Source organism: Ranitomeya variabilis, chromosome 5 (assembly GCF_051348905.1).
Source record: "Ranitomeya variabilis isolate aRanVar5 chromosome 5, aRanVar5.hap1, whole genome shotgun sequence".
NCBI lineage: Eukaryota > Metazoa > Chordata > Amphibia > Anura > Dendrobatidae > Ranitomeya > Ranitomeya variabilis.
This window is the reverse complement of record NC_135236.1, coordinates 282828208-282889155: the sequence shown is the minus strand read 5'-3', so window position 1 is coordinate 282889155 and position 60948 is coordinate 282828208. Positions and strand designations below refer to the sequence as shown.

The 60948-nt window shown below is 43.8% G+C and overlaps 1 protein-coding gene across 1 annotated transcript; it reads left to right on the top strand.

Annotated features, from left to right (window-relative positions):
• Positions 1 to 558: 558 nt before the first annotated feature.
• Positions 559 to 60271, top strand: RBM28 (RNA binding motif protein 28). The gene is made up of 19 exons (XM_077264373.1): positions 559 to 821; positions 10210 to 10368; positions 10506 to 10597; positions 20141 to 20216; positions 20631 to 20723; positions 21045 to 21116; positions 21222 to 21438; positions 21749 to 21927; positions 22352 to 22415; positions 26350 to 26459; positions 30450 to 30523; positions 34005 to 34140; positions 35652 to 35716; positions 35964 to 36122; positions 36276 to 36425; positions 37440 to 37514; positions 40606 to 41027; positions 49698 to 49797; positions 57784 to 60271. Exons 1-19 carry the CDS (start codon positions 704 to 706, stop codon positions 57922 to 57924), a joined length of 2502 nt encoding a protein of 833 aa, XP_077120488.1. The 5' UTR covers positions 559 to 703; the 3' UTR covers positions 57925 to 60271.
• Positions 60272 to 60948: the final 677 nt, after the last annotated feature.

Sequence of the window (60948 nt, the reverse complement as noted above, 5' to 3'; positions counted from 1 at the left end):
CGCTCCTCCGTGCACCACGCTACATACCTTACCCCATAACCCCACTGGTAAGCTTTCTGCCATAACTGGACATGAATTAAACGAGCTGTGACATCGTACCCCCCCGATGCCGCCCATTTTGGTGGAGCTGAAACAGCGTGAAAACACCAAAAGGGACAATTTTTGCAAAACTCCACATCATACAGAAAAAAGGGTGGCATTTCACAACAATTCACACCAGATTTCTGTGACATTTTAGTTTGATGAATTGGGGCAGGTGTGTTTATGGACGTTCTCCTACTGACACGAATTATCCCAGTGAAAAACATCTCAGCCAGTCCCAGTTCTATCCAAATGGCTGATAACCGACTACTGGGTAAAGTGGGTATTCTGGGTATTTAAACTAAATACACTAAACTGCTAGAGAAATTGTATAGCCAGTTCTCCTGTTTGTACCGGAACTGCTTATATTATTGGTTGCACACTGACACTTCCCTAATGGCCTAGCACAAGTGCAGCATCAAATCTTACAGAAACGGGCATTTCTGATTAGTTTACGCCGTACATTCAGCGAGAACCGTGCTGGTTTCAAAGATGTACAAGGTCGCGGGTCCGGAACTAATGCACCGGGCGACACCGGCAGGGGACTGATTACAGACACGGACTTCCGGGCAATATGGCGGCGCCCTGGTGAAGCGTGGTTAGGGCTGAAGTGTACGCGGGGATGGCAGGGCTTACGTTATTTATCCGGGGTCTCCCGGAAAATGCCACCAATGAGCGGCTAGAGCAGCTCTTCAGTGACAGCGGACCCCTGCGGCAGAGCTTCGTGGTGCGGGAGAAAGGTAATAACAGCTGGCGGTGTACGATAGGATACACGGAGCCATCGGGTGTAATAGCACCGTGTGTAGGGGGATCCGTGTATGCTTGTACAGGTGCTGCCTGAGAATGAGGTGTCCGGCCATTGTGCCACATAAGGACAGAGGTCGCCCTACATATGTTAGGCTGGCTGTACACATTACATGGCTGTTGGCCCAATGAAGATTCCGCTGACCGCCATCTCCGCCAATGCTTCCATGGACGAGCGCTCACTCGCTCTAACGACCTTGTGCTCTTTCTGAGAGAGCTGTCAACTGACGTGTCGGCCGGGGGTTTATCTCTGAGAGAAAAGCAATCAGCAATCCGAGTTATGACCAGCGCCATCAACATATCTCCCAACCATTGGTTGGCTGTCGGCCGACCCTGTCGATATTGGCGGGCTCAAACAATAATAGTCGGTTTATGGGGGCCTTTACATATGGTGCCGGGCCAGTAGTGTGATTGATTTTTGTGGCCCAGTTCATCCATCCAAGCTTTTGGCATTCTCGCAACGTTTTCACACAGCTCCAACAAAGCAGGGGCTGGCATAAGATGTGTGGCTAGGTGCACGCGACTTGGCCGGTGCTCCGGAGTCATGCAGAGGCTTATGTGCGTCTTCATGTATCAGAAGCGTCTGATTCCAGCACACATAAGCAAGACCAGTGTGAACAAAGGAGGTTTTGATGTATTGAGCCCCAAGTGTTTATAGAAGTTTTCTTCCAATAGATGATATGATGTATCTGCAGGATATGTGATACATGTGCTATCAGTGAGGATCCCAGATACCTATTAGTAGACAGGAGATGATATTGTGAGTAAACACCTTTTTTTCTTTTCCTATCTACTGTACAAGAATGACAACTTGTAATTATCACAAAATCCAACATCATTCCCCAACATCCCTACTGCCAACACGTGCTTCCATCTATTGGCATTCCCAAATTGCTGAACAATCCTTCTTCACAGCCAGACCTCTAATTGAATTTGTATGACAACCACCTTAAAGAGGTCTTCCAGTACGTTACAAAAATTGCCAAAGAGTGGGGAATTATCTAAAAGAAAGGGATAACTATTACCTTCCTGTTGTGAGCTACCACTTCACAACTCTAGTGGTCCCCAACAGTTCTGCAATGATGTTCTTTCCATCATTTATGTGACTGCTGCATCCAACGACTGGGACCAGCAGCCAAGTGTCATATATGCAAATATCACCACTGTGGCCAGTGACTGACTGCAGTGGCTGTGAAAGTTGGGTTGGACAGGCTTTATTACTTCCAGGATCAGTGAGGACCACTAGAGCTGCGTGGAATTAATTGTGTGCATAATTTTTTTTTAAGTTTATTTTATTATAATCTTTAGGCAAATTTTTGTAAAAATCCCCAACATGCCTCTAATGGAATCATCTATTTTTTTTTTTTTTTTAAATAATTGGTGTCAGTGCATCTCTTGATCACCTACTTAAATTGCTGCAAAGCTCCAGCAAGGACTGCCTTTATTTTTTACACCTCTCCATACCGCACAGCTCTGCACTTTTAAGAACTGCTGTGCTTGCAATTGCAGCTCAGTGCTTTTCTCAAACGGCTGATTGCTAGTGGTGCCAAGAGTCCGACACTAGTGATGAGCGAATATACTCGTTACTCGAGATTTCCCAAGCATGCTCAGGTGTCCGCCGAGTATTTTTTTTAGTGCTCGGAGATTTCGTTTTCTTTGCCGCAGCTGAATGATTTACATCTGTTAGGTTCACATTGCGTTAGGGCAATCCGTTAAGCGCATAGCGCTAGCAGATTGCGCTAACGCAATGTTTCTCTAGGGTCCGCATTCGCCGTCCCCGCTAGCGCAGATCCCCGAGGCACGCCACAAAAGAACGGCACATCGCTAGCGCGTGCCGAAAATGACATGCGCTAGCGGGAAAAATCACATTGCTGTCAATGGGTGCGCTAACGGACTCATTGCACGGCGTTAATTGCGACAATTTTGCCGTGCAACACAGTCCGTTAGCGTTAACCCATTAACGCAATGTGATTAGCCAGCATAAGTACCGTATATACTCGAGTATAAGCCAACCCCCCTAAAACTGGGAAAACTTAATGACTCGAGTATAAGCCTAGGGTGGGAAATGCAGCAGCTACCGGTAAATGTCAAAAGTAAAAATAGATACCAATAAAAGTAAAATTAATTGAGACATCAGTAGGTTGTGTTTTTGAATATCCATATTGAATCAGGAGCCCCATATAATGCTCCATAAAGTTTATGATAAAGTTTATGATGGCCCCATAAGATGCTCCATATTAAAATTTGCCCCATATAATCCTGCATAAAGGTTAATAATGGCCCCATAATATGCTCCATAGACACATTTGCCCAATATAATGCTGCACAAATGTTGATTATGGCCCCATAAGATGCTCCATAAAGATATTTGCCCCATATAGTGCTGCACAAACATTATGGCCCCATACAGACACTTGCCCCATATAGTGCTGCACAAACGTTGATTATGGCCCCAAACATACACTTGCCCCATTATAGTGCTGCACAAACGTTATGGCCCCATAAGATGCTCCATACAGACACTTGCCCCATTTGCTGTTGCTGCGATAAAAAAAAATCACATACTCACACCTTCGTCGCTCAGGCCCCCGGCACTTTCAATATTCACCTGACTTCGTTCCGGCGCCGCTCCATCTTCAGCATCTTCTGCACTGACGTTCAGGCAGAGGGTGCGCACTAACCATGTCACCGCGCCCTCTGACCTGAGCATCAGTGCAGAAGATGCTGAAGACGGAGCGGCGCCGTAACTAAGAGCAGGTGAATATCGCGCAGCTCTGCGCTCCCCTCCCCATTATACTCACCTGCTCCTGGCGCGGTGCAGTCCCTGGCTCCTCGGAGCCGCAGCTTGTTCCTGTACTGAGCGGTCACCATGGGAGGTGGAGCCGCATATTCATTACTGTAATGAGCGGTACCATGTGACCGCTCAGTACAGGAAGAAGCTGGGGCGCCGGGGAAGTAGGGGCCTGCAGGGACCGCGCTAGGAGCAGGTGAGTATAATTAGACAGCTCCCCCTCCCCTGCCGACCCCTGGGTATGACTCGAGTATAAGCCGAGAGGGGGACTTTCAGCCGCAAAAAATTGGCTGAAAATCTCAGCCTATACTCGAGTATATACGGTACATGTGGGGATTCCCTAGCAACCAGGCAACCCCCACATGTATTTATGCTGGCTAACAGATGTAAATCATTCAGCTGCGGTGAAGAAAACGAAATCTCCGAGCACTAAAAATTACTTGGAGGACCCCCGAGCGTGCTCGGGAAATCTTGAGTAATGAGTATATTCGCTCATCACTATCAGACACCCAAAAATCTAAAACTTGCGGCCTATCCTAACAATGTGTTTTTAGCTTAGAGTAACTGGGAAAATCTACTTTACATCGACTTTTTCAACAAATTTTGAAACTGTTGTTTAACCCCTTTCTGACATTGGACGTACTATCCCGTCGAGGTGGGGTGGGCCCGTATGACCACCGACGGGATAGTACGTCCAGTGCGATCGGCGGTGCTCACGGGGGGAGCACGGCCGATCGCGGTCGGGTGTCAGCTGACTATCGCAGCTGACATCCGGCACTATGTGCCAGGAGCGGTCACGGACCGCCCCCGACACATTAACCCCCGGCACACTGCGATCAAACATGATCGCAGTGTGCCGGCGGTACAGGGAAGCATCGCGCAGGGAGGGGGCTCCCTGCGGGCTTCCCTGAGACCCCCGGAGGAAAGCGATGTGATCGCGTTGCTGCGAGGGTCTCTTACCACCTCCTCGCTGCAGGTGCCCGGATCCAAGATGGCCGCGGCATTCGGGTCCTGCAGGGAGGGAGGTGGCTTACCAAGTGCCTTCTCAGAGCAGGCGGTTGGTAAGCCTGCAGTGCTGTAAGTGAGATCAGTGATCTGACAGAGTGCTGTGCAAACTGTCAGATCAGCGATCTGTGATTTCCCCCCCCTGGGACAAAGTAAAAAAGTAAAAAAAAAAAAATGTCCACATGTGTAAAAAAAAAAAAAAATAATAAAAAAAAATTCCTAATAAATATTATTTCCATAAATACATTTCTTTATCTAAATAATAAAAACAAAACAATAAAAGTACACATATTTAGTATCGCCGCGTCCGTAACGACCCCACCTATAAAACTATATCACTAGTTAACCCCTTGAGTAAACACCGTAGGAAAAAAAAAAACGAGGCAAAAAACAATGCTTTATTCTCATACCGCCGAACAAAAAGTGGAATAACACGCGATCAAAAAGACGGATATAAATAACCATGGTACCGCTGAAAACGTCATCTTGTCCCGCAAAAAACGAGCTGCCATACAGCGTCATCAAAAAAAAAATAAAAAAGTTATAATCCTCAGAATAAAGCGATGCCAAAATAATTATTTATTCTATAAAATAGTTTTTATCGTATAAAAGCGCCAAAACATAAAAATGATATAAATGAGGTATCGCTGTAATCGTACTGAACTGAAGAATAAAACTGCTTTATCCATTTTACCAAACGTGGAACGGTATAAACGCCTCCCCCAAAAGAAATTAATGAATAGCTGTTTTTTTGTTATTCTGCCTCACAAAAATCGGAATAAAAAGCAATCAAAAACTGTCACGTGTCCGAAAATGTTACCAATAAAACCGTCAACTCGTCCCGCAAAAAACAAGACCTCACAAGACTCTGTGGACCAAAATATGGAAAAATTATAGGTCTCAAAATGTGGAGACGCAAAAACTTTTTTGCTATAAAAAGCGTCTTTTAGTGTGTGACGGCTGCCAATCATAAAAATCCGATATAAAAAGCGCTATAAAAGTAAATCAAACCCTCCTTCATCACCCCCTTAGTTAGGGAAAAATAATAAAATTAAAAAAATGTATTTATTTCCTTTTTCCCATTAGGGTTAGGGTTGGAGCTAAAGTTAGGGTTGGGGCTAGGGTTTGGGCTAAAGTTAGGGTTGGGGCTAAAGTTAGGGTTGGGGCTAAAGTTAGGGTTAGGGTTTGGATTACATTTACGGTTGGGATTAGAGTTAGGGGTGTGTCAGGGTTAGGGGTGTGGTTAGGGTTACCGTTGGGATTAGGGTTAGGGGTGTGTTTGGATTAGGGTTTCAGTTAGAATTGGGGGGTTTCCACTGTTTAGGCACATCAGGGGCTCTCCAAACGCGACATGGCGTCCGATCTCCATTCCAGCCAATTCCGCATTGAAAAAGTAAAACAGTGCTCCTTCCCTTCCGAGCTTTCCCATGCGCCCAAACAGGGGTTTAACCCAACATATGGGGCATCAGCGTACTTGGGACAAATTGGACAACAACTTTTGGGGTCCAAGTTCTCTTGTTACCCATCGGAAAATATAAATTTGGGGGGCTAAAAATCATTTTTGTGGGGAAAAAAAAGGATTTTTTTTATTTTCACGGCTCTGCGTTGTAAACTGTAGTGAAACACTTGGGGGTTCAAAGTTCTCACAACACATCTAGATAAGTTCCTTGGGAGGTCTAGTTTCCAATATGGGGTCACTTTTGGGGGTTTCTACTGTTTGGGTACATCATGGGCTCTGCAAATGCAACGTGACGCCTGCAGACCAATCCATCTAAGTCTGCATTCCAAATGGCGCTCCTTCCCTTCCGAGCTCTGCCATGCGCCCAAACAGTGGTTCCCCCCCACATATGGGGTATCGGCATACTCAGGACAAATTGGACAACAACTTTTGGGGTCCAATTTCTCCTGTTACCCTTGGAAAAATACAAAACTGGGGGCTAAAAAATCATTTTTGTGAAAAAATATGATTTTTTATTTTTACGGCTCTGCATTATAAACTTCTGTGAAGCACTTGTTGGGTCAAAGTGCTCACCACACATCTAGATAAGTTCCTTAGGGGGTCTACTTTCAAAAATGGGGTCACTTGTGGGGGGGTTTAATGTTTAGGCACATCAGGGGCTCTTCAAACACGACATGGCGTCCCATCTTAATTCCAGTCAATTTTGCATTGAAAAGTCAAATGGCGCTCCTTCCCTTCCGAGCTCTGCGGTGCGCCCAAACAGTGGTTTACCCCCACATATGGGGTATCAGCGTACTCAGGACAAATTGTACAACAACTTTTGGGGTCCATTTTCTCCTGTTACCCTTGGTAAAATAAAACAAATTGGAGCTGAAATTAATTTTGTGTAAAAAAAAAAAAATAAAAAAATAAAAAAAAATAAAAAAAAAATTAAATGTTAATTTTTATTTAAACATTCCAAAAATTCCTGTGAAACACCTGAAAGGTTAATAAATTTCTTGAATGTGGTTTTGAGCACCTTGAGGGGTGCAGTTTTTAGAATGGTGTCACACTTGGGTATTTTCTATCATATAGACCCCTCGAAATGATTTCAAATGAGATGTGGTCCCTAACAAAAAAAAATGGTGTTGTAAAAATGAGAAATTGCTGGTCAACTTTTAACCCTTATAACTCCCTAACAAAAAAAAATGTTGGTTCCTAAATTGTGCTGATGTAAAGTAGTCATGTGGGAAATGTTACCTATTAAGTATTTTGTGTGACATATCTCTGTGATTTAAGGGCATAAAAATTCAAAGTTGGAAAATTGTGAAATTTTCAACATTTTCGCCAAATTTCCGTTTTTTTCACAAATAAACGAAAGTTATATCGAAGAAATTTTACCACTATCATGAAGTACAATATGTCACGAGAAAACATTGTCAGAATCGCCAAGATCCGTTGAAGCGTTCCAGCGTTATAACCTCATAAAGGGACAGTGGTCAGAATTGTAAAAATTGGCCCGGTCATTAACGTGCAAACAACCCTTGGGGGTAAAGGGGTTAAAAAAAAAAAAAGTCTGGTGTCTGCAGGTTCTGTGTATGCAGTTTTTTGTCAGACTGTTTCCTTTGCGGAGTAGTAGGTTTGTTATCAGTACTGTCACTTGATGGCAAGAATAGTGCAGAATACAGTGCTGTTTGTACCATTACAACAGTGGAAGCCGGTAATGAACATCAGACTGTACTCACTATAGGTTGAAAAACGATAAAGCCTACAATTTATGGGTCAGGAGTGGACCAGCTAACTACTTAAAATCACCTGTGGCTATTGAGAGTGGCAGTGCACATGTCCAAAAGGCTTAATACAAATGGACAACAAGACCAGCACATCCAAGCTAGTGTGAACAGGCGCCAACCAAAAACAATATACCGTATGTTGAAAAACGATAAAGGTTGCACCATTATTTACCACTAGATGGTGGCCCGATTCTAACGCATTGGGTATTCTAGAATATGCATGTCCACGTAGTATATTGCCCAGCGACATAGTATATTGCCCAGCGACGTAGTATATTGCCCAGCGACGTAGTTATATTGCCCAGCGACGTAGTTATATTGCCCAGCGACGTAGTATATTGCCCAGCGACGTAGTATATTGCCCAGCGACGTAGTATATTGCCCAGCCACGTAGTATATTGCCCAGCCACGTAGTATATTGCCCAGCCACGTAGTATATTGCCCAGCCACGTAGTATATTGCCCAGCCACGTAGTATATTGCCCAGCCACGTAGTATATTGCCCAGCCACGTAGTATATTGCCCAGCCACGTAGTATATTGCCCAGCCACGTAGTATACAGCAGAGCCACGTAGAATATTGCCCAGTGACGTAGTATATTACCGAGGCACGTATGTCACAGGTCCAAAAAATAAAAAATAAACATACTCACCTAACGATCCGAGGGCCCCTTGTAGTGTATCATACTCACCATTCTTGTCGCTGCTCCTCTGCGTCCTGTGTCTCCTCTTCCTGGGATCCTCATCCTGTGCAGATGGTAGTGCTCGGCTTCAGGAAAATGGCCGCGGGATGCCGCGCGTGCGCAGATCGAGATCGCAGCGGCCATTTTCCTGAAGCCGAGTTCCATTGCAAGTGCCAGGGCTGGTGGGAGCAGGACCTATGAAGACGTCGCGGTCACGTGACCGTGACGTCACGGCAGGTCCTTGCCGCACACCAGCCCTGGGACGGGACCTCACCGCAAGCTGACGCTTGTAATGGAGCTGTCCGGGGAGCGTGGCGAGGAGCAAGAAAGGCGGCGGAGGGTGAGTATAGCAGGTTTTTTTTTAAATTTATTATTTTTAACATTACATTTTGTACTATTGATGCCGCATAGGCAGCGTCAATAGTACAAAGTTGGGGACACACAGGGTTAATAGCAGCGGTAACGGAGTGCGTTACCCGCGGCATAACGCGGTCCGTTACCGCCGGCATTAACCCTGTGTGAGCGGTGTATGCGGGCGCCGGCAGTGAGTGCGGGGAGTAAGCGGCCATTTTTTTCTGGACTGTGCGCGTCGCTGATTGGTTGCGGCAGCCATGACAGGCAGCTGCTGAGACCAATCAGCGAACGAATAACCGTTACAGAAAGACGGAAGTACCCTTAGGCAATTATATAGTAGATTATTTTCTATGGTAGTAATGCATTTTCAATGTTCTAGAGTAATCATTCTTGGTAAATAATGGTGGAACCTTTATCCTGACCCATAAATTGTAGGGTCTTTTGCCCAGGAGAGGTGAGAAAACAGGACAGGGACCCAATTATGAAGGACGCCTTGACGTGGCAATTGGGCTCACATACATTGGCCGATTTATGCACAAAGTACCTTCCTTTTTTCATAGGATTTTTGCAGATAAATATTTCATCTGTAAATTATATAGCGCTTTTTTCCTATTTTGTATGGCAGTAATGCATTTTCATCATTCTTGGTAAATAATGGTCCAACCTTTATCCTTTAACCTTTATATGTTTTTTTGGTTGGCGCCTGTTCACACTAGCTTGGATGTGCTGGTCTTGTTCTCTAGTTGTACTCACTATAGCTTAGCTGCTATTATCTCCTTTGTGGCCTGATATAAACATTGAGCAGACCCTCACTGCACAGCTACATTCTGTGTGTAGCTGCCACTGCTGAGTACTACAGATCATTTTGTATTCTATTGAGTAGGAGGTGTTCTGTAATATTCAGCAGTGACCGCTACACATTGCACAGAGCTGTGCTTTGCAGCTCTTTCCAGTGTTTACATCAGGCCACCACCATAGCTAATTACAGCTGATTGATCCCAGTAATGAGTTTCAGACTCTCACTGATGAAATATTTATCACCTATCCTAACGATAGGTCCTCAATAAATTTGATTGGATAACCTCCTAAGGTTTGCTTCATATGAGCATAGAGTGAGTGCTTTTCTTCGCCCTCATTACAACCACAAATCCTGGCATGGCTGCATGTTTCATAATCTGAACTAACAGCATTTTATGTCATGATGACTCACTGGGCTGGCTTTAATCACTGAGGATGGTAAAATATGTTCACTTTACTTGCAGGGGTAGAAAAATGTCGTGGTCTTGGCTATGTCACATTTTCTATGTTGGAGGATGCACAGAGAGCAATGAAGGAAATCAAGGAGTACGATGGAAAGAAAATCGAAGTGATGGTGGCCAAGAAAAAGTTACGTGATAAAGATAAAAAGCAGAAAACTAAAGGTACTACCGATGTTTGTTTATAGAGCCATAAAAGTCATATGTTTACCCATACCTGAAAAATTCTACAACTACAGTAAAATAAGAAATGCCCACTTTTTTGGTTGTGTGACTTGAACCTATATACATTTATGTTTTAGAAACAACTGAGAATGCAAAACAAAGCAAGCCCAAAGATGTAAAAGTCCCACCCAAAAAAGCCAGACTGATCATCCGCAATCTGAGCTTTAAGGTAAAGTATTAATTAGGTGGTTGTGATTATAAGGAGTCATGCTGTGATAGAATTAGAAATAAGTCTATACCAGATCTTCAGGTGACCGATCAGCAACTACAGGTCCTTCTCAAAAAATTAGCATATAGTGTTAAATTTCATTATTTACCATAATGTAATGATTACAATTAAACTTTCATATATTATAGATTCATTATCCACCAACTGAAATTTGTCAGGTCTTTTATTGTTTTAATACTGATGATTTTGGCCTACAACTCCTGATAACCCAAAAAACCTGTCTCAATAAATTAGCATATCAAGAAAAGGTTCTCTAAACGACCTATTACCCTAATCTTCTGAATCAACTAATTAACTCTAAACACATGCAAAAGATACCTGAGGCTTTAAAAAACTCCCTGCCTGGTTCATTACTCAAAACCCCCATCATGGGTAAGACTAGCGACCTGACAGATGTCAAGAAGGCCATCACTGACACCCTCAAGCAAGAGGGTAAGACCCAGAAAGAAATTTCTCAACAAATAGGCTGTTCCCAGAGTGCTGTATCAAGGCACCTCAATGGTAAGTCTGTTGGAAGGCAAAAATGTGGCAGAAAACGCTGTACAACGAGAAGAGGTGACCGGACCCTGAGGAAGATTGTGGAGAAGGACCGATTCCAGACCTTGGGGAACCTGAGGAAGCAGTGGACTGAGTCTGGTGTGGAAACATGCAGAGCCACCGTGCACAGGCGTGTGCAGGAAATGGGCTACAGGTGCCGCATTCCCCAGGTAAAGCCACTTTTGAACCATAAACAGCGGCAGAAGCGCCTGACCTGGGCTACAGAGAAGCAGCACTGGACTGTTGCTAAGTGGTCCCAAGTACTTTTTTCTGATGAAAGCAAATTTTGCATGTCATTCGGAAATCAAGGTGCCAGAGTCTGGAGGAAGACTGGGGAGAAGGAAATGCCAAAATGCCTGAAGTCCAGTGTCAAGTACCCACAGTTAGTGATGGTGTGGGGTGCCATGTCAGCTGCTGGTGTTGGTCCACTGTGTGTTCATCAAGGGCAGGGTCAATGCAGCTAGCTATCAGGAGATTTTGGAGCACTTCATGCTTCCTGGCACCTGCTCACAGTGCCAAAACCACTGGTAAATGGTTTACTGACCATGGTATTACTGTGCTCATTTGGCCTGCCAACTCTCCTGACCTGAACCCCATAGAGAATCTGTGGGATATTGTGAAGAGAAAGTTGAGAGACGCAAGACCCAACACTCTGGATGAGCTTAAGGCCACTATTGAAGCATCCTGGGCCTCCATAACATCTCAGCAGTGTCACAGGCTGATTGCCTCCATGCCACGCCGCATTGAAGCAGTCATTTCTGCCAAAGGATTCCCGACCAAGTATTGAGTGCATAACTGAACATTATTATTTGATGGTTTTTTTGTTTGTTATTAAAAAACACTTTTATTTGATTGGACGGGTGAAATATGCTAATTTATTGAGACAGGTTTTTTGGGTTATCAGGAGTTGTATGCCAAAATCATCAGTATTAAAACAATAAAAGACCTGACAAATTTCAGTTGGTGGATAATGAATCTATAATATATGAAAGTTTAATTGTAATCATTACATTATGGTAAATAATGAAATTTAACACTATATGCTAATTTTTTGAGAAGGACCTGTATAGGACGTTGTAATGACTTTTTACTTTCAGCCTACAAAAAGTAATACATTATTGTGGGCCTCAAACACTAGGAGTTTGTCTTCTATGAGCTCTTTATCCCTTCAATACCTGGATATCTGAGGGAATACAATAGATTAGAACTTTACTGAAAGCATTTTACAAAACAAGACCTAACTCATGTTCATATAGGATCCCCATTACATGGACATAATATGAACTGGTAAAATACAATGAAGTTTTATAATCCTAGGTGAACAATGTAAATTATTTTTCCTTTAAGTGAAAAAATAAAGGGTTGTCTGGGTTTGAAAGCAAAGTTTGCAGTCACTTCACATGACTGCAGACCTCTCTGCACACTGTCTCAATTCCCACTTATTGCTAACATGAGCGAGCAGTCACGTGACTGTATGTATGCTGTTTGCTTCAACTCTTTTGAGAGAAGCTGAATGAGACTAGTTGGCACTAGTGATAATAATAATCTTTATTTTATATAGCGACAACATATTCCTCAGCACTTTACAGTTTGCACACATTTTCATCGCTGTCCCCAATGGGGCTCACAATCTAAATTCCCTATCAGTATGTCTCTGGAATGATGAGTCAACGTGCTTGGATAATTTGTTAGAGTCCTAAAGGCTGCATGATTTGCGGCTGTTCAGTAGCCACAACACATGCGGGGATTACCGTATATACTCGAGTATAAGCCGAGATTTTCAGCCCAAAAAAATGGGCTGAAAGTGCCCCTCTCGGCTTATACTCGAGTCATGGAAGGCGGAGGGGTCGGCAGGTGAGGGGGAGCGACGCCTGTCAAATACTCACATGCTCCTGGCGCGGTCCCTGCATGTTTCACGTCTCCGGGAGCTGCAGCTTCTTCCCCTGTTCAGCGGTCACTGGTACCGCTCACTAAAGTTATGAATATGGACTCCACTCCCATAGGGGTGGAGCCGCATATTCATTACTGTAATGAGCGGTACCAGTGACCGCTCACTACAGGAAGAAGCTGCCGCTCCCGGAGATGTGGGACATGCAGGGACCGCGTCAGGAGCGCTGGGAGCAGGTGAGTATGTCATATTCACCTTTCCGCGTTCCACCTCCGCCTCGTCTTCCACGTTCTCTGCAGTGACTGTTCAGGTCAGAGGGCGCGATGACGTATTAGTGTGCGCGCCGCCCTCTGCCTGAACAGTCAGTGCAGAGAGACGGGACGCTGAGGAGCAGTGACGAGAGGTGAGTATGTCTTTTTTTTTTTTTTTTTTTTGTAGTGCAGCAGCAGCATTACATGTGGCACAATGCTATATGGAGCGTCTATGGGGCCATAAAGAACTGCATGGAGCATTATATGGGGCATCTATGGGGCCATAACTGCATGGAGCATTATGTGGGGCATCTATGGGGCCATAACTGCATGAAGCATTATATGGGGCATCTATGGGGCCATAATTGCATGGAGCATTATATGGGGCATTATATGGGGCCATAAAGAACTGCATGGAGCATCTATGGGGCCATAAAGAACTGCATGGAGCATCTATGGGGCCATAAAGAACTGCATGGAGCATTATATGGAGCATCTATGGGGCCATAAAGAACTGCATGGAGCATTATATGGAGCATCTATGGGGCCATAAAGAACTGCATGGAGCATTATATGGAGCATCTATGGGGCCATAAAGAACTGCATGGAGCATTATATGGGGCATATTTGTGTATGTAGCATCTTATGGGGCCATAATGAACTGTATGGAGCATTATATGGGGCTCCTGATTCAGTATGGATATTCAAAAACACTTAACCTACTGATGTCTCAATTAATTTTACTTTTATTGGTATCTATTTTTATTTTTGACATTTACCGGTAGCTTCTGCATTTCCCACCCTAGGCTTATACTTGAGTCAATAAGTTTTCCCAGTTTTTTTGTGGCAAAATTAGGGGGGTCGGCTTATACTCGCGTTGGCTTATACTCGAGTATATACGGTAGTTGTTTGTTAGGCATTCCCAGCATGTGTTGCGGCTGAATAATAGCCACAAAACATGCTTCTGCAAGGACTCGAACATATTATTCAAGCACTCCCAAAATACTCAAATAACACATTATCTAAGCATTTTCATTCATCACTAGCTGGCATGTGACCTCTCACTTAGTCTGACAGTGCTGGGGAATCGAGACAGTGTGGTTCGCACGCTGTCACTGATCAGAAGTCTCCAGTCATGTCGAGTGACAACAGACTTGGCTCTCAAAACTGGACAACCCCTTTAATACTAATGAAAATCTAACTAGCCTACATTGCAAAATTGTGCCTTGGGATACTTGTTACAATATGACATTATATGGCCATATTGATGTAAAAATGAAAATCATATAACTGTCTGATTGCAGGGAGGGAAAATAGGGTCAAGTAGTGATATTCTGTTGGATTTCTTACTGATCCCCATGTGCATGGCCACTATGGTCGGGTGATATGTCCTCACTCATATGCATTTAAAAAAAAAAATAAAAATACACATATATAATATATAATAATATAATATATATTATATAATATAAAAAAATTAATATAATTTTAGAAAACATTTAGAGCTGATAGAACTTGTCATCAATGTGAAACTTCTTTTAAGGCCTACACTGGCTTGTTCCTTTAAAGATCAATGAGATTGTCCAAAATCCATTTTTAACAGCTCCACTGTCCACCATAAAATAAATGGTGTACTTGGTACCTCTTCCAATCACTGCGGTGTGTTCACCTGTTACCTTATCATGTGAGTGCTGTAGTGAGTATGTCCAATCCGATGAAGTAGTAAAGGCTGCAGAGATCGCGTGACATAATAATGTCGCGAGACCTCAGGGGGGTCAGAAGGCAATAGCCCAGCGATCTGAGGAATGGCACCAGTGCGGGAGGTGAGTACCGTATTTTCTGGTGTATAAGACGACTGGGCGTATAAGACGACCCCCAACTTTTCCATATAAAATATGGAATTTGGGATATACCCGCCGTATAAGACGGGGGTCATCTTATACGCCCAGTCATCTTATATGGCATGTGGTTCCCAGGGTCTGGAGGAGAGGAGACTTTCCTTCAGGCCCTGGGATCCATATTCAAGTAAAAAATAAAGAATACAAATAAAAAATATGGATATACTCACCCCTCCGACGGACCCTGGACCTCAGCGGTGCAAGCGTCTGCCTCCGTTCCTAAGAATGCAGTGAGTGAAGGACCTTCGATGACGTCGCGGTCACATGAGCGGTCACGTGAAGGTCCTTCACTCACTGCATTCTTAGGAACGGAGGCAGAAGCTTGCACCGCTGAGGTCCAGGGTCCGTCGGAGGGGTGAGTATATCCATAATTTTTATTCTTTATTTTTTACATGAATATGGATCCCAGGGCCTGAAGGAGAGTTTCCTCTCCTTCAGACCCTGGGAACCATCCAGGATCGCTCTGTGCACCTGTACCCGGCGTATAAGACGACCCCCGACTTTTGGGAAAATTTTTACGGGTTAAAAAGTCGTCTTATACGCCGGAAAATACAATATATATTTCTTTCTCGCTTCATTGGGGGACACAGGTAACCATGGGTGTATGCTGATGTCGCTAGGAGGCTGACACTATGCAAATAAAGAAGAAATAACTCCTCCCCGGCAGTATACACCCTCCGACAGGCACCAGGCAGCTCAGTTTTTGCTTAGTGTCTGTAGGAGGCGGACCTGGATCTAACACCAGATCCGCTCTTGTTTTTTCTTTCAGGATTTGTGTGTGTGTATTAATCCTTTCCTTTTTTTTCAGATGCTTCTTTTGGGGTTACAGGGTGCAGTTCTTCTCACCCTAATTCCCCCTAATTCCCCACAGTAAGCGACCGAGAGAGCAGTGTGGTATCACCCACATCGCACCCTCTCGGATCTGCTGGGCAGGACTTCGACTCATGTCACCCTGGGGTGTTCATGTCTCGATATCGGTGGCCAGTCCTTGCCCTTTTCCCCCCCTCATCCCTCTCCTCGGAGCGGGCTGAGAGGAAGATGGTGGTCACCTCCAGTGACCTTCTCCCCCTGTTTAGGGGTTGACGCCGTCTTCTGCGCCGGCTGTCATGGCCTCTCGCCCTCTCCTTCTGGCTGCCTGGGACAGGAACCCACTTTCCCTGGACCGCCCGTTTTGCCTCTCTCCCAAGGCGAAGCAGTCTCTCACTTGGTGGACGCTATCCACCTCCATTCTGCGCGGGAGGTCATTTCTTCCCCTCCGCTGGCAGGTCATTACCACCGACGCCAGCCTCCAGGGGTGGGGAGCGGTCTTTCTCCACCTCGCGGCCCAGGGCTGCTGGACTGTACAAGAGGCACGTCTTCCTGTCAACCTCTTGGAAATCGGAGCCATCTTCCTAGCCCTTGTCCACTGGCAGTCCCTCCTCTCGGGAAAGCCGGTCGGCATTCAGTCGGACAACGCCACAGCCGTGGCTTACATAAACCATCAGGGAGGGACTCGCAGCAGACAGGTCATGACGGAAGTGGCAAAAATTCTGCGTTGGGCGGAGAGCCACGTTCCCTCTATATCAGCCGTCCACATCCCAGGGGTGGACAATTGTGAAGCCGACTTTTCCTGTCGTGAAGGGCTCATGGCGGCGAGTGGTCTCTCCTTCCCTCAATCTTCAGCCAGATTTGTCAGAGGTGGGGCGTTCCAGACGTCAACTTAATGGCCTCCCAGGCAAACCGCAAGGTTCCCCAGTACGTCTCCAGATCTCGGGATCCGTTGGCCTTCGGATGCGACGCTCTCGTGGGCCCGGTTCCAGATGCCTTATCTGTTTCCACCCCTCCCCTTGATCCCAAGGGTCGTAAAAAAGATCTAGACAGAAGGGGTCTCTGTCCTCTTGGTAGCTCCGAATTGGCCTCGCAGGGCCTGGTATGCGGAACTAGTCAACATGCTATCGGACGTTCCATGGAGACTACTGGATCGTCCGGATCTTCTTTTGCAGGTGCCCCTCTTCCACCCGAATTCTCGGTCTCTGAATTTAATGGTATGGCCGTTGAGGCCGCGGTCCTGAAGGACCGGGTTTTTCTCATAGCGTCATCCAGACTATGATAAAAGCGAGAAAACCGGCTTCCTCGTGTATCTACCATAGATGTTGGAGGGCCTTTTTTCGATGGTGTAAGGACAACAGCCTGTTTCCTATGAATTTTTCCCTTCCATCACTTCTCGGTTTCCTTCAAGCGGGTCTTGATTCGGGACGTTCCCTGAGCACCTTGAAGGGTCAGATTTCCGCTCTGTCTATCCTTTTTCAAAGAGACCTGGCCTCTCTTCCACAGGTGAGGACCTTTATCCAAGGGGTCGCTCATATAGTTCCCCCTTATCGTCCTCTTATCGAACCTTGGGACCTCAACCTCGTGTTAGACGTTCTTCAGTGTGCGCCTTTTGAACAGATTCGGGACATCTCCTTCTCGCTTCTATTATGGAAGGTGGCCTTCCTAGTCGCCATCACCTCGATTAAGAGAGTCTCTGAGCTGGCAACATTGTCCTGTCGTTCTCCCTTTCTAGTCCTGCACCAGGACAAGGTGGTTCTTCGTCCGGTTCCGTCCTTTCTACCGAAGGTAGTTTCGGCATTTCACATCAATGAGGACATCGTCCTCCCTTCCTTGTGCCCTTCCCCAGTTCATCCCTTGGAGAAATCTCTTCACAAGCTGGATGTGGTCAGGGCTATCCGGATTTGTCTTTCCAGAACTGCTTCTTTTCGTCAGGCTGATCCTCTGTTTGTCGTCTCGGAAGGGCGTCGAAAGGGGCTCCCTGCCTCCAAGTCCACGATTGCTCTTTGGATCCGTTCGGCGGTTCTGGAGGCATACCGTGTCCAAAACAAACAGCCTCCTTTGGGGGTGAAGGCTCACTCTACCCAGGCTGTTGGGAGCTTCCTGTGCAGTTTGTCACCAAGCTTCGGCCTCACAGGTTTACAAGGTAGCAACGTGGTCATCCATTCACACCTTTGTAAAATTCTACAAGGTGCATACTCAGGCTTCTGCGGACGCGAGCCTGGGTAGGAAGATACTGCAGGTGGCGGTTGCTCACCGGCCGATCTAACTTCTCTTTTTCTGCAGAATATCCCGCCCCTAGGGACTGCTTTTGGACGTCCCATGGTTACCTGTGTCCCCCAATGAAGCGAGAAAGAAAGAGGGATTTTAGGTTCTTACCGTAAAATTTCTTTCTTGGAGCCTTCATTGGGGGACACAGCACCCTCCCTTTAGGTTGTACCGTGTTGGCAATCGTGCCTTTGTTGTGGGTTGGTACATAGGTTGAGTTTAATTTTTACTTGTTCCTACTACTGCTTTTGCACTAACTGAGTTGCCTGGTGCCTGTCGGAGGGTGTATACTGCGGGGAAGGAGTTATTTCTTTATTTGCATAGTGTCAGCCTCCTACCGACAGCAGCATACACCCATGGTTACCTGTGTCCCCCCAATGAAGGCTCCAAGAAAGAGATTTTACGGTAAGAACCAAAAATCCCTCTTTTTTTTTTTTTCTGATGGGCAGTGGTGCTGATAATACGAAGTTGTCCAGTAGTGGACAATCCATTTAAGAATAATTTTTAGTTTCTAACCATTATTGTGATAAATGTCATTTTGTGTGAGCATACAAAGATATTGATAACCCATTTCATGGCGATCACCATGTGCTGTCAATGATCTCCTGGTCACAGAAGTAGAGGTTCTTAGTGCACATGTTCAGACATCAGTCCTATTCACAATCAAGGAAAGAATGTTGTCTCCATAACAATGTGGTTGCCATTTTAATATATTTATAGTGATTACTAGATGGTGGCCCGATTCTAACGCATCGGGTATTCTAGAATATGCATGTCCACGTAGTATATTGCACAGCCCACGTAGTATATTGCCCAGTTACGTAGTATATTGCCCAGTGACGTAGTATACAGCACAGAGCCACGTAGTATATTGCCCAGTGACGTAGTATATTGCCCAGTTACGTAGTATATTGCCCAGCCACGTATGTCACAGGTTAAAAAATAAAAAATAAACATATACTCCCCTTCCGAGGGCCCCTTGTAGTTCTTCCGGTCCCAGGGTTGGTATGAGCTCAGGACCTGTGATGACGTCGCGGTCACATGACCGTGACGTCATGGCAAGTTCTTCTCGCGCAGGACCTGTGAAAACGTTGCGGTCACATGACCGTGACGTCATGGCAGGTCCTTCGCGCATACCATCCTTGCCACCGGAACCTGCCGCTTGCATGGAGCGGGAAAGGCGGCGGAAGGTGAGTATATAATGATTTTTTTAATTTTTTTATCTTTTTTAACATTAGATTTTTTTACTATTGATGCTGCATAGGCAGCATCAATAGTAAAAACTTGGTCACACAGGGTTAATAGTGGCGGTAACGGAGTGAGTTACCCGCGGCATAACGCGGTCCGTTACCGCTGGCATTAACCCTGTGTGAGCGATGACTGCGGGGAGTATGAGCGGGCGCCGGGCACTGACTGCAGGGGAGTAGGGAGGGATTAATCGGACTGTGCCCGTCGCTGATTGGTCGCGGCAGCCATGACAGGCAGCTGGCGAGACCAATCAGCGACTTGGATTCCATGACAGACAGAGGCAGCGACCAATGAATATCCGGTACAGACAGACAGACGGAAGTACCCCTTAGACAATTATGTAGTAGATTTCTCTAGAGAAAATGAGCTAGTTAAATGTATTTAGGAATTAACTTATCATGAAACTACTTTTTTTATTGATTTTTTTATTTTTTGTATTCCTGAAGAACTGTTAGTAAGTAAACTTTAGATCTGTGCTCACTCACTACTAAATCACACCTCAGGTGGTCAGTTATCATTTTCGAGTGCTCTTTTTCTGTCCACATACAATCTATTGTGCTCACTGTCCTTTATTATTTTTTAACAGTGCTCTGAAGAAGATCTCAAAACACATTTTTCCACCTTTGGGTCTGTGATGGAGGTCAGCATCCCCAAAAAACCAGGTTGGATTTATTTTTGAATATGGTTGAAAAAAAAAATAAAAATAGTGTTTTTGTATAGCGGGGTCTGGAGTAAAAGCTGTCAAAGGTGTACGGCCTCCTTAAGTGATTTCTCCTCCTTCCATCTGTTTAGTGCCAGCAGTTTCTCCTAGTACCTTATTCTGATGCTTTACGTACAGTGGTCTGCTAGGGATGTTGGTAAATCTTTGTAATCTAATATTTTTCTCTCCATTTTCCATATCCCATTATTCAGCCTTTGCTCTGTCAGGAACCTTTACGACACACACACAACCAGACCTATGCAATCAGCTGTCTTCAGGGTTTTGTTGTATATCTTGAAATGCAATATTAGCCTCAGCAATATTCTCATTGGTTTAATTACCATTTCACCAGTAATGAAGATTTTTCGTCCAACAGATGGGAAGATGCGAGGATTTGCTTTTGTGCAGTTTAAGAACATGCTAGAAGCCAGCAAAGCCTTAAAAGGGACAAATATGAAGAGTATAAAAGGTGAGAAGACTTACAAATATAATGGATGTGCCTGTTTAAAATGCTTTTTGGGGTGTAAAATTTAAGATGCTCTATCATTACATTTGGTAAATCAGACTTCGTGCTGCACAGTGACAGTGTCGCTTGTCTTTGTAAACCTGACCCTTGATAGAAGTGTTGCAGTATTTTCAAAGGACAATGTAACAACAAAAAACCCACCCCCCAAAAAAAAAACACACGCATCAATTGATAGGATGGTATGAAGCATTTTAAGACAGACAAAATGTTTCAGTGGTGAAATGCACTGGAACCTATTTTATCTTATTTTTTTTTCTTCCATAGATCGAACTGTTGCTGTCGATTGGGCTGTTGCTAAGGATAAATACACTGCAACTCAGGGATCATCAGTCAGGGGTGAGTAACCATTGTTATCTGGGTGACTTTTCTAGGTTTTGATGCAAACGATATGCTAGCTTTAACCAAGTAAGGTGTACTATGGTCTTCTTACATTGTTTCCAGAAACCAAGGATAGTGTCCAGAAGGAACAGATCAAGGATTCATCAGATGATGAAGAGTCATCGGATGATGAAGCTGCAACTCCAATAAAAGGTGGAGATGATGAAGGGGAGGAGGATGATGCTAGTGACGATGTCGAGGAAGACTCAAGTGAAAATGACACAGAAGAATCTGACGATGAGAAGGAAACATCACAACAGAAAACTAAAGGCAATAAAATGTAAGTAATGGGTCAGTGCTATGAAAAAAGTGGATTATCCGATTTCCTCTTAGGAGTCAGTTACCCTTACCTCACCTATACTGCTTGCATTTCCTTCAATTTAATTTGTCCCACTATTAAAGTATTGAATTGAGTGGTAAAATAATAAGAACCAGCATGCTCAGGCTTCTGTTTAACCAGTATCTGGAACATAATTGTGGAGGTTATGGTGGATGAGAATAGGAGTGTTTAGCACTGTTGTTTTTATTTTAACTGTGTGCAGTTAATGGGCTTACTTCTGTATATATGTGCCTGGTTCTGTGATTTATAGGCCTACTAAGAAACCTCAGACTACTAGAGGCAAAGTGAAGGATGACCATGATGATGACCAGGAGGAGGAAAGTGATGATGAGGATGAAGAGGATGATGAAGATGTTTCTGAAAACTCTGGTCAGGAGAGTGACATAGAAGAAGAGTCAGAAGACTCTGACTCTGAGAGCGAAAAGAAAGGTACATCATGATAACGAAGGGGGTGTCCCGAAACAATCGTTTTCAGTTGGCCAGGAGATAGACACTAAATATGGCTAAATTTGTTAGCTGCCCATGCTTGCATGAAGTGTGCATCTTTTTACTTCTGATTTATGCAGTCAAGGAGTGTAGCAATTAAAGCACTGGGAATGAAGTCTAACTATGCTGCTCCATTAGCAATCGTCTTTTATTACTGTGAACTCCTCTGTATTAATAATGGCATTTTATTCCACTGATGTTTGTTATAATGTCTGCACTTTGGGCAATAACACATACACTACCCAGAGGTGTCTGATGAAGGAAACCCTATAACAGGCGTTACACTTGTTTGCTAAAATGATTTTTTTATGATATCATAATTTACTAAAATGACCAGCTAAAACATGTTTTTTAATTTGTATTGTAGTCAAAACTAAAGTGAAGAAACGATTACCGTCAGATGTTGGCGAAGGAAAAACATTGTTCATAAGGTGAAGCTTTAGCTCTATACAACTCACTTTGTAAGAAGCATAATGTAAAACACACAAATTCCAGCTCTGTCAGCACCGAAAAGCAGAAAAATAACACTCCAGCAGCTCATCAATGAGATGTGCACTAGCAGAGAAGCCAGCATTGCGTGTTTGCCCATTCTAGTCCTTCATTGCATGATCTAGTACAACAGGGCTTCGCACTTAATTCTTATTAAGCTAACCTGACCTTATCTTCTATTTTGACATATTTGAAATATCTCTATCTATCTATCTATCTATCTATCTATCTATCTATCTATCTATCTATCTATCTATCTATCTATCTATCTATATATGAGGCATCGTGGTTACTCGCTAATCCCGTCCCCTACACAGTAGCCCCGCCCCCACCACATCACCACACAGAATCCCGCCCCACCACATTACCACACACAATCCTGCCCCCCCACCATATCACCACACACAATCCCGCCCCCCCACCACTTCACCACACATAATCACGCCCCCCAAGACATTACCACACACAATCCTGCCCCCCACCCCATTACCACACAATCCCGCCCCATCACATTACCACACACAATCCCGCCTCCCACCACATTACCACACACAATCCCACCCACCACATTACCACAGATAATCCCGCCCCCTGCACAGTAGCTCTGCCCCACCACATTACCACACACAATCCCTCCTCCAACACATCACCACACATAATCCCGCCCCCTCACCCTATTACCACATAATCCCACCCCCTCACCCTATTACCACATAATCCTGCCCCCCACCACATTACCACACATAATCCCTCCCCCAACACATAATCCCACCCCCAACACATCACCACACATAATCCCACCCCCTCACCCTATTACCACATAATCCCGCCCCCACCACATCACCACACACAATCCCACCCCCACCACATCACCACACATAATCCCGCCCTCCCACCACATCACCACACATAATCCCGCCCTCCCACCACATCACCACACATAATCCCGCCCTCCCACCACATCACCACACATAATCCCGCCCCCCACCACATCACCACACATAATCCTGCCCCATCACATCACCACACATAATCCCGCCCCCCCACCACATCACCACACATAATCCTGCCCCCGAACACATCACCACACATAATCCCGCCCCCACCACATCACCACACATACACTGTGTTCCAAATTATTATGCAAATAATATTTCCTCATATTTTCTCTAAATTACCTATCCGAATTGCAGTCATTGTTATTTTCCAGTCATCTACTATTCTAGTATAATTGCAATGTTTTGGAACAAACTGCCTATGAAAACAGTATATTTTTAAAAAAAATAAACACTCAAAATGCATGTTCCAAATTATTATGCACAGCAGAGTTTTCAACCTTTTTTTTTTATTTTGAACCAAAAAATGGTCAATTGTCAAGTTATAAGCATTATCAGCTTATTACAAAATGAAATCAAACAGTTTTCAAGTGAAAACTTTATTCTAGGTGATGTTACATTTGCGCATAGGACCCCTTGTTCGAAAGAAGCTTCTGAAGTCTCTCGTCCATTGAATTTGTCAGTTTTTGGATGGTTTCTGCTTCAATTGTTTTGCATGTGGACAGAATACCCTCCCAGAGCTCTTGCTTAGATGTGAACTGCCTCCCGCCATCATAGACACTCGTTTTGATGATGCTCCAGAGGTTCTCAATGGGGTTGAGGTCAGGGGAAGATGGTGGCCACACCATAAGTTTGTCCTCTTTTATGCCCATAGCAGCCAGAGATGCAGATGTGTATTTTGCAGCATGAGACGGTGCATTATCATGCATGAAAATGATCTTGCTGCGGAAAGCACGGTTCTTCCTCTTGAACCATGGCAGGAAGTGTTGTTTTAGAAACTCCACATAGATTATGGAGTTCATCTTTACCCCTTCAGGGATCATAAAGGGGCCGACAATCTCTCTCCCCATGATTCCAGCCCAAAACATTACTCCACCTCCTCCTTGTTGGCGCCTTAGCCGTGTTTTCATGGGGTGTCCATCCTCCACTCCATCCATCTGGACCATCGAGCGTTGCACGGCACTCATCAGTGAACAAAACAGTTTGGAAGTCAGTCTTCATGTATCGTTTGGCCCACTGGAGCCGTTTCTGCTTGTGTGCAGTGGATAGAGGTGGTCGACAGGATGGCTTACGCACAGCTGCAAACCTCTGAAGGACCCTGCATCTTGTTGTTCTGGGGACGTTGGAGGCACCAGCAGCTTCAAAAACTTGTCTGCTGCTATGACAAGGCATTTTTGCAGCTGCTCTTTTAACCTTACGCAATTGCCTGTTGGAAAGAGTCCTCAATTTTTCCTTATCAGCACGCACACGTGTGTGCTGGGAATCAGCTAGATACTTCTTGATTGTGCGACGATCACGATGAAGTGTCTTGGCAATGTTGATTGTAGTCATGCCTTGACCTAAATACTCCATAATTTGTTGCTTCTCAGCAGCCGACACATCCTTTTTCTTTCCCATTTTGGCAAAAAATGTAGGCTGCTTAATAATGTGGAACAGCCTTCTTAAAGGGAACCTGTCACCCCGTTTTTTCGGTATGAGATAAAAATACTGTTAAATAGGGCCTGAGCTGTGCATTACAATAGTGTAGTTTGTGGACCCCGATTCCCCACCTATGCTGCCGAAATACGTTACCAAAGTAGTCGTTTTCGCCTGTCAATCAGGCTGGTCTGGTCAAAAGGGCGTGTTGTCTTCCCCCAGATTTTGCGTAGTTTTCCGTTGGTGGCGTAGTGGTGTGCGCATGTCCAAGGTCCAGAATCCTCTGCCAGGGGATTTAAAAGAGCGCGCTGTTCGTTATTCATTGGTGATCGGTGGGCGCGGCCATCTTCCTTTGGCCGCGCGTGCGCAGAAGCGGCGCTCTGCTGGCCGCGGCTTCAGGAAAATGGCCGCCGCGATATCCATCTGCGCACGCGCGGCATCCCGCGGCCATTTTCCTGAAGCCGCGGCCAGCAGAGCGCCGCTTCTGCGCACGCGCGGCCAAAGGAAGATGGCCGCGCCCACCGATCACCAATGAATAACGAACAGCGCGCTCTTTTAAATCCCCTGGCAGAGGATTCTGGACCTTGGGCATGCGCACACCACTACGCCACCAACGGAAAACTACGCAAAATCTGGGGGAAGACAACACGCCCTTTTGACCAGACCAGCCTGATTGACAGGCGAAAACGACTACTTTGGTAACGTATTTCGGCAGCATAGGTGGGGAATCGGGGTCCACAAACTACACTATTGTAATGCACAGCTCAGGCCCTATTTAACAGTATTTTTATCTCCTACCGAAAAAACGGGGTGACAGGTTCCCTTTAAGTAGTCTTGCCTTTATTTGGACACACCTGCCAAACTAATTTGCACAGGTATCTGCAATTGCTTTCAGTGATATAAAGAGCCCTGACACACATCACCATCAATGAGTTTACATGACAAACAAAAAAATTCTAACCTTCTCACTCCTAAACTCTATGTGCATAATAATTTGGAACACAGTGTAATCCCGCCCCCCCACCACATCACCACACACAATCCCGCCCCCACCACATTACCACAGATAATCCCGCTCCCCACCACATTACCACACATAATCCCGCCCCCCCACATTACCACACGAGGCTCCGTCCCCACACATTACCACACGAGGCTCTTAACCAACACATTACCACATGAGGCTCCGTTCCCCCACATTACCACACGAGGCTCCGTCCCTGCACATTACCACATGAGGCTCCTGAGCGTGCTGAGCTTTAGCTGGCTGGAAACAGCTAGTATCTATATATGTGTGTTTATGTATAGCTATCTATATTACCTTTAGAGATCTTGAACATAAAATGAAAGTAATGGTAGATGTGTATATACATTTATTAATTTTTTTTAAATTTGTGTGCTGTAGAAATCTGTCATTTAACTCCGAAGAAGATGATATAGAAGAGTTGTTACTGAGATATGGCGAGATTAAACATGTCCGGATAGTGTTGCATCCTGATACAGAGCACTCTAAAGGTGAGCCTGACATTGTGCCAAAGGACTTCTGATAAACCCAAGAATGAGAAGCAGTTCTGTTTGGTAAAATATATAAATTGTATAGTAATCACTTACAGCAAACTTGTAAGTAAGATTTCTCTACATTCTTAAGGAAGAAACAAAAACTCAGGTCCCAAGACCATACTCATAGATTGGTCCTGTCAACTATTGACCAAAACTCAATGGAATTTTTATCTTGAGATACTTCCAATCATGTAAACAACCACAAGAAAAATGAAGTACACCACCTCAAATAAATCCATAAAATAATTTGTTTATTTAATACTAAAAAGAACAAAGAATAATATAACCCATAGTCCCCTTTATGCAGCAAAAGCTTGTTGTCCTCATGTTAAGGTCTTACCCTTCTCTGTCTCCATCAGTGAATAAACACGCCCCAACGCGCGTTTCGCCCTCGGCTTCCTCGGGGGGCCCGCATGGTCACTAGACTGTGGGATATTGCCCTGATATGTGTCCACAGCATTAGGAGATGTGTGGTAACTCTCTGCTTGATATTTAGTACTGGCACTTTCTAGCTTTAATAGGTAAATACAGGGACTTGCTACTACTCTTGTTTGAACTCATGTCCTTCTCCTCTCCATTTATGTGATAGTGGGTATTGTGGTGCACCTTCTCCTTCTATTTGAATATCTCTGTATTTTGATATCTTTAATGTTATATTATACTTTGTTCTTTTTAGTATTAAATAAACAAATTATTTTATGGATTTATTTGAGGTGGTGTACTTCATTTTTCTTGTGGTTGTTTATTCTTAAGGAAGAAATCTAGTACGGACAGTGGTTCAAGAAAACCTTTTCTGTTTCTTGTATTTTTTATTATATAATTTTATTCTACATAGCATAAATCCTATAATAAAATAAAAAAGAACTAAACCCTAATTCTATAAAATATAAAATGCTTTACATAGGGTTATAAAAACCACCGTAATTGAGTAAGCAGCGTTGCGGCTGGAGAGGACATACAACAGAGTGGCTGAAAAAGTGTATTAGTTCTGTAAATGTCAAATACTACAAACCTAGTGCTAATATCTAGCAATTATATGCCACTCATATATAGTGAATGTAATACGTGATTATGAGAATCATGGGGGGGCATATATGAGACAAGAATTAACCCCTTTCCAACATCGGGTGTTATAGCACGTCAATGGCGGGCTCCAGCGCTGAGCCCGCACCTGTTCGTTCACATGACAGCTGATTATATACAGCTGGCATGTCCCTGCAACACCCACGGGTGGAATCGCGATCTCCCGGTGGTCGGCACTCATAGCAAGTGAGCATTTTTTCTACATACAAGCGATCTGATCATCGCCTGTATGTAGCAGAACGGATCGGACAGCTGCATCTTCTAGCTTCCCATGGAGACTATTGAAGCATGCAAAATGTACAAAAAATAAAAAAGCTTTCAAAAATATAAAAAATATATAACAGTTCAAATAACCCCCCTTTTGCACCATTCAAAATAAAACTATAATAAAAAAAAAGCATATTTGGTATCTCCGCGTTCAGAATCGCCCCATCTATCAAGCCATAAAAATAATTTGATCGGTAAATGGCATAACGAGAAATTAAAAACTCCAGAATGACGGTTTTTTTTTTGGTCGCCGCAACATTGCATTAAAATGCAATAACTGGCAATCCAAAGATCGTATCTGAACTTAAATGGCATTATTAAAAACGGCAGCTCGGCACGCAATAAATAAGCCCTCTCCCTACCAGAGAGCACGAAAAATTGAGACGCTACGGGTATCGGAAAATGTCACAATTTATTTATTTATTTTTTAACAAACTTTGGATTTTTTTTTTCACCACTTAAATAAAAATGAACCTAGACATGTTTGGTGTCTATGAACTCGTAATGACCTGGAGAATCATAATGGCAGGTCAGTTTTAGCATTTCTTGAACATGGTAAAAAAAAAACTGTGGGATTGTACTTTTTTTTTTTTTTTGCAATTTCCCTGCAGTTGTAATTTTTTTTCCTGTTTTCCAGTACATGATATGTAAAAACCAATGGTGTTCTTCAAAAGTACAACTTGTCCCACAAAAAACAAGCCCTCACACGGCCATATTGACAGAAAAAATAAAAAAGTTATGGCTCTGGGAAAAAGGGAGCGAAAAATGAAAATACAAAAAATACTTCTGGTCGTTAAGGCCTCTTGCACACTTCCATTTTTACAATCTGCACAGGATCCATCAAAATGACGCATCCTGTGCAGATTGTAAGAAACGGGTGCACTGGGCCCGTTTTTCTGACGGACCCGTCGAAGCTATGTGCACCTGTTGTGCTTGCGTCTTCGCAGCGGTTTTCCGCTGCGAAAACGCATACACAACTCAACCAAGGTTAAAAATAATAATAATAAAAAATCGCCTTATTCTTACCTTCCGGCGTCCCGCACAGCGTTACCGATGCTCCCGGCAGCTGGCGTTCCCAGTAATGCCTTGCGTGCAATGACCTCTGATTTAGCGGTCTTGCGAGACCACGATGTCATCGGGTCATTTCGCAATGCATTACTGGGAACGCCAGCTGCCGGGAGCATCGGTAACGCTGCTCGGGACGCCGGAAGGTAAGAATATTGCGTTTTGTTTTTGTTTTTTTTAATTATTAACATATCTTGTTACTATTGATGCTGCATAGGCAGCATCAATCGTAAAAAGAGAGATTGAGCGAGAGAAAATTTCCCTGACTGGAATTTCTTCCACGCATGCTCAGTTTCAAAAGATGGAACCCGTTGCTGGATACCTGCTTTTCACAGTCAGCGACAGATCCTGCGTCCATAGGCTTCCATTATAGCCAACGTCGGGCAGCGCAGGATACATCACTGAGCGATTTTCCGACGTGCAGAAAAAACGTTCCTCTGTGTGTTGTCTCCGTCCGACAGACTGCGATTTTCCGACGGATCCAGTGCACGACGGATGAAACGGAAGGTCATCTGTCACAATCCGTCGCTAATACAAGTCTATGGGAAAAAACAGGGTCCAGCAGAAAAATTTGCTGGATCCTGTTTTTTCAAAAATCGACGGATTTCGACGGGAGCTACAAGACGGAAGTGTGAAAGAGGCCTAAGGCTACTTTCACACTAGCGTTTTTTGCAGTATGTCGCATTGCGTCGTTTTGGCGAAAACGCATCCTGCAAAAGTGCTTGCAGGATGCGTTTTTTCACCATTGACTAACATTAGCGACGCACTGCCACACGTCGCAACCGTCGTGCGCCGGTTGTGCCGTGTTGTGGCGGACCGTCGGATGCAAAAAACGTTACATGTAACGTTTTTTGCTGCCGACGGACCGCCATTTCCGACCGCGCATGCGCCGCCGGAACTCCTCCCCCACCTCCCCGCACCTCACAATGGGGCGGCGGATGCGCTGGAAAAATGCATCCGCTGCCCCCGTTGTGCGGCGTATACAACGCTAGCGTCGGTAACCTCGGCCCGACGCTAGTGTGAAAGAAGCCTAAGTGATTTATATGAACTACATTATTCAGGGTGTTATTAATCTAAGTTTCTGCTGTATTAATCAAAGATTTGGATTTCTGAGAAGAGGAAATAAGTTTGATACGTAAAGGAATGTAGATGTGAAAAGTGAATCGATCTATTGCCCTCCTACTGGAATACTGCCAGACCCGATGTGTCTCTGCACAACCTCCATCCGGTTACATGTCGCTTGCTCTCTCTGATTTTATTTTTATTTTATGTATAAATAATGCTTTATATATATATTTATACTCTTAATTTTTTATTTTTTCCCCTGAGCAGTTGGTGTCATTACTAGTTGACTGATCTACTACAGTTTTACTGTAGTTAAAGGGATAAATTACCCTTGTGTGTATTACCAATACATAGCACTAGTGTGAGGAAGTGATAAGTTGGATATTTCTCTATTTCTTTTGAAAATCCATTTTAGTTATATTAACTTTCCTGTTGCCATTTAATTTCTCCCTTTTGGTTTTTAAGGTTGTGCATTTGTGCAGTTTGTGAATAAAGAGTCTGCAGAGAAATGCTTAGCAGCTGCCAAGGATGAGTCTGAGGTATCTATTTGGTTTCCAAGTTATGCTGACATATTCATAATAAGACCTTTGCTTTTTATTTATACTTTTAAAAGGATCTGTACTTTAAAAAAAGATGGCATAAATTATTAGTACATGAGAATATAAGAAACTGAAATATATTATCTGAACATTTTGTTTTCTTCACTTTTGAGCTACTTTTTCTTTCTCGCTCACCAGCTCAGCTCTTTTTGCTTAAAACCAGACTGGCTTGCCAGCATAGTGATGTCTTGTTACAGCTCTTGTTATACTCAATGGAGAGAGGAGGAGGATAAGTGAGAGAACAGGCAGAGAAAGACTCAGAAGGATAATGGGAAGTCTCTTACCTCACTTTTGATCTGGATTCACATCTACTCTGCTCAAGACTTAAAGGGAACCTGTCACCACGTTTTTGGAAGATGGGATAAAAATAGCGTTAAATAGGGGCAGAGGTGGGCATTACATTAGTGTGTTTGTTATGCGTTTATTACCCACCTAAGTTGCCGAAATACCTTTGCAAAGTCTCCGTTTTCGCCTGTCAATCAGGCTGGTCTGGTCAAAAGGGCGTTGTCTTCCCCCAGATTTTGCGTAGTTTTCCGTTGGTGGCGTAGTGGTGTGCGCATGCCCAAAGTCCTGAATCCTCTGCCAGGGGATTTAAAAGAGCGCGCTGTTCGTTTTCATTGGTGATCGGTGGGCGCGGCCATCTTCCTTTGGCCGCGCGTGCGCAGAAGCGGCGCTCTGCTGGCCGCGGCTTCAGGAAAATGGCCGCGGGATGCCGCGCGTGCGCAGATGGATATCGCGGCGGCCATTTTCCTGAAGCCGCGGCCAGCAGAGCGCCGCTTCTGCGCACGCGCGGCCAAAGGAAGATGGCCGCGCCCACCGATCACCAATGAAAACGAACAGCGCGCTCTTTTAAATCCCCTGGCAGAGGATTCGGGACCTTGGGCATGCGCACACCACTACGCCACCAACGGAAAACTACGCAAAATCTGGGGGAAGACAACGCCCTTTTGACCAGACCAGCCTGATTGACAGGCGAAAACGGAGACTTTGCAAAGGTATTTCGGCAACTTAGGTGGGTAATAAACGCATAACAAACACACTAATGTAATGCCCACCTCTGCCCCTATTTAACGCTATTTTTATCCCATCTTCCAAAAACGTGGTGACAGGTTCCCTTTAAAGGGAACCTGTCACCCCCCCCCGCCTCAGGCGTTTGTAACTAAAAGAGCCACCTTGTGCAGCACAAATGCTGCATTCTGACAAGGTGGCTCTTTTAGTTATGATGCCTGCACACGCTGAAATAATCACTTATAAAATGGGCCCCCTCTTACCCTGAATCCGCCAGGGAGGCGGGTCTTGCCTTCCTAATCAGACGCAGCACAGCCGTCACTCCGGGCCTGTGCGCGCCGGGCGCCACCTCCTCTTGCTTCATTATCGTCTCCAGCGCCTGCGCTGTAAGTACAAAGGGCAGCGCAATTGCGCACGCCCCCGAAAAAAAACTTAATGCGCAGGCGCCGGGGACGATAATGAAGCAAGAGGAGGCGGCGCCCGGTGCGCGCAGGCCCGGAGTGACGGGTGTGCTGCGTCTGATTAGGAAGGCAAGACCCGCCTCCCTGGCGGATTCAGGGTAAGAGGGGGCCCATTTTATAAGTGATTATTTCAGCGTGTGCAGGGAGCATAACTAAAAGAGTCACCTTGTCAGAATGAAGCATTTGTGCTGCACAAGGTGGCTCTTTTAGTTACAAACGCCTGAGGGGGGTGACAGGTTCCCTTTAATCATAACCTCCTCCACACTGCTTCTTTCTGTGACTAATTAAGGGATTAATAGCGGGATTCCTAAGTGTATGGCAATAATCCTAAGTGCTAGTCTCCTCCCAACAGCTCATTTACAATATAAAGCCTTCAGATGGGAAATTGCCAGACAAGTAGTGATGAGCGAGCATGCCCATGCCCTAATAGAGTATCTTCAGTGTGCTCGAGAATACTATGCTCAAGTCGCCATGGCTGCATTTCTCATGGCTGTTCGACAACATCAACACATGCAGAAATTGCCTGTTTGAAACATGTGGTAGCGGGGACTTAACCCCTTAATGACCGCCAATACGTCTTTTAACTGACCTGAGATATAAGAGAATAGCCTCCCCATACAGGTGACAATACAGCAGCTGTCGGCTGTACATTATAGCTGACAACTTGCTGCATCAGCCACGATCAGTGTTTGCACCATCCAAATCTGTTTACCCCTTAGATGCTGCTGTCAATAGTGACTACATAATATAAATGGTTAACAGAGTGTGGGGGCTTCTTCTTTATCCCAATTGGTGCCCTCAGATCACGATTTTGTGGTCCTGATGTTTGTCATGGCAATTCACGACCAAATAGCGGCCTTACAGTCCGCCGGCTGTTGTAACCTGTTCAGAAGTTAGTGACATTTAGGTGGTAAAAATACACATTATCATTTCTGTCATGCCACTTTGCATTAATTCCTGAAAAGCACCTGAAGGGTTAATAAACTACCTGACAGCAGTTTTCAGTATGTCAGGAGATGCGGTTTTTAAAATGGTATAACTTTTGGGGGTTTCCTAATATATGGAATCCCTAAAGGCACTTCAAATATGGATAAGTCCTAAAAAAATAAATTTTGTACATTTTCTTGAAAAAATTAAAAATTACTGCTACATTTTTAAACCTCCTAAAATGCTAACAAAATAAAAGACCATTTTACAAATGGTACTGATGTAAAGCAGACATGTGGGAAATTTTATTTATTAATATTTTGCTGTGGTATGACTATCTAGATTAAAGGGATAATCATCCAAAGTTTCAAAATTGCTATTTTTTAACATTTTTCTCAAATTTCTGATATTTTTTATAAATAAACACAAAACATATCGACCTAAATTTACCATTATCATAAAGTATAATGTGTCACGAAAAAACAGTCTCAAAATCACTGGGATTTGTTGAAGCCTTCCAGAGTTACCGCCACATAAAGTGACACTGGTAAGATTTCAAAAATTTGGCTCCGTCACTAAGGGGTTAGGCATAGTATTCGATCACACCGAAGATACTCTGTTAGGACACGAGCATGCTCAGGTAACACCTTATCTGAGCACGCTCGCTCATCACTACAGGTAAGTCATACACCGGCCATATATTCTTCATGCACACACGACAGCTTATTGTGAAAAGTTAATTGAAAGTACAGATAACCTTGAATACTTACAAGTAATTAATTGCAATTCACATTCAATAACCTTTAAAACATTGTGTCTTCTTTACTAACATATTGTTGGTTATGGAATGAAGGATTCGTTTTACATGCTATAAATCTATTCCCCTTGTGTAAATGGTGACGTATAAACAATGTTCTAATCATATTGTTGGTTATGTAAGCCATTCCTGCAGTTATAATCCTTCGGTTTAGCGCTCATTTACTATTCTTTGTTGCACAACACATTTTATTATTGGTCCAACTCAGAATGGAGGGTTGAAACTTGCTGGAAGGAAGCTTTTTATGGACCTGGCTGTGAGTCGTGAGGAAGCCCAAAAGCTACGCCAAAAGAAAGTAAAGAAACCGACCGGGACGAGAAACCTGTATCTAGCGAGGGAAGGATGTGAGTACAATGCTGTCTGTGCATCTTAGCACACTTTCCTATAATTGAATTATTAATGTCAAAGAATCCAGTACATAAATGGTCTCATGCAAAAGGCAATGCCCAACACCTATTTATAAGGTGTAACGGAGATCAGATAAAGGCACATGTTCTAAAGATATAAACTTTAATAAGAAATTCAAAAAAGGAAGACATAAAAATGAATTCACACACCAAAGAAAAAGCTGCATACATCGACACACAATTTATTCCCTACCAGAGGCAGGCTTGTACCAGAAGACACGGTGCCGATACAGAAAGACAGAATTGTACGTCATATATCAGAAAATATCAGATTGCTTGGTAAATTGCCATTCACAAATAGTTGTTGAAGTGATGACTGTAAAACGCCATGAGCAGGGGATCGCAGTGTTTACCACAGCCGGTGTGCGTTTCACACAGCGTGCTTCGTCAGGGGGTGGATGCAGATAGTTATGACCAACTGTTTAGGCTGATCCTTTAATACCTTCTGTCCACTGGTCTGTAATACATATTGCATGTGGTTCAAAGTGGAAACTTTAAATTATATGATCTAAGGCACATGACTTAAAAAATCACAAACTTAATAAAAACTGCCTGCAATTGCCAGTAAACATTTTTGTTAAAATGCCAAAAAATCTGAAAAAATGCCGCAAATAAGCATATAACTTAAAATAAAAAAAACCTTTAAAAACTTGTGTTTTTAAATGTGTGAAAGGTTATGCCGTCCAAACCGCTTGCACTTAAAGGCAAGGTTCACATGAGTGTAAAAACGTAGTCATCCTTAAGCAAGCCGTTCAATAATATGCCAATTTATTTACATTGTCATCTAATCTACTTTTATATTGTATGACCATAGAGAGATCTATTTCTGAAATTAGTCATATAATACTTTAATATTTTTAATACATTATTTTTTTATCTCTTTTGGGCTTAGTGACCTATTGATATATTAATATTGTCCTCTGAGATATTTGGTCCAGCATTGTATGTCAGTGGATATATATCTTATTGGAATTATGCCATATTAAGCAATATTTATTAGGTTCATATCCTCTTTGGTCATACAATACCAATATACTTATGTACTATTTGAATATTTATATTTTTTTGCCAATGTTTGATCCGAGACACCTCTGTACCTTTTTTTTTTTTTTTTTCCTGTCATACAGTGGTCCTTTGGCCCCAAGCTTGGCACCTATCTCCTTCCTTTTTTCTATTTACATTCACAGTATTTTATTGTTTTTTGCTTTTATGTTTAATACATGATGATCACCGATTATACACCCTTCAGAATAAGAAAACACCACACAGCCAGACATGTTTTAACCCTTACCTCATGCTATCCTCAGATTACATTGAAAAACCTGCTGACAGATTCCCTTTAAAGGACTATCTCATTATGTTTATGTATATTTGTATTTATTAAAAAAATATTGTTTATCTTTATACATTGACATTTGTTTTTATTATTTTGACCTGTGTACTTCTAGTGATTCGGGAAGGAACAAAAGCCGCTGAAGGAGTGAGTCCAGAAGATCTGGCAAAAAGAACTCGGGTAAGCGCTAGTACCATTTGGAAAATATCATATTTGCAAGATGAGGAAAACTGTAGAGATAAAGATTCTTTTGTTTTACTGTTGCATATTAAAGGTTTCTAAAAGTTCCACTAACTACTTGTGTTTTCTAAAATAAAGAATAATGATGTAATATACTGAGAAGGATTTTGCACTCCTCCATACTGGCAGGATGCTGCCCCATGTTTAGTAGCTTCATTGTGCGAGTTCATATTGTCGTCTTTTCCAGTTTGAAGAGATAAAACGAATCAAGTTGAAGTCTCAGAAAATTTTTGTCTCCAAGACACGTCTATGTGTTCACAACATTCCTAAATCGGTGGACGACAAGAAATTACGTCAACTGCTTTTGACTGCAGCTGGTGGGGATCGCTCGGTAAAAATCAAAGAGGTAGCTAGAACAATGAATATTGATATACTCCATTGGCCATTGCCCAAAGAAACCTGAGCGCCCTAGTGATGTGCCAAGACTGCTGATGTAAGGAGAGTTATCCTGATGACTATGCTTTAGCCACTCATTCTGATATTGTGGTGTTCTTTACAGTGCCGTGTGATGAGAGACATGAAAAGTGTGCCAGGAAATCCTAAGGGTAAGTCTCTGGGCTTTGCCTTTGTGGAGTTTGTCGATCATGAGCATGCACTGGCAGCCCTGAGACACATGAACAACAATCCAGATCTGTTTGGACCAAAAAAGGTAAGATTTGATCCATCATAATTTAATATCCCACACGTTATCATAAAATAGTTTTTCGGAATGCTGATGTCTTCATAGGAAAATGTTTTTTAGTGGCGCTGTCTACTACAGATTGCTAGCTCATGGCATAGAATTAACAAAAGAATTACAGACCGAGTGTTAGAGTAATGTTTATTTCATAAACCAATTGGGCACATGAAAATAAGCAATTTTGTAATATATCTTATCAGTTAATTTTCTTTCTTCTTCCCCTGGATTCATCGATCTTTCACAATACATATGTAAAATAATGTAAAATCTGTTGTGACGAAAGATTTTCTTAACCCCTTCATGATATATGATGTACATTTACGTTTAATGCCATGTCTCTGCCTTTAATGCCGTATGCTGAGCCCGCAGTTTTCCTGGCACAAGACAGCTGATTTAATCAGCCATCCCATGCCTTTAGTGGCCACGGGTGGAGTGGAGCAGAGCCTCTGCTGATAACCTGTTAAAGATTGACACTGTGATTTAACATGCGCCAGCCGGGAGTGCTTCGTTCCACACTCCCATCAGCGCGCCTGAGATGTAATCATGGGGCGCCAATGGGTTTTCATGACATAGTATAAGACCACCATAAACTTATAGGTCATATCTAGGATTTTTATAAAATAACCAAAATCCTGGGAATGCAATAAACTAACAAAATAGTTTTAACTGGCCTGAGCAGTTTTGACATGCCAAACTTGCCCTCACCGTTGTGTCCAGTTGTAGATTGTCTATGCATCATTAAGATTGGTTTGGCAACCAGAGCAGCGCGTGACTTGCCAGATGGGTAATACGGTAGTTTCTCAGAAATCCCAGACAATCAATTCAAGGCTTAATTCTTAACCCAAAACTGCAGTTACCCATCTAACCTGACCCCTGTATAATGTCCACATCTACTTCCGTCATGTTATATGGTATGTTGTGTCCGTTATACAAGTCGCATGCAACGTTTTATTTATTTCATTTTTTGCAATGTTCACATTTCAGAGGCCAATTGTGGAATTCTCCTTGGAGGATATGGATAAGCTGAAGTTAAAGGAGAGGAGAGCTCAACGCAGTCTAGTAAGCAACAATTTGTTACGTTTCAGGTTTACTATTTTGCCATGTTATTTGCCTATATTCTTGGTTTCAGCTCATGTCTGCATATGATATCAATATTACATTGACCTCTATATTCTTTCTGGATGTTACCTTGATGACATGTTACTCTATAATTTTTTCAGTTTTTTTCACTTTTAAAGTTACAAACTCTTTCCAGAAGAAATATTAATAATGTGTTAAAGGGAACCTGTCACCCCCAAAATCGAGGGTGAGGTAAGCCCACCAGCATCAGGGGCTTATCTACAGCATTCTGGAATGCTGTAGATAAGCCCCCGATGTATCCTAAAAGATGAGAAAAAGAGGTTATATTATACTCACCTGGGGGGCGGTCCGGTCCGATGGGCGTCGCTGTCCGGTCCGGGGCCTCCCATCTTCATCAGATGACGTCCCCTTCTTGTCTTCAGGCTGCGGCTCTGGCGTACTTTGTGTGTCCTGTTGAGGGCAGAGCAAAGTAATGCAGTGCGCAGGCGCTGGGCCTCTCTGACCTTTCCCGGCGCCTGCGCACTGCAGTACTTTGCTCTGGGCAAACAAAGTACGCCTGCGCCGGAAGACCAGAAGAGGACGTCATCCTATGAAGATGGGAGGCCCTGGACCGCGACGCCCATCGGATCGGACCCCCCCTCCCAGGTGAGTATAATCTAACCTCTTTTTCTCATCTTCTAGGATACATCGGGGGCTTATCTACAGCATTACAGAATGCTGTAGATAAGCCCCTGATGCCGGTGAGCTTAGCTCACCTTTGATTTTAGGGGTGACAGGTTCCCTTTAATGTAGCAGCTTTGTGGATCAGATTTCATCACATTTTATTTTGAAAAGGGTGAAATCCTCAGCATGTCCATTTATAATGCAGATGTCCCCCTCTGCAATGAGAAGGGAGCAACATGCAGCAAATCCAGAGTATTTCTAAATAGTCCACAGTGGCCTTTGCTACCCTGAATGTCTTTGCAGGACTGCATGTTACAGTCTACTGTACAGTTCTGCATCCAAAGGCTGGAACTCGGATCCAGATGGCTGCATTGACAGATCGGTGTTCATATCCTGCCATGTTAAATTGTATTTATCAGCAATATTAAGTTATATAGATAAAATTTAGGAAAACTTTGGTGTAAGTTGCTGAAAGAAGAAAAAAAAAATCCGTCACATAGACCAGGCTATATCACTCATGTGACATGGCTTTGGTGACTCTTCTTCAAGCGCTAAGGGAATTCAGTCTGTAACTTGAGATGTAAATTTGTTTAAGCCCTTCCTGAAAAGTACGTCAGAAAATTGCTATTTTTTTGTCACCTTTGCCATATTGCCAAAAAGAAAGAGAAATCACAGTGTATGTACCCTAAAATAGTACAGATTAGAACCCACAGCTCGTCCTCTGAAAAATAACCCTCACACAGCTCAAACAATACGAAACTAAAAAAATAAAAGCTCTGGAATATCTCAGAATATGGGGCTACAATTTCAATTATTTGAAAGCTTTTTCTTTTTTTCTACAGTAGTAAAATATAAAAATCTTAATTTGAGCTCACTATAACCTAAATGCACAAAAAAAGAAAACCTGTTTTATACCAATTAATCACCAGCATGGCGCTAGCTAAAGAAAGGCTCGCAGAGTGAAGTGCAGAGTGCAGGCCTTGGCTTTATAGGGACTGTGCATACGTGCCCAGTACTGCTGGAGAAGAGGTCTGGACTCATATATGGTAACCTATCTGATCCTTTACTAATGACTAAATGCCTAGTTTTGATATGGACATATTTTGAATACTAAGCCTCATCAGCTATCGAGATACCGGTAATTAAGAGTCATAAACCTTAGTGACATTGAACAATGTGCAGGAATGAGTTAAAAAGAATAATTCCATATAGAAATATGTTATTAATCAGTTCAAGACCAGGCCATTCCTGACAGGTGCATTTTCCTGTGTTTTTTTTTTGTTTGTTTTTTTTGTGTTTTGTACATGCGGTTCAAACAGCTGTAACTTTTTTTTTTTCTCTCTCTATCGGAAATTCAAGTACTTCTTGCTACACGGGGCTTCATTTTTTATGTCACGGTTATACTCTCTTTTTTTGTTATGTTTAACTCTGCAAATATTTGTTGACATCAGTGGGAAAATAAGGGAAATAATTGTTTTTTTTTCATGTGTACATTTCACTTTTTTTATGCCAACAAAGCGCCTCTGAAATACATTTTAAAAAAGGTATTCGCAATTATGTAACAATTTTTATATTTTGACCCTTTTTTTTATGGGGGTGAAACTTGTAACAGTGTTTTGGATTGACTATTTTCATTTTTATTATTTTTTACCTGTTAGATTTTATTTATTCATTTTATTATACATATTGTGCCACTCCCCATAAGGTCATAAAATACCTTTTTGGGGGGGCATTTCAATATGTAAATATTTTTATTTTCATCTTATTTCCCTTCTAACTGGGGCTGGAATTTTATTCCCAGTTACAGGGAATCCAGCCTCCTGGCTACGTAACAAAGCTGTCTGGATCTTCTTTGACCGAGCAGCTCCTCCTCCCTTACGATGGACAGCGATAACCTGGATTGAGGCGAAAGTGCTGTTAGTTCGTTCTACTAATGCATGCACAGTACTACTTTATCGCTGTGTATGCAGCGATGGAGAATACAGAGACAGTAATAAATAGTCTATGCCCTCTCTATGTGGAGTCTGGCTGTGTCCGACAGCTGGATCCCCACTCCTGCACCTACATGATCGTGTGTATGTGCTCCTATGCAGTTATTTTGTAGAACATCACTAGAGTATGGGCGAGACCACCCAAACATTTAAAGTCTGTGAGAGGAATAAATGTAAAAAAAATATGGTTTTAACCGCATCCTAACATATAATAAGAAATGACAGTATCTTCTGGCAGTGTAGAATATCTAATATCTGTAACTTGGTGATAACACCCCCAATCGAAAAGCATAAGCATTTTTCATGTCAATGAATGAGTACCTCTTCTATTGTATGCTGTTGTGATATACACCTGTGAATCTAAATGGCGAGTTATATTAGCAGGGAATTAACATTAATTTACATTTAAATTTCAGGAGATACTCAGACAAAAACAGGCTAAACAACAAGCAATCAATACCACCACAGTACAGCCTGCACAGCCAAATGCAAAAAAGAAACCGAAAAACAATAAGGGCAACAATCCTCCAATTCCGATTGCCCAAAGAAAAGTAGAACCAAATCCTCAAAAAAACAAAAATGCTCACAAGGATGGCACCTCCACGCAGGGAACATCGCATAAGCCGCAACTAACCAATTTGACCACTCAGAAACCAATGAAAAGGCCGCATCCAGCTAATACCGAAGGGATGAGAACAGAAGGAAATTTGGGGTCGTCTGCTAAGACTCAGTGGTCAGGTTTCCAAACTAAAGACATAATGGAGCAAGAAGAGCTTCCCGATGGCAAGAAGAGAAGAAAGGTTCTAGCCCTGCCCTCTCATACTGGTCCCAAGATAAGGTAAGACAACACTGGCCCCCATTCTATGCTGACTTTCCATAGCTCTATATGATCAGTTGTTTTTGGTCTTGTTTTAATGTAATGATGGTGTCTGCACTGTCTAGGTTAAGATGATTACAATTTTGACGTAACCTTATTGGGGAAAAAGGGGTATCCTAAGGTTCATGTTCCAATGTCTGAGCTACGGTTAGTAAATGTCTAGATATCACCTCTCAAACCACTGTCAGGAACAAAGACAGGCAAACACTGGGGTGGATACTACTTCATAATATATCAAAATGGCTGCACAGTCAAGCAGGCTGCCCAGATAAGGAGCATGGTTGACCTTCATTTGGTGGCTGGTGCTGTCGAGTTCTCCCATGGCAGAGCTGCAAATGTGCTGAACTCCAGCTACTTTTAGCAGGAAGAAAGTATATTTTATCATATACTGTAGAGGGTGCATTATGCAAAGCTTTCTAAAAGTAGCCTGTATATTGAGCAGCCTATCCTATTCATGAGAAAATTATGGGTCAAAATAATGAAACTTGAACCAAAAGGTCTGTGTGTTAGCTTCACTTACAGCAGAGATTAGAATGACATAATTGAACCCCCTTTCCCCCCATACTTACCTTATTTTGTTAGTGTTGTGGTGAAACCAGTGGACTACATGCATGAGAGTAAAGGCTACAGTCAAGAGACCAGCCACATCTTTCAGTCGGATCTGTGCCTACTGGTTAAGGCCTCATTCAGACATTTGTACTTTTTCATGCCATCCGTGTGCTGTCCAGTTTCACCTGTGATGCCAATTAAAAAAAAAAAAAAGTCTCCATGAATTTTTTTCCCGGACACAGTCTGCAAATATACACTGAATATGAACAGCCTCCTTGACTATAATGGGTGCGTGTTTTGTGAAAATCATGGAAAGAACACATACCATATTTTTCAGACTATAAGGGTATGTGTCCACGTTCAGGATTGCATCAGGATTTGGTCAGGATTTTCCATCAGTATTTGTAAGCCAAAACCAGGAGTGGGTGATAAGTGCAGAAGTGGTGCATATGTTTCTGTTATACTTTTCCTCTAATTGTTCCACTCCTGGTTTTGGCTTACAAAAACTGATGAAAAATCCTGACCAAATCCTGATGCAATCCTGAACGTGGACACATACCCTAAGTCGCACCCCAAATTTTGGGGAGGAAAATAGGGAAAAAAAGATTGTGTGTTGTGGTGTGTATATATATTATATATTATATATATATAATGGGGGCTAGTCTTTTAGCCTGAATTTAAGGTATCTTACCTGGGGGAAGGTGGCGATGGAGCGGGATCACAGGAGGCATGGTCCCTTCTTCAGGAAGCCGGCAGCATCAGAAGCCCCCACGGCTTCAAGAAGATGGCCTCTGGGAAAGCAATGCACTCTGCTCTGCCACACTTCTGACACCAGGCCGCAGCATCACACTGTTCCTGCCAGGTTTCTGAGGAAGGGACCATGCCTCCTGTGATCCCGCTCCACCACTGCCGCAACCCCTCGGTAAGCTACGTTTGGACTATAAGACGCACCCCTCACTTCCTACAAATTTTTTTTAGGTAAAGTGTGTTTTATAGTCCGATAAATCCTTTATGTGATTCACGGACATCTAAATGACGTAATTTTTAAATAAATATACACTATAACAGAAGTAGAAAGTTAAGGAAAGTGAAAGTCACAGTAATTCATGGAGAACTGTTATATCTAATATATAGACTATGTTCAAATGTTGTGGATATTTTTCGATGTGGATTTGACCACAAATCCACAGACAGAATTCTCAGGTTACTTGTGGGTTTAGCTGTGAAATTAACCCTATTCCATGACTAGGGTTGGAAATATGCAATGAAAATCCACAAAAGAATGAGCATTTTGTAAATTTAAAATACACGGCATGCTTTTTTTTTTTTTGTACAAGTTGTTTTTTTTTTTTTTTGCAATGTGTCAAAGGGATTTTGAGACTTATTTGCTTGTATTATACTGTAAATTGCTGAGGATTTGCTGTGTGGAATCTGTAAAGCAAATCTGCGACGTGAACTTGGCTTTTCTTTATCACTTTACTGGGGGACACAAGTAACCATGGGTGTATGCTGCTGTCGCTAGGAGGCTGACACTAAGCAAAAAAAGTTAAATAGCTCCTCCTCCGCAGTATACACCCACCGACAGGCACCAAGTACCTCAGTTTAAGCTTAGTGTCTATGGGTGTCAGACCTGGATCTGATCCTAGATCCGTCTTTTCTTTTTCAGGTCACCTGTTGTGTTTTATTAATCTTTTCCTTTTGTCTTTCAGGTTCCTTTGTCTTCAGGGTAACGGTGTAATTTCTCACCCTGTATTCCCACACTTATGTGACCGAGAGAGCAGTGTGGTGTCACCCACATCGCCCACTCTCGGACTCGGAGGCAGTACTTTATCCCCTGTCACTTTTACGAGTGTTTCAGGATGATTCCTGGCGGCCAGTCCTTTGCCTTTTCCCCACCCCACTCCTCTCCTCGGACAGGGGTGGGAGGAAGACGGTGGTCATCAGCGGTGCCCTCCCCCTTCTTGTAAGGGGTTGATGCCGTCTTCTGCACCATCTGGTGATGGTGCGGGAAGAAGGATCCCGGATTCCTGTGACCCTCTCCCACCCGAGGGCTCCTGATGTGATCCTCATCGCTGCAGAGGGATCGGGACTCACCATAGGTATGTCTCCCACCGGGACTCACCGCAGTTATGTCTCCCACCCATCCCTCCGCAGCGGCAGGTGTTATCCCGGGGTATGCTGTCCCTTCATCCCAAGGGGACAGGGTGGCGTTAGTGGTAGGGAACAGCTGGCGGGCACGGCCATGTTTCCCATAGGCAGACCCAGCAGTTGTGCACCCCCCTTCCCTTTGGTGGCAGCATCTTTCCTGCTCTCCTTTAGCTAGTCACCGGCGTGCATTTAAATCACGCGCTCTTTTTTTTATCCAATAGGACATGTCTTTCTCCTCTTCTTCTTTTGAGCTGGCCACTACTCTCGCAGAGCGTTTTTCGGCGCACTTTCTTCCGCTCCCATCACGGAGCTTCTCCTTCCCGGCTGTTCATGGCCCCGGCATGTCAGCCAATCGAAAGGGCACCTTCGTTTTCATCGGCCAGCAGATTGTCCTGGCTGTCCTCGCCCCCGGCGTGTCAGCCAATTGGATGCTTTCTTTCTTTTTCCGGCCAGCAGATTGCAGCAGTGTGGGGACAAGCAGAGTCTGCATCAGCCTCTTCACACCGCTATATCCTGCGTGCTCTGCAGGTCTGCTGGTCCTTTGCTCACGGGGTACACAGCTATATCCTGCGCTCTCTGCAGACACCTTCCACAGCTCTTTCTGCTGGTTGTCGCTAGAATCAGGTAGGCTCTGTTCTTTTTTGTCTGCAGGATCCCCAAGGCTCAACTTATGCCCAACCACAGAGAGGCTTCTTTTTGCCCCTCTAAGCCCACTGTAATTCACTTCGCCTGTGACCTCTGCAAAATTAAGTGGTCTTAAGGCCAGCCCTCAGCTTTCTGCCTGTCCTGCAACCCCTCCACCATATCTGCCCCACAGGAGCACCCTAATGCCCGGGATGAGAGCACCCCCCTCCCTCTGGAGTGGGCTGTTGCCACTTCCACTCCTGCAATCAGTGCTCCGAACGCCTCTCATGGTAATTCGCACGCACCTGACCGCGACCTCTACAGGGTCAAATCGGGTAGAAAGCAAATGAAGCGGGCACCTTCCAGTTCTTCCTCTAGTTCTGCAGGTCCATGCATTCCTCACCCCATGCCCCCTCCAACGGAGGCGGCTCTTGAGTCGGAGGTGGATTCCCAGTTTGAGTCTGATACGGACCAGAACTCACTCAAAGATGCAGGAGATGGTCAATAGCCTTATCTTGGCAATTACCCAAACTCTGAACCTAAAGGAGGATGAGGCACCTGCTCAGAAGCACTCTTTCCTTCAAATGGGTAAACTGTCCTTCCCGGAATTTTCCTAATCACAGGGAATTTGAAGCGATTATGTCTAACACTGGGAACACCCTTAAAAGCGCTTCCCAGGAAGGAAGCAGCTTGATATTCTCTATCCCCTTAGACCAGACCTCGTTGGTAAATGGGATGAATCTCCTAATGTGGATCCGCCGGTTTCATGCCTGTCTTCCACGGCAGTCTTGTCTCTACCGGACAGTGCATCTTTTAAGGATTCTACGGATAGACAGATTGAATCCTTGGCTAAATAAGCCTTTGGAACAGCTGGCGCCTACCTCTGTCCCATATTTGCCTCCAACCTGGGTGGCAAAGTCCTTGTCTGCCTGGGCAAGAATGCTTCGTCAGGGTTTTCTAGCGGCAGCTCCTCCGGATGAGATGGCACATCTGATTGCCCATGCCGGCAAAAATCTTGTGACCACTTCCTTAAATGCAGATGGTTGCGCCGCCAGGGCTACCTGCAACATCGTTGCTATTCGCCGTATTCTCTGCTTGAAAGCGTGGAAGGCGGTTCTGCCATCAAAAAAGTTCCTCACTGGCCTTGCCTTCCAATGCTCTAGACTTTTAGGGTCCAAGTTGGATCAAATAATTTCTGATGCCACCTTGCATCCCCTGTCCAAGCCTAAACTTCCTTTTAATAGGAAAAGGTCGCTTCAATCTCGAGAGAGAATGGTGACTTCTGTGTACAAAATCGACTTTCCTTCTCCACCAGGAAGACGTTTTATATTGTCTCGCCCGCCGGGGTTCCCCCAGGGGTTCTTCAGGCGTCTCTTCCCAACCACGCACAGGAGTAATCGCACCCGTCCCCCCAAACGAATGGTTTTCGGGGTTCTACTCTATTCTTTTCATAGTCCCGAAGAAAGACGGATCGCTCCGTCTGATTTTTGGACCTCAAGCGATTGAACTGTCATGTTCGGATCCGCCACTTCGGGACGGAGTCCCTACGTTAAGTAATCGCCTCCATGAACCGGGAGAATTCCTTAATTCCTGTTTGTGTTCAGCATCAGAGGTTCCTACGGTGTGCGATCCAGGAGGATCTTTATCAGTTCATAGCCCTTCCTTTTGACCTGGCGTCTGCCCCCAGACTATTCACGAAGGTCATGGCAGCGGTCATGGACATCCTTCGTCTCAAGGGGTTTCTCATATTTAGAACAATGGATGTGAAGGACCTCGCTTCACAGCCCCACCTGGCGTCACGCGGTAGTGTCTCCCCACTTTCACCATTGTGATGATCCACTCTCCTTGGGGACACGTAAGGTCAGCTTGGCATAGGTTTTACAGACTCCTCTGTCCACAAAGGCCCAGGTAGGCACGGGAAGTAAGAGGGGTGCCCCACGCAGCCACTGGCGTGGTAGAACACTCGCTCACAACCCTGACAGGCTGAGAAACCCCTGTCACTAGCACTAGAGAAATATAGCTTTGTCAGCCTGGTAGGACTGCTACAAGTTCCTTGTTGGATATAAGCCTGGTCCATTATTGGGATTATATCGGGACAGAAACCAGACCCGATAGCATGTGAAGTTAAACAGCACACGGACGTGTGGACTCGTGGCTCGAGATAAAAGAGCAGCCCAAGGTTAAATTTGTAGATTTAATTGCCTTCAGGGCACATTAGAAAAAACACTATATACACAATGGATATACACTGCTCAAAAAATAAATAAAACAAAAGAAACAAAATAAATGCCACATCCTAGATATCACTGAAATATTCCAGTTGCAAATCTTTATTCATTACGTAGTGGAATGCGTTGAAAACATTAAAAAAGTAAAAATGATCAATGTAGATCAAAATTAATGTCCCATGGAAGTCTGGATTTGGAATGATGCTCAAAATCAAAGTGGAAAATAAAATTACAGGCTGATCCAACTTCAGTGGAAATGCCTCAAGAAAAGGAAATGATGCTCAGTAGTGTCTGTGACCTCCATGCGCCTGTATGACATCCCTACAACACCTGATTTGGATTCAGGTCTGGGGAACGTGCAGGACATGCCTAGCATTGTCATGCATCAGAAGGAACCCAGGGCCCACTGTACCTGCATATGGTCTCACAATGGTTCTGAGTATCTCATCCTGGTACCCACTGGCATTCGGGATACTTCTGGCTACCACATGGATGGCTATGCTGCCCTCCAAAGAAATGTCTAGCCACACCATTACAGACCCACTGCAAAAACTGGTCATGTTGGAGGATGTTGCAGGCAGCAGAACGTTCTCCACATCGTCTCCAGACACTGTCACATCTGTCACGTGCTCAGTGTGAGCCTGCTCTTATCTGTGAAGAGCACAGGGTGCCAGTGTCAAATCTGCCAATGATGGTGTTCTCTGGCAAATGCCAATCGCCCTGCACAGTGTTGGGCTCCTTGCAAAAAGGAGGAGATATCGGTCAAGGTGCTGAGTTGTCCTCCCACGGCCCCTTCCACATCTCCTGGTATCTGCTCCATGGTCTGAACACTGTACTGACAGACACTGCTACCCTGCTCTGGACACTGTGACACACTACTACCCTTCTTGCCATATCTTGCATTAATGTGCCATCCTGGATGAGTTGCACTACCTGAGCAACTTCTGTGGGTTATAGAGACCGCCTCATGCTTCTGTAGAGTACCTCTATGGGTGAGAGCAATGACACAATGCTAAAAATGACCAAAACAGCCAATAAGAATGAGAACAGAGAAATGGTCTGTGTTCACCCCCTGCAAAACCACTTATTTATAGGGGTTGTCTTGCTAATTGCCATTTCTACCTGTTGTCTGTGCCATTTGCATAACAGCAGGAGAAATTGATTTACAATTGGTGTTGCTTCATTACTGGACAGGTTGATTTCACAGTGTGATTGACTTTCTAGTTACATTGTGTTGTTTGTGTTCCCTCTATTTTTTGAACAGTGTACATATACAATGGTCGAGATGTGCAAATACAGGTGGTAGTACAAAAAGAACAAACAGGTGAAACATGAGCCAGTTACCGGTTCAGCCTTCAAGCTGGACCACATAGAAGGTGTGGTCTGCCAGCTGTTTCCAGTTTCTACACACACGCACACACACACTCTTTAGAAGTGAACAAAGGGCCTTTCCAACGCAAGGATGGTCCTAGATTCCCTCCACTGGGCACTTGTAGCTGAAACTCCAAACCTTTGATAGATCATAACTTCTCAACCGAAGGTCATAGGGCGGAGTTTTTGGGGCCATCGGATCCAGCCGGGCCCCCGTTACGCTTGAAGACCAAACCCAGCTCTGAAACTGATTACGGATTAAGACCCTGGCAGGCGTTCGCGAGATCTCGGATTTGTAACCGGTATATGGCTAGGACATACAATAACGCCATACACTCATTATGAAATTACGGCTCCCATTTGACTGGGGAGTTTGTTTGAATCAGTTTCACAGTGTGGAGTCCCGGCAGGTAATTCATCCTTCCAGGAAGGTCTTGGTATCAACTAGGCTGCTGAAGGTGTGAGCTTTTTCACTTGGAGCTGTTGAAGCTGGGCCACCTAGTAAGCCCGATGTCCTGTCTCAACTTCACACGGATATGATGCAGTCGGTTGACATGAAATTACATCTCCCCCCATATTCTTCACAATGGGTGATCACAGTTCCTCATTCTAATGTTATAACTGTTTTTATTCAAAAACGTTTGTTATTCCCATGAAGGACGGGTCAGTTTGCCCCTATTCGGAACTTCAAGTGTCACAACCTCCTATGTGAATATTAGAATTCCTTGGGATGGCTTGGAACAGGTAGAGCAAATGTCCGCTATAGAAATCAAGGATGCATTCCTTCGTATCCTGAATTATCTGACACCACCAATACCATATCATGACGACATCTTGATAAAGACTTCATCTAAGTATCAGCTCTAAGGGTCAGACCTTGGCCCGCTCTGTATTATTGGGGTCTGCTGGCTTCCAAGTCACCTGTTCAATCTTTCAATGAGGCAGAGGTCCAAGTATTCCTTTATCATCCTTTTTCACCCTGGGACTTCAATTTAGTGCTTAAGGTACTGTAGGAATCTCCTTTTGATGAGCCGATGAGCTCAATGATTGGCTATACCAGTGACGTGCACTGCAGTTGTTTACTGGCTGCAGTAATGACAATTTCCGGACCAATGGCTGAGAGCTGGCAATGGATCAGGGGAGGGTGAGTAACAGGTGGGTTTGTTTTATTCACATTCAAGCATCTGCCGAGGTAAATGTTTATCCTGGAAACCCCCCTTAAATGGAAACAGATGGTGCAGAAGCCTGCCAAACTTTCCTGGAGATCTGATTACTTCAAGCCATTGTTATTCCATTTCTGATATGTATTGAAAATTCTCTATCGTATGTAAAGGTGCAGCATATGAAAACCTAGGCTATTGTTTAGTGGTTCTGTGTTTTATTCTTGCTGTATCTGAATGGATTTCACCCCGTGGACTGTATGGCATTGCCTTCAGATAAAGCAGGGGAAATTTCACTCTCTTGAAGCACTGTTTTTGGGGCAAAGCTTAGCAGGAAGGGTGGAAATGTGCGGCTGAACAAATTTACTATAATTCACACCAGAAATAAAATGTGCCTCCAGCATGCCTTTTAAGATTGGTCTGAATACATTCCCACCAAACTGTTTAATGCGGAATTATTTTATGTTTTACATGTGTACTAATATCATTAAACCTCCCCTGTGACTGATTCCGAAAGCTTTACTGATCTCTTAACATCTCTTTTTTTCCAGAGCACGTGACAAGGGGAAAGTTCAACACTTACCACCCAAAAAACCCAAAGCTCAGGGACAGAGCCGAAAGCAGCAAAAGCTGGTATCAACAGGAAACCGGGTATGTCGTTAGTCGTTGTGTTGACTGTTGCAGAATGCAAAGAATAGTTTGTCCTTTTAAAACTTTGCATTCCATAATAACCATAGTTAAAGCCATACTTATGCTAGAATATAAAATTGGTGGAGAACTGCTTTAATATACCAATAGTGATAGGTGCTGGTTTAGTTAACTCCTTTATGACGAATGATGGGCATAGTCAGGTCTCATATCCTGACATGCTATGCCCATCGTGGATCAGATCTGTCATCTGAGCGGCATGGGATGTCATCGGTCCCCGCACTCAGATCGCTCAATCTGACTGACCAATCACATGATCGTGCAGGAGGTGCTGACATATCAGCACCTCTCACACAATCACCGCAGGAGAGAGGGCTCCCTCTTCTTTCAGATTCGCTCCATTGTGACTGCCTGATCGTTGCCATGGTAACCCAAGGCTATCATGGTGACTTGACCTCCCCCGCCCCAGGGTCATCAAGGAAAGGAAAGCCCTCTTAGGCCATGCTCAGAGCATGGTCTAAGAGGCTTCTGTCAGTACAGCACTGTAATGCATTATAACAGCGATTAGAGCCATGAAAGTTAGTCACACATAAGGACCGAGTAAAAACAAATTGTAAAAATATTAAAAAAAAAAAAAAAATGATAAAATGGACGCGGTGATAATTTTAGGAAATAGTGGAGCGACTGGATCCTGTTTAAGGCCTCAGTGGATTTTTATAAACTAGTAGATGGTGGCCCGATTCTAACGCATCGGGTATTCTAGAATATGTATGCGTAGTGTATAGCACAGCCCACGTAGTATATTGCGCAGCCCACGTAGTATATTGCGCAGCCCACGCAGTACATTGCGCAGCCCACGCAGTACATTGCGCAGCCCACGCAGTACATTGCGCAGCCCACGCAGTACATTGCGCAGCCCACGCAGTACATTGCGCAGCCCACGCAGTACATTGCGCAGCCCACTGCGCAGCCCACGCAGTACATTGCGCAGCCCACGCAGTACATTGCGCAGCCCAGGTATATAGCAATGTGGGCATGCTATCCCTGTAAAAAAAAAAAAAAAAAAAAAAGAGAATTAAAATCTATATATAAGGCATCATGATTACTCGCTAATCCCGCCCCCTGCACAGTAGCCATAATCCCGCCCCCACCACATTACCACACACAATCCCGCCCCCCACCACATTACCATGCATAATCCTGCCCCCCACCATATTACCACACACAAAAAATTACCACACATAATCCCGCCCCCCACCACATTACCACACACAATCCCACCCCCCCACATTACCACACAATCCCGCCCCCCCATTACCACACGAGGCTCCGTCCCCACACATTACCACACGAGGCTCCGTCCCCACACATTACCACACGAGGCTCCGTCCCCACACATTACCACACGAGGCTCCGTCCCCACACATTACCACACGAGGCTCCGTCCCCACACATTACCACACGAGGCTCCGTCCCCACACATTACCACACGAGGCTCCGTCCCCACACATTACCACACGAGGCTCCGTCCCCACACATTACCACATGAGGCTCCGTCCCCACACATTACCGCATGAGGCTCCGTCCCCACACATTACCGCACGAGGCTCCGTCCCCACACATTACCGCACGAGGCTCCGTCCCCACACATTACCGCACGAGGCTCCGTCCCCACACATTACCGCACGAGGCTCCGTCCCCACACATTACCGCACGAGGCTCCGTCCCCACACATTACCGCACGAGGCTCCGTCCCCACACATTACCGCACGAGGCTCCGTCCCCACACATTACCGCACGAGGCTCCGTCCCCACACATTACCGCACGAGGCTCCGTCCCCACACATTACCGCACGAGGCTCCGTCCCCACACATTACCACACGAGGCTCCGTCCCCACACATTACCACACGAGGCTCCGTCCCCACACATTACCACACGAGGCTCCGTCCCCACACATTACCACACGAGGCTCCGTCCCCACACATTACCACACGAGGCTCCGTCCCCACACATTACCACACGAGGCTCCGTCCCCACACATTACCACACGAGGCTCCGTCCCCACACATTACCACACGAGGCTCCGTCCCCACACATTACCACACGAGGCTCCGTCCCCACACATTACCACACGAGGCTCCGTCCCCACACATTACCACACGAGGCTCCGTCCCCACACATTACCACACGAGGCTCCGTCTCTCCACATTACCACACGAGGCTCCGTCTCTCCACATTACCACACGAGGCTCTGCCCCCACACATTACCACACGAGGCTCTGCCCCCACACATTACCACACGAATCCAGTTTGCTTTTGATTTTACACTGTGAATAAAATGTATTAGTAGTATTCTGATTTTTAATTATTATTGTTAACTTCATTTTAAGTTAATTTACCACCTGCGTAAGCGCTATTGAATGTTGTCATTATTTACTTTAGTTTAATCACTAGCAGCGTTAATTAGATAGTAATGAGCATGCCGAGCGTTAGCTGGCTGGAACCAGTAAAAACTAGTTATATACTCACCTTCTGTTGGCGCCTGGATCCAGGAAGCGGGTACCGACGCTTGGGATCCACCGAAGCTCTGCGGAGCCGCTTGCGCGGCTGCTGCCATCTTCCGTTCCCAGGATGCATTGTGAAATTGCCCAGAAGACTTAGCGGTCTCGCGAGACCGCTAAGTATTCTGGGTAATTTTGCAATGCATCGCCGGGAACGGAAGATGGCGGCCGGCGCGAGCGGCTCGGCGGACTACGGAGTGTGAGTATAGCAGGTTTTTTTTGTTTTTTTTTAATTATTATTTTTAACATTACATTTTTTTTTACTATTGACGCCGCATAGGCTGCCTCAATAGTAAAAAATTGGGGACACACAGGGTTAATAGCAGCGGTTACGGAGTGCGTTACCCACGGCATAGCGCGGTCCATTACCGCCGGAATTAACTCTGTGTGATCGGTAACTGGAGGGGAGTATGCGGGCGCTGGGCACTGAGTGCGGGGAGTAAGGAGTGGCCATTTTCTTCCGGACTGTGCGCATCGCTGATTGGTCGTGGGCGTTTTACCACGACCAATCAGCGACATGGATTCCATGACACAGAGGCCGCGACCAATGAATATCCGTGACCGAAAGAAAGACAGGAGGATGGAAAGACGGAAGTGACCCTTAGACAATTATATAGTAGATTCAAATAGATGGGTCGTTCTCACATGACTTGATTCTGGGTTGGTGCTGTGTGCTTACCTCAAGATTGTCTCATTTCCTTCATCTTCCCCTCCCTCCCTTTTTCCATACCTATTCTCTCTGTTAGCCCTCCCCCTTTCATCCTTCTTCTGCATTCTAATCCTCCCACCCTCCCTAAACATTTTCTTTCCCGCTTTCTCTTCCTACCCTCTATGTTGGAATTTTCAGAATAATTTTTCATATGCTGATATGAAAATGTAGATTTTTATTTTTTTTTGCAGCTGCAATGTTGAGCGATCTGTTTATATTTCTGCATGAATATTGTCATCATTAAAAGCTTTAAGTCCTGCGTGACTTATTTGATCATATGATGTTTGGTCGAATGTTATTTTTCTGTATTTTCAATATTGATTAATAAAACAAATTGAACATACAAATCTTAAAATAATAATACAAAACATATATCTTATAGCCATAAAAACATTTTTGTAAAAAAAAAAAAAAAAAGTGCACGTATTTGATATCGTTGTGTCCACAACGACCCAATCTATAAAATTCACACTAGTTAACCCCTTTAGTGAACGCTGTGAAAAAACAAACATGGCAAACTATGGTTTTTCGACATACCACTGGGAAAAAATTGTGTTTATTGTGCAGTAGCAACATAAAAATGCTTTCGCTGTCATCGTACTGACCCGAAGAATAAAGCTGCCTTATCATGTTTACAACAGGCGGAATGGCATTAAAAAATAAAAACAATTTTTGAGTTACTAGTTTTTGTTCATTCTGCCTCCCAAAAATTGGAATAGAAAGCGATTTAAAAATATTATGCGCCCGAAAAATAGTTCCAATAGAAACATAAACTCATCCTGCAAAAACAAGCCCTCAAATGACTGTTGGCAGAAATATGGAAAAATTATAGCTCTCAAAATATGACAATGCAAAAACGTGCCTTTGTAAAATAAACAAAACAAAAAAAGTATTTTGGTGTAACAGCAGCCAAACATAAACTATATAAATCTGGTATTGCTGTAATCGCACCGACCTGAGGAATAAAATTGTCTAAACACTTATACCGCACTAGGAGCGGCGTAAAAAATAAATCCAATTTTTCACCTGCTGTTGATTTCTCCATTCTGGCTTCTAAAGATTGCTGCAAGGTTCATCTCACATTTATCCTGCGCTCCTTGTTGAGCTCTTACACTGGGTTTTCTGTGTAAATATCTGAAATACGTGATTCAGACGAAACTCCCAGCAGAAGGTTCCTTATAATAAAACAGAAGGAGACATTATGCACGCCGTCTGGCCTATGATCTGTTGGTGTCCATCTTTTTAGGTGTGCGTAAAATCAGGTCTGCCACAGCTTTGTGCCGCTCTTAAAAGCCGGCTACCACCAAAGAGAAGCCACACAGATTCCTGAGTAACGCTACTGCCTCATTATGGAATGGATCTCTTGGGGGTTTCATCCGAATCACGTATTTGGTACATTTAGATGGAATCCTTGATATAAGTGCTCAGCATAGAGCACAGGATAAATGTGATCCAAAACGCCACCAAAAACCTTCTACTCAACCCACAAAATCAAATTCTCACTCAGGTTTGTCATCTGTTAACAGAAATATAGGGGGTATCCCCATTACACGTAGCACAAAAGCTCTGGAGAAGGGATGTGACTCCCACCAAAAGAAATCCAGCAAAATCGGTGCTCCCAAATCCAAATGACAAATCCTGAGTCCCACAGTGTGCCTAATCCACAGTTATCGTCCACATGTTTGGCATTACTGTAGTGAAGAGAACCCACTTAACTTATGGGGTGTGTGAATTTTTGGGGTACGTGTCTCTGGCAGCTTAAGCTGGGAACAACAATGGTATATTTGCATTTTCACTTAACAACATCCATTGTTAGAATAATCATCACTATACCTGTAGATGATTTGCCAGAGTGGTGTAATATCCAAATTGGGGTAAATTGAGGGGGGATTCTGCTCTTCTAGCACTTAGTGGCTCTGTATATAGAGTCTGCTAATTGTTCTACAAAAATTTGCTCTCTACGAGTCAAATAGCGCTCCTTCCCTCCGAATCTCGCCATGTGGCCAAACAGTACTGTACAGCCACATACGGGGTATTACCACGTTCACAAAAAATTGTGTGACAAATTGTAGTCATTTTTACCTATTTCCCTCTGTGAAAATGTAAAATCTGGGGCTATAACAACATTATACTGGTAAAAATGTAATTCTTCGACTGTTTAGGCACATCAGGGGCTCTTCAAATACAAATGTCCACAATCTATTACAGACCATTTTGCACTCCAAAAATCAAATGATGCTCCTTCCCTTCCAAGCCCTGCATTGCGCCCATTGGGGTGTCAATGTACTCAGAAGAAAAAGTACCCCCAAAATTTTTGTGCAATTTCTCCTGTTATTCCTTGTGAAAATATAAAATTTGGGGCGATAATTTTTTTTTTTAGATATTTTCATGGCTCAATGTTATAAAATTCTGTGACTCACCTGGAAGTTCAAGGCGCTCACCACATGTCTAGTTAAATTCCTTGAGGGGTCTAGTTTCCAAAATGGAGTCACTTATGGGATGTGGGGGTTTCCACTGTTTAGGCACATCAGGGGCTCTCCAAACACGACATGAGTTCTGCTACCAATACCAGCCAATTTTGTGTTCCAAAAGTCGAATGGCGCTCTTTCCCTTTCGAGCCTGCTGTACGCCCAAACAGTAGTTTTCAACCACATATGGGTATTGGTGTAATCAGGAGATATCACACAACATATTGTGTTAATGCTAAATTTGGGGCTGAAATTACCTTTTTGTGGGGAAAAATAAAATGTAATTTTTTTTTCCTTTCATACTGCTTTATTTCCAGTGAAGCACCTGAGGGGTTAATAAACTTCTGTGGTTTTGAGCACCTTGAGAGGTGCAGTTGTTAGAATGGTGTCACTTTTGGATATTTTCTGTCATATAGGCCCCCCATAGTCGCTTCAAATGTGATGCGGTCCCTAAAAATTAAATAAGATAAAAATTGTAATTGCTGATGAGTTTAAGGCTATGTGCGCACGTTGTGTAATTTCTTTCAGAAATTTCTGCAAGGTTTCTGCATCTCTTGGCAGCAGAAATGCTGCAGAAAATTCCGTTGCGTTTTTTTTTCCTGTGCATTCAGTGGTTAAAAAATGCACAAAGAATTCACATGCTGCGGATTTAAATGCACAGCAAATCCTGAAAGGAAAAATACTGGTCATGTGCACAGCACTTCAGGATTCCATAGCTTTTTTGTGCCAATTCCGCCCGGAAAAAAAACTCATTAAAAACGCATCTTGTGCACTCAGCCTTACCCTTCTAACTTCCTACCAAAAAAACATTGTTTCAAAAATAATGCTAACGTAAAGTAGACACGTGGGAAATGTTATTTGTGTGGTATAACTATCTGGTTTAAGGGCATAAAAATTCCAGGTTTTAAAATTGTGATATTTTCTTTTTATTTTTTATTTTTGTCAAGCTTTTGATATTTTCATAAATAAACAACAATAATAGCGACCAAAATTTACCACTAACAAAGTACAAAAACATTCTCATAATCAGTGGGATCCGTTGAAGCATTCCAGAGTTATTACCACAAAGTGACACTGGTAAGACTTACATCTGATGTGTATATACGTCATATATCGCGTTTCCCCTTTTGATACCATCTCCGATGCTGAGCCTGCATCTTTACGGCACATGATAGCTGATGTCATGTGCCCCTAGCAGCTGTGGGTGGAATTGCTATCCATCCGTGGCTGTTAACATGTTAAACGCCTCTGTCACTTTCTGACAGGGGCGTTTAACATTCTCGCACCAGAAGCGCATCACTAACTTCCGTCCATCGGCGCTCTCCTGTCACATGTTAGTGTTGCGCCAATGGGTTGGCATGGCAGCCGGGCGTTTACAGGAATTTTAAACAACCTAAAAGGTAAAATCTCCAGCCTTTAACCCCTTTCAAAATAAAACAAAAAAAGTCAAAAATGCACGTCTAGTATCATCGCATTCAGAATCGCCAGATCTATCAAAATCTAAAAATAATCCGATCAATAAACGGCGTGACAAGAAAAAAAGATCAAAACGCCAGAATCACCTTTGTTTGACCGCTGCAACATTGCAATAACAGGCGATAAAAAGATCGTATCTACCCCAAAATAGTGTCAATAATAATGGCACCTCAGCGCACAAAAAATAAGCCCTCACTCAGCCACAGATCCCTAAAAGTGAAGACACTACTTGACTCAGAAATTGGCGCTTTTTTTGTTTTTAATATAAACATTGGATTTTTTTCCACTTGCACAAAAAAAAGAACTTGGACATGTTTGGTATCTGCAAACTCATATTGACCTGGAGAATCAAAATGGCAGGTCAGTTTTAGCATGGTTAAAAAAAATCTGTGTAATTGCACTTTTTTTTTTTGCAATTTCAACGCACTTGGAATTTTTTTCCCGTTTTGCAGTATATTATATGGTAAAACCAATGGTGTCGTTCAAAAGTACAACTTGTCCCACAAAAAAAACAAGCCCTCACACAGAAAACGGAAAAATAAAAAATGGCTCTGGGAAGACGGAGAGCAAAAAGCGAAAATGGGGGGAAAAAAGGCAAAATGACCCGGGGGTTGAAGGGGTTAATGTACAAAGTGGCTCCCTCCTTAAGGGAAACCTAAGGAGGAACTACTGATGGGAACACATAGGGGATCTAGGAGCATTGAGTTTTCAGCATAGTTGAAGATGGCAGCTCTTTAGACTCTCATGTATCTAAAATATTGTCTCTATTCCAGGAACCTTCAAAGAAAAAAAGGCAACAAAGAAACCAGGAAGAGACTCGCTTCAACCAGCTGGTGGAGCAGTACAAGCGGAAGATCCTGGGAAAGCCCAATAGCTCTGTCCCAGTTAAGAAAAGCAAATGGTTTGAGGACTGAGTCTGACTGCCAAGGCACAGTCACATCTGTACAATGTTGTCCTCCATCTACGCAAAGAATTTGATTGGAAGTCTTCAAAAGAGCATAGATAGCGAAGTAACGAGAGACACGGGCAGTCTGATCTTCCTGTACTGCAGATATGGCGATATTTGCCTTCTGAGGCACCCACCCAATGTCAGAACTAGAGGACGCAGCTCTTTGTATTATAGGTGACATGCAGAAGTCTATGGAGAAGATGTATATAGAAAGATCGGTCTGCATTTTCTGTCAACTACAATGCAGACGCTTTGTATATATATCTACAGGGGACTCTATCTAATATTTTAGGATTCATAGAACTCTTGGCAGGCCTTCCTCCACCAGTCTGACTTATGATATTCACACTGTATTTTCTTTAGTAGTCTGTCTCCAAATCTGTACAAAGAAACTTTTGTGAAGTCCTTTTTTACTGCAGTGTAAAAAGAGCATTTTATTTGTTTTTATATAGTTATTAATAAGAATGTTGTACTGAAACTTCTGATTTTTGAGCTGTGCTTTTTGCATAATACTCAACACTGGTTTTGTATATCTGCAAATCGCAGACGATGGTGCACGGCCGGTCATACTTGTCCTGACCCTTATAAGTCAGCAGGACCATGATATGTGGATGTGTGAAACCGGCCTAATATGTCATACGTGTCCAATATATACACTGTGTGCAGAATTATTAGGCAAGTTGTATTTTAGAGGATTTTTTTTTATTATTGATCAACAACTATGTTGTCAATCAACCCAAAAGGCTCATAAATATCAAAGCTTAATATTTTTGGAAGTTGGAGTGGAACAGCCTTCCATCCATAGATTCTGTCAGTTGCTTGATCTGTTTACGATCAACATTGCGTGCAGCAGCCACCACAGCCTCCCAGACACTGTTCCGAGAGGTGGACTGTTTTCCCTCCCTGTAGATCTCACATTTTATGAGGGACCACAGGTTCTCTATGGGGTTTGAATCAGGTGAACAAGGGGGCCATGTCATTGTTTTCTTCTTTGAGACCTTTACTGGCCAGCCACGCTGTGGAGTAGTTGGATGCATGTGATGGAGCATTGTCCTGCATGAAAATCATGTTTTTCTTGAACGATACCGACTTCTTCCTGTACCACTGCTTGAAGAAGTTGTCTTCCAGAAACTGGCAGCAAGTCTGGGAGTTGAGCTTTACTCCATCCTCAACCTGAAAAGGTCCCACAAGTTAATCTTTGATGATACCAGCCCATACCAGTACCCCACCTCCACCTTGCTGGCGTCGGAGTGGAGCTCTCTGCCCTTTACTGATCCAGCCTCTGGCCCATCCTTCAGGCCCATCAAGAGTCACACTCATTTCATCAGCCCATAAAACCTTTGAAAAGTCAGTCTTAAGATATTTCTTGGCCCAGTCTTGACATTTTATCTTATGTTTCTTGTTCAAAGGTGGTCGTTTTTCCGCCTTCCTTACCTTGCCATGTCCCTGAGTATCGCACACCTTGTGCGTTTTGTTAATCCAGTAACGTTGCAGCTCTGAAATATGGCAAAACTGGTGGCAAATGGCATTTTGGCAGCTTCACTCTTGATTTTCCTCAATTCATGGGCAGTTATTTTGCGCCTTTTTTGCTCAACACGCTTCTTGCGACCCTGTTTGCTATTTGCTATGAAACGCTTGATTGTTCGGTGATCACGCTACAAAAGTTTGGCAATTTCAAGACTGCTGCATCCCTCTGCAAGACATCTCACAATTTTGGACTTTTCAGAGCCCGTCAAATCTCTCTTCTGACCCATTTTGCTAAAGGAAAGGAAGTTGCCGCCTAATTAACCACACCTTATATAGGGTGTTGATGTCATTCGACAACACCCCTCCTCATTACATAGATGCACATCACCTGATTTACTTAATTGGTAGTTGGCTCTCAAGCCTGAACAGCTTGGAGTAGGACAACATGTATAAAAAGTATCATGTGATCAAAATACAACTTGCCTAATAATTTTGCACACAGTGTAGAAAGATGTTTGGCATTGGAATTATACCCATCAAACCACTTGTTTATCTTGTGCCCTTTTATTTAATTGTTTCTATCCTTCTCTTACTTCTACCAGAACTGTTATGAATTAAAATATTTAATAAAATATGGAGCTGCATCTTTTCTCCACCACTATGTAAAATAAACTTGGCATCATCGCATAGGCTGTAGCTGGGCAAATATACTCTGATGACAAACAACAGAAACGGAATAATAGTGTACAAATGTGTTTTCTAGTGATCTAGCAAAATGCGTGCGCCAGGTATATATTATATACACGTGTACATTTTCCTGTCCTGGTCTAATAAATGTTTATTGTTCATATAAAACCCTAAGGCTCCGATTCTTCAGTCAGTTTCTCTACAGAATTCTGGCTTAAAACTACCGTATATACTCGAGTATAAGCCGACCCGAGTATAAGCCGACCCCCCTAATTTTGCCACAAAAAACTGGGAAAACTTATTGACTCGAGTATAAGCCTAGGGTGGAAAATGCAGCAGCTACCGGTAAATTTCAAAATTAAAAATAGATGCTCCATGCCATTCATTATGGCCCCATAGATGCTCCATATAAAGCTGTGCCATGTAGTGCTCTGCACCGTTCATTATGGCCCCATAGATGCTCCACATAAAGCTGTGCCATATATACAATGCTCTGTACCGTTGCCCCATAGATACTCCACATAAAGCTGTGCCATATATACAATGCTCTGCACCGTTGCCCCATAGCTGTGCCATATATATATAGTGCTCTGCACCGTTGCCCCATAGCTGTGCCATATAGTGCTCTGCACCGTTGCCCCATAGCTGTGCCATATACACTCACCGACCACTTTATTAGGTACACCATGCTAGTAACGGGTTGGACCCCCTTTTGCCTTCAGAACTGCCTCAATTCTTCGTGGCATAGATTCAACAAGGTGCTGGAAGCATTCCTCAGAGATTTTGGTCCATATTGACATGATGGCATCACACAGTTGCCGCAGATTTGTCGGCT

Coding starts and splice junctions, on each gene's coding strand:
- RBM28 (XM_077264373.1), top strand. CDS start 704: ATGGCAGGGCTTACGTTATTTATCCGGGGTCTCCCGGAAAATGCCACC. Junction 22,416..26,349: donor GGAAAAACATTGTTCATAAG/GTGAAGCTTTAG, acceptor TGTGTGCTGTAG/AAATCTGTCATTTAACTCCG. Junction 30,524..34,004: donor CTGCCAAGGATGAGTCTGAG/GTATCTATTTGG, acceptor GGTCCAACTCAG/AATGGAGGGTTGAAACTTGC.